Here is a 72,089-nt window from a genome sequence, read left to right on the forward strand (position 1 = left end):
TAAATAAATAAATAAATCTTAGGGGAAATGACAATCACAGTTGGCAGCACAATAAATTGATTACATTATATAATATACTGTTTTAGACTGTATCAGATGTGTAATATTAATTAACATCTGCACTCACCTCATCTCTTTTATTTATGTTTGTTTTTTCTGTAGAAAAAAGATCATTATGAGATGATGTTGATTTGAGATGACGGTTTGGAATTCTTGGATGAAAAAGATCTTACCATATCTGACATGACGGTGTATTTCAGGACTCCTTTCTCTGTTTCCCAGTGTGTTCCTGTGCTCTACTAGAGGGAAAAGGAGAAAACTAGACCTTGACATGTTTTTGGAAAAGTTTGTTGGTAATAATTGTCAGTATTTGAATATGTCAAAATGTTAAGTTATTTTAGTAAAACAGTAAACATAGCTTGCAGCTAATGATAGGCTATATGAGATGAAATATATTTAAATACCTCTGTCATTCCTCATTTGGCTGATATTAATGTAGACTGGTTCAGACTCCTGAGGGCCAGAGTGCACTGAAATAATTGAAAATACAGCAAGAGTTACAGTTTTGAAAGAAAGAAAGAAAGAAAGAAAGAAAGAAAGAAAGAAAGAAAGAAAGAAAGAAAGAAAGAAAAGAAAAGAGTGATTACTGAGCAATCATTTACTGTGAAAAGATTTAGAAAATACTGATATACACGTGTGTGTGTATGTAAATTTTGTTTTACCTGACATTCTTTTTCTGTAATAGTAATAGAATAGAGCTCCAAGCAGAATCCCAGTAAACAGAGCCAAAACAGAGGATACAGTTGCCTTAACTAAAAGAAAATAGAGACTTTATTTATAAATTAAAAGTTTTAATTAAACTAATTTGTTGACTTTTCTACACCAGGATCATTTGATGGTGAGCTAGAACATTTACATTGTACTTCTTGAGCATATTTATTTATTTATTTTTATTTCTGAGATAGGTGACGTGTAATGGTTAAAATATATTACCTTGGTTTGTTAATGTTGATGAGGAAAGACTGATTGTTATAGGGGCCAGAGCTCTGAGTTTATTCTCAGTAAAAACTGCACACTGCCAGTGCAGCGGGTCTGTTTCATAGCTGGATAGATTCACTGTGAGCTGTAACTTGTTTTCAGTCATAATTTGCTGTTTTTCCAGCACTCCTCTGTTCCTCTCCATCCTGAGCCAGACCAGCATCACTGAATCAGTCATTTCAGAAACTTCACAGGTAAGAATCACTGACTGAGTCCTCAACACACCATCAGGGGGCTCCACTGAGACTGAAATAAACAACATCAATGACTTTTTAAATGCACTGAATAAATGTATTGATGATCAAATGTAACTGAAAAATCAATGTGTTTATTATTATTATTGACTGACTGATTCATATTTGCAAACCTCTGATGGTGCGTAGCATTGTGGTTGTGTAGGGAATCTTTTGTTCGTTTGTAACACACTTGTATGTCCCACTATGATTAAAGTTCACAGGTGAGATGTGAAAGATAAAAAGTTGATCATTGTAAGTGGTTGAAGAAAGTCTTCCTGGTTTAATTGGTCCTTTTACTAGAACTTCTCCTCCTTTTTCAACTGTTATCAGATCAATGATCTGTGAATCAGGCCTCGGCTCCCAGGTCCATTTCCAGCTCTCATACCTCCTGGAAGACTTGCAGATCAGTGATACGTCACTATTATTAGAGCTTTGTCTGTAAATTGTATTATTTTTATTATATGAATCTGGAAAGACAATTGGTAACGTGGTGAATTTCAGTGAATACATCTCAGTTACTACATTTCAGTTTTAAACATTTTTCATTAACAATAAAGCTTTTTTTTTTTTTTTGAAAAATTGCTAATTTGTTTATTAATTATAAGTTAATTACATTAACTTACATTATTCTTAATGAAATATTATTCATTATCATTATTATTTAGACATACACCACAGATTAATATCAAAGAATAAACTTACTTGAACTGACAGTAAGCGTGTAATTCCTTACAGTTTTTACTGTTCCATTCTCCATCAATCTACAGTAATATTCCCCCTCATTGTGTTTATCAACGGTGTGTAAGATGATGTAGGCAGAGTTGTTGTACAGTAGAGTGGTGTTGGATGTTTGTTGTCCGTCTTTCTCCCACTGCAATGTTGAGGATTCAGACAGGAAAGAGACCTCACATCGCAATGACACATCAACGCCACGCTGAACTTTTAGAGATGAAGTATTAGAACCAGTTTGAGAAATGTTGTGTATCTTTCTTACATTCATAACAAAATTTACTGTTACTTTTAAAATATTTTTACTGTATGGAAACTCAACCAACCTTCTGTTTGGGCAGTTTTATTCCGTGGATATTCTGTGTAATGAAAACAATTACAACCATTACATATAAAAAACCTTGCACGACAAAACCCACGAACTTCGCTACATCAGCTGATGACTTTGCATAAATACAATATTTGTTCAACAGCATTTTCAAAACATTTGAACAAAAAGAGGTTTATAAATAAAACATTGTTTTGGATTGTCAGATTGTTAATCACAGACATGTTTAAGTCTGTCATGTCATGTTAAACTCCAGTAGATTTCTGTGGCTGTGAGAGTTTGAGTGATATTTCTGGACTTTTTAAATCTTATACTTTACTTAATTTGTTTTGAATTAAACCATTTTATACATCTTTAAATAGATATTTAATTTAAATTTGATTACAATGAAGATAATGGAAGATTACTGTATAAATGATAATGATCACATTTTTTTTAAATAGTTTGTATGTTACAGTATGTACAGTACAATCAACAAGCAGCAAAAGAGAAAAGAGTTGAAGAGATATCTTGACAGAATGTTTTTCCTTTTGCTTTAATCTCTTGGTTAAAGTGAGACTCACCGATAGCGTGGAATCGTGAACAAAATCCACACATCAAAATAAAGATTTTAAAAGGCGTAAGTTGCATGATTCTTCTTTCCAGTGCCTCAGATAAAATGATGCACTCTGAAGAGTTTGAAGAATCAACTAGCCAGTAACTTTTAATGGGCGGTGCAAAATTCAGAAATCTCTCATAGAAAACAACCAGTGTGTGAATTTTAAACAAAATGTTCATGCAGAGAAATACTGTACTATCGCGCACTAATTTTTATTTATTTATTTATTTATTTATGAACAAATATCTACAAATCTAACTCATAAGAAAGAAATCATGTTTTTTTTAAATCTTCTGTTTGTTCATGGTTTAAATAGATCTAATAAACCCATTTTAGGCTATATTGCATCAATAAAATAAGACATGTCTTCTAAATATTATTTTTAGACTAGTCTGGTTTGCACGATTAGCTAAATTCCAGTTCAGGAAATGTTTTTTCTAAACTGAACTCTTGAGGTTTCTCTCAGGCACAAATCTGTGATCTGAAGTGTGATCTAAACTCACAAGCTCACCAACTTTATTGAGGAGGTCTATTTTTGAAACTCAGTTTCTTTATAGGCACCTTCAAATCTACAAAACATTCCACTGTCTTTGCCCATGTAAAAAAGATTCATTTCATTGACCCATTGTTACTGAAAGTAATTATAATCATTATAATTTAATTAAACAATAAATGTCAATATTACCATTAATATTACTGCCTTGCTTTCTGGGGGTTTTATAAGGCACTACTCTTTGTTAAGCCTTGAAACAATATGACTTTGCCCATAAAAATGCAATTAATAAAATGACCAAAATAGAATTTAATAGAAGCAGAAATAAATTAAAAGAATAATAATAATAATAATAATAAAAAAACTAATATTAGACAGTTTTTGAACTTTTATTTCGTGTTCCTGTTCTGAGTGCTGGTCTGAGGTCATCATAATTAGACAAGAGGTATAAGAAACATTGTTTTTTGATTTACTGAAGCATCGCCTTCACACAGAGTAATTTCAAATGTGCCTGACAACATTTAATTTCTCAAAATTAGCAATAGAAATTACATCTTAAAAGCTTTGGTGCACATAGGGAATGCAATCATTTTACATTTATTCTTATGAATGTCTTATAGTTTAAAATTCTTGCAATTTAAGTATTTTTCTCTTTGCATTCTAACTTTTAGTTGAAATATTTTGAGCTTTTTCCATACCAGGAAATGCACTGCTAGATTTAACACAGTTGTGTGTCATGAAACCACATGGAGGTTTCTTTCTGGTATGCAAGCAAGTCTGGTTACTCAGATGATGTTTGTTGCATTTGTTTTCTCTCATGCAAATGAAACCCAAAGACCTGTTGCTTACAGAGAGAGCACACACAACACAATCTCAACAAGATTTATTACTCTCCATTCATTCCTAATTTACCAAAATAATGCATGACTACTTGCTGTTATTAACACAATATTTATTTGAATTCCATAAAAAAGGAAACACAAGGTTCTGTACAGGAATTTCCAAATGAAAGCTCACTGTGCTGAATAGATGACTGTAGTACTGCAGTCCAAAATCCTGTAGATGTGTAGATATACAAGCTTAAACACCGTCAGAAAAAAGGTACTGTGCTTGTCACTGGGGCAGTACCCTATAGGTATAAAAGTGAAAAGGTACACCTTTGTACCTTACTTACCCCTAATAGGGCCTAAATGGTGCGTATTTGTACCTTAAAGGTACATTATTGGTACCTTTTTACCTTTGTACCTTAAGATAATGCCCCAGTGACAAGCACCGTACCTTTTTTTCTGACAGTGAAGAGTTTTACTGTAAATCACAAATAAATCATGTATCATTAGCAAATCAAAATGACATTCTGAAATGTTTATGAGAGAAGAAGTTTCATAGCTGACATCTGAACTTGCATGACTGATTTTAAACCAGCTGTCAGCTCCTGGAAAAATAATCATAGTCACAGTTTTAGCTTAGATTTGTCATTTTAAATAACACACAGAGGTTAATGTGTAATATTAATGTGCAGATAAGCCAATGTCTCTTTAAGCCAAGCCATAATGGAAGATTACTGTTTAATGATTAAAATAATTTTTAAATCGTTTGAAATTATTAAATCATTCCATAATTTATCAATTTCTAATGAATATTTGTGGTGTGTATGGTACAATCAAAAAGCAGCAAAAGAGAAAAGAATTAAAATATCTTGACAGAATATTTTTCTGTTTGCTATAATCTCTTGATTAAGTGAGACTCACCGATAGTGTGGAATCAGGAACAAAATCCACACATCAAAATAAAGATTATAAAAAGGTAAAAAGTTGCATGATTCTTCTTTCCAGTGTCTCAGATTAAATGATGCACTCTGAAGAGTTTGAAGAATCAACTAGCCAGTAACTTTTAATGGGCGGTGCAAAATTCAGAAATCTGTCTGTCATAGAAAACAACCAGAATATGAATTTTAAACAAAATGTTCATGCAGGGAGATACTGTACTATCTAGCACTAATTTATTATTATTATTTCTTTTTATGAACAAATGTCTACAAATCTAACTCACAAGAAATAAATCATGTTTTTTTTTTTAAATCTTCTGTTTGTTCATGGTTTAAATAGATCTAATAAACCCATTCATTTTAGGCTATATTGCATCAATAAAATAAGACATGTTTTCTAAATATTATTTTTAGACTAGTCTGGTTTGCACGATTAGCTATTTCCAGTTCAGGAAATGTTTTTCTAAACTGAACTATCTTGAGGTTTCTCTCAGGCACAAATCTGTGATCTGAAGTGTGATCTAAACTCACAAGCTCACCAACTTTATTGAGGAGGTCTATTTTTGAAACTCAGTTTCTTTATAGGCACCTTCAAATCTACAAAACATTCCACTGTCTTTGCCCATGTAAAAAAGATTCATTTCATTGACCCATTGTTACTGAAAGTAATTATAATCATTATAATTTAATTAAACAATAAATGTGAATATTACCATTAATATTACTGCCTTGCTTTCTGGGGGTTTTATAAGGCACTACTCTTTGTTAAGCCTTGAAACAATATTTTTTGTGTAAAAGCATTAAACTCCATTGAACTGAACTGACATTTTGTGACTCAACAACCCGCATGCCCCCAAAAATGTTGTCACAACCTGCCATTAAACAGCCTTCTTTAGGCTTTTCAGTGAAATATAAACAGTATAGCAAATTATGAAATTACATATTTATATTAAGGAAACAAAAAATATCAAAATATACATTTTGCCCATAAAAGTGCAATTAATAATATTAGACAGTGTTTGGCAATTAGGCAGTTTTTGAACTTTTGTTTCATGTTCCTGTTCTGAGTGCTGGTCTGAAGTGATTATAGTTAGAAAAGAGGTATAAAAAACATTATTATATATTTTTTATTATTATTGAAGCCATTGCTTCACAGAGTAATTTAATTTCTCAAATTAGCAGTAGAAATTAGTTTTTATGGGCTTTGGTGCACATAGGGAATGCAATCATTTTACATTTATTTTTATGAATGTCTTATAGTTTAAAATTCTTGCTATTTAATATTTTTGGTTTTGCATTCTAACTTTTAGTTGAAATATTTTTCGCTTTTTTCCATACCAGGAAATGCGTTGCTTGATTTAACACAATTGTGTGTCATGAAACCACATGGAGGTTTCTTTCTGCTATGCAAGCATATTAATTCAAGTCTGGTTACTCAGATGATGTTTGTTGCATTTGTTTTCTCCCATGCAAATGAAACCCAAAGACCTGTTGCTTACAGAGAGAGCACACACAACACAATCTCAACAAGATTTATTACTCTCCATTCATTCCTAATTTACCAAAATAATGCATGATCATTAATACAAGATTAATTTGATGTTTTCAATTCCATTCAATATATATATATATATATATATATATATATATATATATATATATATATATATATATATATATATTTATTTATTTATTTATTTATTTATTTATTTTTATTTATTTATTTTTTTTCTTCTGTACAGGAGTTTCCAGTGTGAAAGCTCACTGAGCTGTACTAGCTGAATAGATGACTGTAGTACTGCAGTCCAACATATCCTGTAGATGTTGAGATATACAAGCTTAAAAAGTGTACTCTTACTGTAAATCACAAATAAATCATGTATCATTTACAAATCAAAATGACATTCTGAAATGTTTATTGGAGAAGGGGTTTCTGACCTCTGAACTTGCAGGACTGATTTTAAACCAGCTGTCAGTTCCTGGAAAAATAATCATAACGTGGAATCATGAACAAAATCCACACATCAAATAAAGATTTTAAAAGGCGTAAGCAGCATGATTCTTCTTTCCAGTGCCTCAGATTAAATGATGCACTCTGAAGAGTTTGAAGAATCAACTAGCCAGTATCTTTTAATGGGTGGTGCAATATTCAGAAATCTCTCATAGAAAACAACCAGTGTGTGAATTTTAAACAAAATGTTCATGCAGAGAAATACTGTACTATCGAGCACTAATTCATTTATATTTTTATGAACAAATGTCTAAAAATCTAACTCATAAGAATGAAATCTTTTTTAAAGGTCATCTTGTCACAGTTTTAGCTTAGATTTGTTATTGTAAAGAACACACAGAGGTGAATGTGCAATATTAATGTTCAGATAAGCCAATGTCTCTTTAAGCCAAGCAAATTAATTCAGCAGCCAGTTTAGCTTGAACTGAAAGGTGGGACATTCATTTGGCTGCCATATTGATTGTTGTATCTTTTTCTGAGATCAGCTCACCTGTTTTTCGCTGACGTTTAAAAACTAGAAGTTCCAGCAGCAGAATCAGCACACAGCCAGTGACAACACATGCCATGATGATCACCATCGGTAGATGACTGTCCTGTGTCATGATGTTTTCTGCAGAAGACAGAAAATTACACCAACACTGACCAGTGTCAAGACTACACAGTGACAAATCACTATGCTAGGCTCAAAATATATAATCTCATTCTGAGTTAAGGTAAACAGTTAAGGTTTCTGTTGATGTACTTGGAGCATTAGTAGTTGATGAGGAAAGACTGATTGTTATAGGGGCCAGAGCTCTGAGTTCATTCTCAGTAAAAAGTGCACACTGCCAGTGCAGCGGGTCTGTTTCATAGCTGGATAGATTCACTGTGAGCTGTAGCTTGTTTTCAGTCATAATTTGCTGTTTTCCCAGCACTCCTCTGTTCCCCTCCATCCTGAGCCAGACCAGCGTCACTGAATCAGTCACTTCAGAAACTTCACAGGTAAGAATCACTGACTGATTCCTCAACACACCATCAGGGGGCTCCACTGAGACTGAAATCAACAACATCAATGACTTTTTAAATGCACTGAACAAATGTATTGATGATCAAATGTAACTGAAAAATCAATGTGTTTATTATTATTATTGACTGACTGATTCATATTTGCAAACCTCTGATGGTGTGTAACATTGTGGTTGTGTAGGGAGTCTTTTGATTGTTTGTAACACACTTGTATGTCACACTATGATTAAAGTTCACAGGTGAGATGTGAAAGATAAAAAGTTGATCATTGTAAGTGGTTGAAGAAAGTCTTCCTGGTTTAATTGGTCCTTTTACTAGAACGTCTCTTCCTTTTTCAACTGCTATCAGATCAATGATCTGTGAATCAGGCCTCGGCTCCCAGGTCCATTTCCATCTCTCATACCTCCTGGAAGACTTGCAGATCAGTGATACGTCACTATTATTAGAGCTTTGTCTGTAAATTGTATTATTTTTATTATATGAATCTGGAAAGACAATAGGTAACATGGTGAATTTCAGTGAATACATCTCAGTTACTACATTTCAGTTTTAAAAAAAATTCTGAAAAGCAGAATTAATTGTATTACTGAATTAATTAATAAATTTTTTTTTATTGTTTATTATTAATTATAAGTTAATTACATTAACGTACAGTATTCTTAATGAAATATAAATCATATCATTATTATTTAGGCATACACTACAGATTTAATATCAAAGAATAAACTTACTTGAACTGACAGTAAGCGTGTAATTCCTTACAGTTTTTACTGTTCCATTCTCCATCAATCTACAGTAATATTCCCCTTCATTTTGTTTATCAACGGTGTGTAAGATGATGTAGGCAGAGTTGTTGTACAGTAGAGTGGTGTTGGATGTTTGTTGTCCGTCTTTCTCCCACTGCAATGTTGAGGATTCAGACAGGAAAGAGACCTCACATCGCAGAGACACATCAACGCCACGCTGAACTTTTAGAGATGAAGTATTAGAACCAGTTTGAGAAATGTAGTATATCTTTCTTACATTCATAACAAAATTTACTGTTCCTTTTAAAATATTTTTGCTGTATGGAAACTCAACCAACCTTCTGTTTGGGCAGTTTTATTCCGTGGATGTTCTGTGTAATGAAAAACAATTACAACAGTTACATATAAAAAGCCTTGCACGACAAAACCCACAAACTTCGCTACATCATTTGCTACATCACAGAGTTTTATAAATAAAAAAATGTTTTGGATTGTCAGTTTGTTTGTTAATCACTGACATTCACACAGACATGTTTAAGTCTGTCACTGTGAGAGTATGAGTGATATTTCTAGACTGACATTTTTTTATCTTTTACTTTAATTTGTTTTAATTAAACCATTTTATACATCTTTAAATAGATATTTAAATTAGATTATAATGAACGATTACGCTATAAATGATAATGATTAAAATGATTTTTAAATAGTTTGAACATTATTAAATCATTCAATAATTTATCAATGTCTAATTAGTATGTATGTTGTATTGAGTACAATCAACAGATAGCAAAAGAGAAAATAATTAAAATATCTTGACAGAATGTTTGACAGGCTCACCGATAGCGTGGAATCGGGAACAAAATCCACACATCAAAATAAAGATTTTAAAAGGTGTAAGTGGCATGGTGATTCTTCTTTCCAGTGTCTCAGATAAAATGATGCACTCTGAAAAGTTTGAAGAATCAACTAGCCAGTAACTTTTAATGGGCGGTGCAAAAAAACAAAAAACATAAAAAAAAACAACCAGCATGTGAATTTTCATGCAGAGAAATACTGTACGATTGAGCTCTAATTTATTTATATTTTTATAAACAAATGTCTAAAAATCTAACTCATAAGAAAGAAATCATGTTTTTTGAAATCTTCTGTTTGTTCATGGTTTAAACAACTCCAATAAATACATTTTAGGTCATCTTGCATTAATAAAATAAGATATGTTTGAAAATCTAAATATTATTTTTTAGACTAGTCTGGTTTGTATGATTAGCTAATTTCCAGTTCAGGAAATGTTTTTCTAAACTGAATTATCTTAAGTTTCCTTTTAAGAGAAACTTGATGCTGCATCATGATGCTGATGCTATTGGAATTCTTCTGCGTGAACAAGTGTCTGAAGCATGTGTAAAAATGCCAGTATTGATTGGCTGAGAGGATGGTCAAGTGACGTGACAAATATAAAGAATATGTTTAATTTATATAGCACTTTCCGGAGCTGAAGGATGCTTCACAAAAACAGTAATATAACAAACAGTCATTTCACATAATAATTGTGCAAACAGTTAAATTAAAAACAGTGAAAAATAGCATTGTATAAACAACAGCGTAGAACAATGAACAGTATATACAAACAAACACAATTACACTGTGTTCCAAATTATTATGCAAGTGACATATCAGTAAGATTTCAGTAGAATAAACATTCAGATTTTAGTTTTTCTAAGAAAATGTTTGTTTGTTTGTTTATCCATGTCTTTTTAGATAACTGGTATCAACCTCAGACAAAATAATTTGCCAGATCTATGGAAACCCTACTTAGAGGTTGTTCCACATTATTAAGCAAGTCACAGTTCTCATGCAATATGGGGAGGAAGAAAGATCTTTCTGAAGATGAAAAGCATGAAATGGTGCAATGTTGTGCAAAAGGCATGAAAATAACTAATATTGTGTGAAACTGAATGGCGATTATCGAATTATCATAGGATCTGTGAGTGATTTAGAGCACAGTAGAACTCGGTCAGATAAAAGCTTATTAATGAAAGTTCCTGTCAAAAAAATGTATTGTATTAAAACGGCAGCTATAAAAAAGCCAATGTTGAGCAGCAAACAGGTATTTGAAGCTTCTGGTGTCTCTGGAGTCTCAAGAAGCTCTCCATGCAGGCTGGCAGTTGTGCGTAAAAATGCATTTCAGCCACTCCAAACCAAACCTCACAAAGAAAACATTTACAGTGGGTGTAGAAATACATTTTCAAACTGTTTTATTGCTGTGGCGTTTTTTGCAGCATGGCATAGTGCGTATTGTACTATGCACTATCCTCCTTTTTATATCATAGCTGAAAATGGACAGTTATGAACTCCACATATCTTGCAAAAGTCATTTTAATACCCTCCATCTCACTTCCCAGTATTCCAGCCCAAATCATCACCTGCCAGCTCCTTGCTGACATCGCAGTCTTGTTGGAACGTGGTGGCCATTCACCAACCATCCAGGAATCCATCCATTGTAGTACGGCATTAGTCAGTAAATAAAACTATTTAAAAATGAGTCTTCATGTATTTCTACACCCACTGTAAATGTTTTCTTTGTGAGGTTTGGTTTGGAGTGGCTGAAATGCATCTTTACGCACAACTGCCAGCCTGCATGGAGAGCTTCTTGAGACTCCAGAGACACCAGAAGCTTCAAATACCTGTTTGCTGCTCAACACTGGCTTTTGCTCTTTTAATACAATACATTTTTTTGACAGGAACTTTCATTAATAAGCCTTTATCTGACCGAGTTCTACTGTGCTCTAAATCACTCACAAATCTTATGATAATTCGATAATCTCCATTCAGTTTCACACAATATTAGTTGTTTTCATGCCTTTTGCACAACATTGCACCATTTCATGCTTTTCATCTTCAGAAAGATCTTTCTTCCTCCACATATTGCATGAGAACTGTGACTTGCTTAATAATGTGGAACAACCTCTAAGTAGGGTTTCCATAGATCTGGCAAATTATTTTGTCTGAGATTGATACCAGTTATTTAAAAAGACATGGATAAATAAACAAACAAACATTTTCTTAACTAAAAAAAACTAAAATCTGAATGTTTATTGTACTGAAATCCTACTGATATGTCACTTGCATAATAATTTGGAATGCAGTGTAGTAGTAGGCACAAGTAAGATGCACATGACAAAAATACTAGAAAGCATTACGACTGGTAGTAGAGGGTTTGGGAAGTGTTAAAAAAAACAAAAAAACATATTATGACTGTACTTGGTGAACAAATAGGTTTTAAGGTATGATTTAAATTCAGAGAGTGAGGTTATTGTCCTCAGTGCCAGAGACAGAGAATTCCATACCTTAGAAGCCATAACAGAAAAAAACCTGTCACCCATTGATAGACGAAATCTAGGTACACAAATAAGTTCACACAGAAGATTGGAGTGATCAAGACAGAATGTATAGGATTAGTTTGTCACAATACAGTAGATTTGAAGAAGGCATATTTCCATATCGAGATTCTGCCACAGCACAGGGAAAATATCAGGTTTGCATTCATGGGCAAAGCTTACAAGTATCAAGTTCTCCCTCTTGGCCTAGACCTACTGTATCACCCTGCACATTCACAAAGTGCAAAGAGCCACGTCAGGGTCTAAGCAGACATACACACTTTTCCTGGTCAGATTACTGCAGGTTTTTGGAAATCTAAGCTATTCTTGCAGTTCACCGAGGATTTGGATGATGACTGGTGATCTTTTATATGTAAATGACATTAATTTAGTGTCGTTTAAAACACAGAGAACTGAAACCATTCAGTTCAAGATCATTTGCGATTTATAGATTTCACATCTGAAAGAGAGGTGTACTCTCATTTTCTGTGTGTACATTCATTCATAGGATGGTTTCTGTGCAACATTTTATAAATGAGGCCCCGAGGCATTCGTATACTCAGTTACATTGACGATTGACTCATTTTGAGTATGTTGGAAGAGGTAACGGTTCGACATCGAGATGTCATTCTTGCACACTTGAAGTTGTTAAGGTTGAGACTAAATGCCAAAAAGGGTGTCCTCCCTCCAGGTCAGAGGACAATTTTTCTGGGGGTGGTATGGTTCCTCATGCTCTAGTCGACTCCATCGTCGTGCTGCTCATGTGAACAGCGCCGGCCAATACTGAGCTGCCATTCTAATATAGAACCTGGAAGTGCTGAACATAAACAGTGTACAAGAATGACACAGAAGAGAAGATCTTGTTGAATAAAGTCATTATTTTTGTTTTGTTTTTGGGGACAAAAAGTATTCTCATCGCTTCATAACACTGAGGTTGAACCACTGCAGTCACATTGATTTTTTTAAAATGATGTCTTTAGTACCTTTCTGGACCTTGAAAGTGGTGGTTAAATTTCTGTCTATGGACAAGTCACATACCTTTCGGATTTCACCAAAAATATCTTAATTTGTGTTCCGAAGATGAACGAAGATCTAAATCTAAAATGCAACCTGCACTGACATATCTTAAAATATATTGGTGCCATTGTTTTGTCACAAGAAACAAACCATTAATGTTTTTTTAGACATGTTTAGGCATGTTTATTAAAGCTACTTAAATGCCCTAATTGAACTAAGGCCTAATCCTGGCTTAATCTAAGCCCTGTCTGTGAAACCAGCCCTATATTTTTTCCCCTCTTTTATAAAGTTGTGGAAACGTTATCATGTATTTTTACTTTTGCTAATGGAGCAAATGGGAATACAAAAATTAAATTTGCTATCATCTCCTGTTCACCGCTATTGAAGATTACCCAGTTATGATAAACCACTTCTGAGAAATGTGAAAAGGGTTCATTACAGAAATAACAAACCTTGCCATGCAGGCAAAACCCACAAACTTTGTTAGTGTCACAACATGTTAAATTGACTTGAAACGGTTACTCTTTGACTTAACTTGATGTTTTCAACATGTTTCAATCAAGTAACCCAACCTGGAGTTAAACAAACAGGACTTTTACTTCCCATCACGCTTTGCAAATGGGCTGAACTGAGAGTAAATGTTGAAATAAAGTGTTATTTTAAGCAGTTTTTAGCAAGATGAGAAAATTGAGTGTCTTTTTAATGGTTACTGTTATGTTTTATGTTGGCATTTAAAAGTTTATGTTATGTTAACAGTTACCATTGTAGTGAAGTGTAGAGCATGTGCTTGGGTTGAGGACCTGCTAACATGAATTAAACTTTAATAATAAAAACAACTACTTTGGGCATGACATGGATGTAACAAAACCATCTTCTGACTAATGCCTAACAATAAAAGTCTTTACAAAGTAAAGTTTTGTTAAAGCATTTGATCTCAGATAATGTTTGTAAAAGTTGATCTTGAATGCATTCACTAAATAAACTAATCAATTAAACTGAATTATTTTTTAATTTTTGTTTGATATTAATTTTAGGATAAATAAACTTAATAGTTTTGGACAAATTAAGAATGTTATCCTGATTCAACTAAATGTCATTGAATTAACCTTATGTAATAAAATTAAGTTTACTGAAATAAGTAATGTTAATTAAATGCAACATAACCCAGTTACGTGAAACCTGTTGACATAAAAAAAAAGTTAAGTAAATCCAACGTATCATTTTTTCTCACTTCAGTATTCACAGACATAAAACCATTTTTTTTTTTTTTAAACACTGTGCATTATGGGAAATTTAGTTACATTTGCAGCCTTAACAAAATACACAATTACACAAGATAATGGGGGGTAAAACAAGTCACAAGACTGATCAATCAATAAGAAACCATAGCAACCAAATATACAGAGACAAAACAACTAAATAAATCCCAAAGAACCAAACACAGACAATGCCTATATGTGACAACCGGGCAACTCTTTTGCTTGCAACTCAATATTTTTTCATTCTGACTTTTGGTTAGTTGAAACATTTGCTGCAGTTTTCCACAACAGGAAGTACTGTGCTATATTTAACACAGTTGTGTGTTCTGAAACCACAATGAGGTTTTGATCTGGCATGCAAATATATTGATCGACACTCAGAGATAGTGTTGGTTTTAGATTTTTGTTTTCCCCAATGCAAATGAAACCTATACCTTTGCTTACAGAGAGAGCATACCCAATATGCACTTGAACATAGAAAATGCTTCATTATTAGACTTAAGTAATTTTTAATAGGCTATACCAAAATAATCACTGACTAGAAAGCTATTATTAACAAAATTAATTTGGTGTTTTCATATCCATTTAGTAATAAATCAATGGAATAAAGTTTTATACAAGAATTTCCAGTGTAAATGCTCACTGTGCTTTAATAGCGGAGTAGATGACTGTAGAATTCCTGTCCAACACCTGTAGATATTGAGATATAAAGAGTGCACTTACTGTACATAAATCACAAACATATAACACATCATTAGCAAATCAAAATTACATTCTGAAATGTTTATGAAAAAGGGGGTTTTATAGCTGACCTTTGAACTTGCATGTTTGTCAGCTCCTGAAAAAATGAATCAAAGTCATAGATTTAACACACTATAAAGAACACACAGAGGTTAATGTGAACTTCCATCTGCCTCACCCTGACTAGATCCTGCTACCGTCACTGAAGCATAATGGATGTCCTCATCTTCTTGTGATTTTAATCCAGTGACGTGACCTTCATCTAGTGAAACAAAACGACAATCTTTCATTTCAAATCTCATTACAATCATGAAAACATATTATAAAAATGGACACAGACACATAAAACATGCAAAACATTTTAAGATATGAACTAAAGTTTAAACATGCAGTGTAGTTATTTACAATGGCTTATACTACAGGGCTGTTGAATGCTCAAATCTGATTGGTTGACCAATGTTCTAAGGTGTGCAATTATTTTCATGGAAACGCACGGCTGAAGTAGTTCTAGCAGGTCTTGACCACATTGCCAAAAGTTTTCAGTTCTCAATAGGTCCTTACAGCCTACAACCACAAAAGAAACAAAACCCACAACGACACCGACCAAGCCATGGTTTTTGCCAAAAAATGTGTTTATTGTGTCCTGAAAGTGAATATTCTATCGCGCTCTCTTTCAAACGAACACACGTACTGTATAATAATATATGGACACACTCACACAGACTTGTCAGCACTGCTCTGATGAATTGTTTAGAAACTTAAAAGATACATGATTTACCAGCGAGGTAATGGCTGTGCAGTTCTTGAGGTAGATGAACTTATAGTTTCACTATTAGTAGAGAAACTGCTGCTGTTAAAGACGTCCCAACTGCGTTAATAACTGTATCAATGGTATTATTCTGCTATCAAAGGCTCAAGCCTTCGTTACCAGTTCTATCCATCTATCCATCCATCCATCCATCATGTTTTCATCAAAAACCTTAATTTCTTGTTGACTGAAGAAAGAAAAACATGAACATATTGGATGACATGGGGGTGAGTAAATCAGGATTTTTTTTTTGAAAGTGAACTAATCCTTTAATTCAATGCAATTTCAATGATAACATGGGTGGTCTCAGCAGCAATACTAGTGTGCCCTTTAAGGCAAATCAGTTGGGTTGGTTGCCATTTTAGTAGCTATTTTCTGTGTAAAAAGGTATACAAGTACAGCTGAAAGGAATGGAAACAGCAATAAACCTGATCAAATCTGTTTCTTTCAGGCTCATCCAGCTAACAAGCATGCTACAAAAAAAAAACCCAAACAGGTTAATGTCTCTTTAAAAAGGCAAATAGTTTTAACAGTCATCACTTTCATTCGGCTGCCATACTGAGCATCACAATTTATCCCATTCATTTTTCTTTGGAGCATCTTCTCCTTTTACCGTTTCCGAGATCAGCTCACCTGTTTTTCGCTGACGTTTAAAAACTAGAAGTCCCAGCAGCAGAAAAAGCACACAGCCAGTTACAACACATGCCATGATGATCACCATCGGTAGATGACTGTCCTGTGTCATGATGTCTTCTGCACAAACATGTGGAGACAGATAATTACACCAACACTGACCAATACACCAGAGTTAAGGTGAAAAATGCTGTATATTAATATTATTTGTTAGAGTTTCTGATGAGTACTTGGAGCATTAGTAGTTGATGAGGAAAGACTGATTGTTATAGGGGCCAGAGCTCTGAGTTCATTCTCAGTAAAAACTGCACACTGCCAGTGCAGCGGGTCTGTTTCATAGCTGGATAGATTCACTGTGAGCTGTAACTTGTTTTCAGTCATAATTTGCTGTTTTTCCAGCACTCCTCTGTTCCCCTCCATCCTGAGCCAGACCAGCGTCACTGAATCAGTCACTTCAGAAACTTCACAGGTAAGAATCACTGACTGATTCCTCAACACACCATCAGGGGGCTCCACTGAGACTGAAATCAACAACATCAATGACTTTTTAAATGCACTGAATAAATGTATTGATGATCAAATGTAACTGAAAAATCAATGTGTTTATTATTATTATTGACTGACTGATTCATATTTGCAAACCTCTGATGGTGCGTAGCATTGTGGTTGTGTAGGGAATCTTTTGTTCGTTTGTAACACACTTGTATGTCCCACTATGATTAAAGTTCACAGGTGAGATGTGAAAGATAAAAAGTTGATCATTGTAAGTGGTTGAAGAAAGTCTTCCTGGTTTAATTGGTCCTTTTACTAGAACTTCTCCTCCTTTTTCAACTGCTATCAGATCAATGATCTGTGAATCAGGCCTCGGCTCCCAGGTCCATTTCCATCTCTCGTACTTTGTGACAGACTTGCAGATCAGTGATACGTCACTATTATTAGAGCTTTGTCTGTAAATTATATTATTTTTTTTATTTCCATTATATGTATCTAAAAAGACAATAGGTAACATGGTGAATTTCAGTGAATACATCTCAGTGCATTTCAGTTTTAAACATTTTCTCTGAAAAGCGTCGTCTTTAGGCCTAAAGCTTTTTTTTTTAAATTGTGATGACTTCTGCACTATTATTCTTACTGTAAAATAATAGATTGTGTAGACAACACAATTACCCAAAATATATAGGCCTACTTACTTGAACTGACATTAAGCAAGTAATTCCTTACAGTTTTTACTGTTCCATTTTCCATCAATTTACAGTAATATTCCCCCTCATTGTTTTCATCAACGGTGTGTAAGATGATGTAGGCAGAGTTGTTGTACAGTAGAGTGGTGTTGGATGTTTGTTGTCCGTCTTTCTCCCACTGCAATGTTGAGGATTCAGACAGGAAAGAGACCTCACATCGCAATGACACATCAACGCCACGCTGAACTTTAAGAGAAATTAAAACAAATACGTGAGTTCCTATAACAAGTAGGAAAGATGACAATTATGAATTGGATGGGGTTAATCAATCATTATAGTCACAAGCATAATAGTTTCTCACATGTTAAATAATAGTATCATACATTTTGTAGTTACCTGGCTAGATTTATGTAAACTTAATCATGTTACAAACATGTGTCACAGTATGTGACCACAGGAGGAAGAAGGCAGGAGAAGAAGGTTCCCAAAATAACTCAAAGGTTTAATAATAAATAATAATAAGCAGGTAACACATCTAAAAACAACAGTGACAGGACAAAGAGTGAACAAAACCAAGGAATACTTATACAAGAACTAATGAGATAACAAACAAGACACACCTGAAACAAGGACACTACTCAAATCAGAAACCATGACAACTAACTAAAGGCAGGAAAACTAAACAAAGGAAGACATGTGACAAATAGAACATGGTTCAAGAACAGACAGACATGTGTCAACACATGAGTACTGTTAAAAGTAAAATTACAGGTTTAGAAACATATACTGTTCAGTTAATCAAAACTCACAAGTTTCTGGACAGAAATAACTCATTCAACAATAAAAGAAAGTGAAAATTATGAACAATTATATATATATATATATATATATATATATATATATATATATATATATATATATATATATATATATATATTCGATTTAGGTTCAGGTTTGTAATACTCACCTTGAGATTTGTAACAAAACCCACCTCTCAACATTAAAATAAAAATTAAGATATTATACATGCTGTTGTGTTCAGTCTTATTTTAGAGAAATAGGAATTGAAAGGGGAAGGAAATGTTTTTGCTGAGAACAGCAGGGGCGGTTCTACCGGGGTGGAATTTGGTGATATTTTGACCACTCAAACAGGAAATGTCCCCAGTTTCCATTTCAGAAATCTGGTCACCTTAACAAAGACACATTTATCAAAATGTTCAAAATGACAACATTAGATAGCAAAACTGACGACACACCAGTCAAAATCTGAGAGAGAGCTGAAAGAATCATTTACGAGTGTTTTAAACTTACACAATTACAGTACACAGTACCAGTACTATAGATGAGGGAAATTTGACTATACATAATATACTGTATTTTTGTGGAGCTAAGAAATGACTAGAGATGTAGTCTTGTCTCAGACCAATATACTGCTATAGTACTGTATACTGTAATGAAATTTGTCCAAATGTGCAAAGGATGCTGAATTAACTTTTTTTTTTACTGTACTGTAACTGACAGTATGCTACTGTATTGTGGTGCATTTGAATTTGTCAGAAGAGAATATGTTTTTGACTAGAACGTTTTATTTTGATCTGGAGGTTTGAGGTTTGATGTATAGTTTCGAGATTGGGTTTGTAGTTGTGAGAAAATGTTATTGTGTTAGGAATTGTGTTTTAGCAATCAAGAAAAACAATAACTAGATTGAAAAGTTTGAAAGACAAATTTATACTGGCTTGTCATAAAGCCAATTTAAAGTCTTGTTTTAAATAGTTTGGTCAGTTAGGCCAGAATAGATAGATGTTCTGGGTGTTTGCTTAAGTGTTGTTTGGAGATTCTGGGTGTTTGCTTGGCTCTTGGTATGCAGTTGCTAGGGTGTTGCTATAGTATGTGGTTGACAGGGTGTTCACACATTTCCATCACTGTTAAAGGATTGTTAAGGTTTTTTTTTTTAACTGTTAAGTTTTTGTTGCTCTTTAACTTGCACTAAAACATGTAATTTATACCATCGAAGTAGCTTATGTAATATTAATAAACCTGCTCATCTCCTTTAGTGATACAAGCTCAAAATAATAATGTGTTGATGTTTTTGTGTCTTGACTTGGTGCCATGATGGATATTGAAATCTTGTTTATTTATTTTTTATTTTAAAATGTAGGCTATAGATGATTATTTTGTGGCAATGAAATATTTGTGAACACAATTGTGTATCTCAGGCCCTAAATCTCCAAAAACTATGCATGGGTGCTTGCTTTGGTGTTACCATCCCTCATAGACCTCATGCCACCCCTTTGCCACCCTATAAATAATTTTCTAGATCCGCCCCTGGAGAACAGGATCATTAAAAATGGCACATAATACTTTTTTAGATAATGCTGTAACACTTCTGTAAGTATAGGGTTGTTCACACAGGTCCACAGTTAAGCTTACATTTCAGTTTAAATTTATATTTGTGTCTTTCAGGTGTGGTAGTATGCCTCTTTAATTCCTGATGCTTAGATAATATCACACTTTAGCCATAATTACCATTGAATGATGTGCTTCCGTCTTCTAGTTGAATGCTGCCCTCTACTGGTGATGTATTAGTAAACTAATTTTGAAGGAGCACATCTGTGCAACTGGAAGTACTTACGCAAAGTAAAAAAAAAAAAAAAAAAATTAAAAAATGAGAGAACATCACTTGTATAATACACATTCTATTATGGACAAAGATACTATGTTGTACTATTTTGTCTAAGAATACACGTAAAAAAATCGTTTTAAATCGTTTCTCAGTTTAAAATAAATTTAGCCAAATTGAAGTAAGTTTATTATTATTTTAGTAGTGCCCTAGTGCACGAACGAATAAGCCCTTTTCTACTCTCGCGATATCTCAATATGAAACACTGGAGTCTGGAGATGGAAAAAGTACATATAAATGGCGACGTCCATAACACTGCCATAGTCTTTGCAGCTAGGTCTCAGTGTTATTTATCAAATTAGTCCAATCGAGTCTCGAGTTCTTTTGTCAGACCAGAGTTAACGGGCAGCAGCTATGAATTTGAGTGTGTAGCGCAATATTTTAATCACCACGAACAGAAAAAGACAGCGGAAGATATACACACAGCTCACATCTCCGTCTCTGTGAGTTACCATGAAGACAAACGCACGAGACAAGCCAAGCGTGTAGGCTGTGCAGAATGAACATCGCACTGTATAACGTGAAAGATATTAAATGAAGTTATATAAATGTTATTTGTTATTAAAAATGTTGTTACATATAGTAGCCTACATTAATATTGAAAAAATGTTGTAAATTTCGATTTTAAACAGTCCCTTTTTTACTTTTTAAAATCAATAGTCAGATACAGTCTGTTATTTAATTTATGCAGGTTTATTAAAAAATAATAATAATAATAAAAATTTGCCGCTCTCTTACGGACCTAGATACATTAATAAAATCATCAAACTCTCAAGGGTGCCCAGTTTCTGGAGCTCTGCCTACTACAGATCCAACCCTGTTCCAACCTGTCTGTCTTTGTCAAGTGCTCATGAAGATCTTAATTAAATGGTTCAGTTGTGTTGTATCAGGGTTGGAGATTAACTTTGCAGAAAGGTAAATCTCCAGGAACAGGACTGGGCACCCCTGGTGTAAATTAATCTATTAAATCTATTAACTAAAATGACACTTATGGCAGAAGTAGTAGGCGTTGTATGCTATATGCTACTGAGAATTCAACCACCTTCACAGTTCAGAGTAAAATAATGTCTGTGGTAAACATAACTTCAAAACACTTTGAGGTTATTTTCTACAACGTAAATTACACCCATATGGAAAATGTGAATTTTTGAAGCAGTTATATTTATTTTTGAAAACATATGTTTCTAATAAGTAACTAGATAAGACAGTTTGGGGTGTGAGTGTTTGCAGTTTACGTTGTAGAACAAAAAGCCAAAGTATCGTCAGGTTTACCAGAGGCTTTATTTTATTCGTAAATTGAAAACCCCCAATATAAAACCCAGTAGGAAAATCCTGAGGGAACCAGTGGCGAATTAGTCTTCCGGATTTTGACGTCATCACTGCGCGACTCTATTCAGACCCTTATCATGGTCACTATTGGTTTGGTTTGTCCCACCTCTTGTTTGTAATGTTCAGTAATAATTAACTCTTCTCAGCAGATGTGCAGAAATTTCCTCTGAAGATTTGCTCTGAAGTCACAGTGAAGATGACTAACAGAATGTTTGAAGATAAACATCATGCCTCCCTATATCAAAAATATCGATTTGATCCGCCTGATGAGGTGAAGGAGCTTATTCTCCAGTATCTGGACAAAAAGGTTGGTCCTGTCATGGTAATATTATTGTACATTTTGTCATGAGCGCAAGAATTTGTTTGTCCATTCTGTGCACGACAGCTGAATGTCGGTTTGTTAACTCCAAAATATCAGTAAAATACATTAGGCCTATAATATTGTAGTAATAGTAATAATAATTATTCTTTAGCACATTCTATTATGTAGCTGTAATGATATACTATAAATTTAGATGGTAATATATCATGGTAGGCTACTGAAGCACAGTGTTATCATTTTACCATGTACAATAAACCATAGTAAAATTTAATTAATCTGTTGTCTTTTATTCCATACTAATTCCTGCCAGTTATGCTTGTGTTCTTGAGAAGAAAATTGTGGCATTTTAAGTACAGATTGCACCTCCACAGTCAGACCGTAAAGGAGCTGATTTACTAATTTATCCATAAAAAGCTGTTTGCCCATATAATGTTTAATGATAAAAACATGCTTCACAGAAAGGAAAGCCCCATCAGCTGGCCGTGGATTTAGGCTGCGGAACCGGGCAGAACTCTCGTTCGCTGACACCATACTTTCAGCAGGTGGTGGGCATTGATGTCAGTGAATCTCAGGTGGAGGAAGCGAGAACAGCGATGGGGTTCCCTAACCTCAGCTACAGGTCAGTAAAGCATGTTTCTACTCTTCTTTAACAAACAAATCATTCTTGTTCCGCCTCTTCTTTACTCTGATTATGCAAAAGATATGGAACAATGCACCTTTATACCTTTGCATAACCTTGAAAGAATGAAATTAGGTCTGAGACACAGCATTGTGCAATACAATGCTAGCAGATTACTGTGGTCTAGCCTCATCATGTTTATCATTAATTGACAGAGTAGGCACAGCAGAGGAGCTGCCATTCCCAGATGGCTCGGTGGATCTGCTGACGGCTGCGTCTGCAGCTCATTGGTTTGACACTGAACGTTTCTTAAAGGAGGCTGTACGTGTCCTGAAGCCTTGTGGCTGTCTGGCTTTCTTTGGTTATGGAGGCAATGAGAAAATACTCCATGAGTCCTGTGGTGATCGACTTAATAACATATATGAGGAAGTAAGTATATACTATAACTAAGTATATATGAATTTGAGTACATGGAGCAAGTAATTAATTCTAAATTATGTAACAAACTGACTCAAATTCTGATTCAAATACCAAAGCTTTAGCTTACTGAATGCATGTTTATCAAATTTGAAATGTAATTGTTGCAATGTGCTCACAGAATAGTGATAACTACACTCTGATATTAATTTATCCTGCAAGGTAATGCAATTTCTGCTGCCCTACACAAGCATAAGTGTAGCTGGGGCCATCAGTAAGCTAAAGGACCTTTTTGAAGCCATACCCTTCCCAGATAAAGAGAGGTAATCCCGAGCACTGCACTGTAATGAATAATTAACCTTCTGTGTCAATGAGCCTACACAAATCTGCTTATCACATTTACTTTCTTCTGCCTAGTTACATTTGTGTTTGAAATAAAACATTATATTTTGTTTACACATTATAATAACTTAAAATAATGTTTATTAACATTAACATTTAAAATTAAATTATATTTTACATAATTTATTTTGAATAATACCATCTTTGATATAATATGAGTTGCAGTTGTGGTTTCTGATCCCTTGTAATTTTCTACTTGTAAGGATTGAAACAATTCCAGTAAAGCTGCAGCTGAGCATCGAGAATGTAATTGGTTTAATTCAGACGTTCTCCATGTACCAAGCCTTTCTGAGAGCCGATCCAAATGCTGCAACTGCGCTGTTGGAGAAAACAACATCACGGTAATTATTTACTTCTTTCTGCAAAATTTAAACACTTCACTTTTACTGTCATGCAACATTGGTTTGCAACACAAAATTATACTATAATTATAATATATCGCTGAGGGAACGATGTTAATTCATTTTTCATAATATTAGATTATGCTCATATGATTTTTGTCCTTTACAGAAGATATTGATGGTATAATATTTGCTTGTCACGTATTCTGTTCCAGTTTTCTAGATGAGATGAAAGTGTCATCAACAGAGGCCAAAGTTGACTTTATAATGGAGTACTACTGTGTGCTTGCATGTAAACCTGAGTGACACATGACTCCGCACATGACCCACCATTTCTGTACTGTCATCCTACTATTTCTAAAGAGGTTTTAATCTACTTTGTTAATCAAGTCAAATCAGTGAGCTTACAAACACTATTTTTTATTTTCTTTTGAAATAAATCACCTAGTATTTTCACTATGTATTATAATGTTATGATGTTACTTTGAAATAATTTACTCTACAAGCATACATCAATACAATGTTGTTTAAAAAAAATAAAATAAAATTGTATTTTGCAGTTTTGTAGTTTGTTCACATGAACAGTAAACATTCCCTGGATGCCACACAAATGTTTACTCCATCTAGGTTTTGTAAAAATGTTAATAAATCTTTCTTAACACCAACACTTCACACTAAGCCTTTCTTTATTTCATGAGCCTGTTCTCAGTGTTGAGGGTGAAGTATTACAAGTAACACCAGTTACGTAATCAGTTTACTTTTTAACAAGTAAGGAGTAAAGCAACACTTTACTTTTAAAGGTGCCCTCGAATGAAAAATTGAATTTATCTTGGCATAGTCAAATGACAAGAGTTCGGTACATGGAAATGACATACAGTGAGTCTCAAACTCCATTGTTTCCTCCTTATATAAATCTAATTTGTTTAAAAGACCTCAGAGGAACAGGCGAATCTCAACATAGCACCGACTGTTACGTAACAGTCGGGGTGTACGCCCCCAATATTTGCATATGCCAACCCATGTTCCCAACATTTTGAAAGGCATTAGACAAGGACAGCCAGTAACGTCTGGATCTGCACAGGTGAATCAACAGACTAGGTAAGCAAGCAAGAACAATACCGAAAAATGGCAGATGGAGCAATAATAACTGACATGATCCATGATATCATGATATTTTTAGTGATTTTTGTAAATTGTCTTTCTAAATGTTTCATTAGCATCTTGCTAATGTACTGTTAAATGTGGTTAAAGTTACCATTGTTTCTCACTGTATTCACGGAGACAAGAGCCGTCGCTATTTTCATTTTTAAACACTTGCAGTCTGTATAATATATAAACACAACTTCATTCTTTATAAATCTCTCCAACAGTGTAGCATTAGCCGTTAGCCACAGAGCACAGCCTCAAATTCATTCAGAATCAATGTAAACAATATAACAGTATACAATACTCACATAATCCGATGCATGCATGCCGCATACATGACGAACACTTTGTAAAGATCCATTTGAGGGTTATATTAGCTGTGTAAACTTTGTTTATGCACTGCTCAAGGCAAGCGCGAGCTCCGTGGGCGTGGAGTAGGAGAATTAAAGGGCCAGTAGCCCTGAATTGGCTCATTTCTAATGATGCCCCAAAATAGGCAGTTAAAAAAATGAATTGGAAAAAAATCTATGGGGTATTTTGAGCTGAAACTTTACAGACACATTCAGGGGACACCTTAGACTTATATTACATCTTTTTTAAAAAAAGTTCTAGGGCACCTTTAAATTTACAACAAAACATCATAGATACTTTTTGTTTTAAATTAGTAACAAAATTCTTTCCCAATGTATTGACTGACACCTCTCCTGTCCCCACTTTGAGAGACAACGTATGAGAGATGTGTTATGTTCACTGTGTAAACATGGTGGTTATTGTCGTTTTAGACTAAAGTGAACATGCATTTACTCATTTTGCTTGCACAAAAACAGATTTAGTATTCCGCAAAATAAATAAAACAGTCAAATGTAAACTATTAAGCAAATTTCTTTTCACTGTTATGCTGTAACAGATGATGATACTCAGCTCTATATTTCTTTGTGCCCTGATGAAACTTATCAGTTCACAAAATTAACGGAATGCATAGCTGATATGAAAAATTGGATTATTACTAAATTCAGAAATAACAGAGATTCTAATTTATTCTAACCAAAAACTTAATATTAAATATATAAATTATATTATATTATATTATAAAACTTAATAATAAAAACATAATAACCTAGAATACTGTCTAACACTTGATTGCTGCTCTGTTAAGTCTTTGTCGTCGGTTAGGAACCTGGGTGTGCTCTTTGATACCAATCTTTCATTTGAAGGCCATGTTTCTAGCATTTGCATTCTTCCATCTTAAAAAATATAAACTACGACATATGCTCTCAATGACAAATGGGGAACAGTTCTTGAGTTTATGACCTCAAGGCTAGATTACTGTAACACTCAACTGGGTGGTTGTCCTTCTCGCTTGATAAACAAACTACAGCTGGTCCAAAATGCAGAAGCTACAGTTCTTACTAGAACCAGAAAGTATGATCATATTAGCCTGGTTCTGTCAACACTGCTTTGGCTCCTATTAAACATTGTATAGATTTTAAAATCTTGCTAATTACTTATAAAGCACTAAATGGTTTAGCTCCCCAGTGCCTGAGCGAGCCCTTAATGCTTTATAGTCCTTCACATCTATTGCGATCTCAGAATTCTGTCCAGTTGATAATATCTAGAATATCAACCGCAGGTGGTAGATACATCTCCTATTTGGCACCTAAACTCTTTAACAATCTTTCTAGCATTGATCAGGAAGCAGACACACTCTGTCAGTTTAAAACTAGACTAAAAACGCATCTCTTTAACAATCCTTTAATCCGTTAAAGGATTGTTAGGCTGCATAAACTAGACCAGCTGGAACCAGAAACACTTCCTATAACAACAGATGCACTCATTACATCAAAAGAAAAATGGCATCTACGCTAATATCAGTTTAATTACACTGTTACACTGTTAATCCTGAGGTTTACCGTAGTCAGCTGGATACGGGCCGTATCCAGGTCAGATTGAGGACCTGCACCTAGACATGACCACAACGCATCCCTAAAGTGTCAGCAGAGATTGTGTCAACTAGATCATTCCCTGTGAAGGCGTCACTGACACGACAGCCAGTGGCACAGATTCCCAAAACAACATCCCATACCGGCATGATGAATATGATCCTCAACTAGATGGAACTGGATTAAATATTTTGACTCTTGCAATCCTTTATGACCGCTGCCTAAATCATAATTATGCACTTTTCACTGTTGGCCAGAGGAGAACTGGCTCTCCAACCGAGCCTGGTTTCTCCTAATGTCACCTGTTAGAGTTTGGGTTCCTTGCCTCTTGTCGCCTTTGGCTTGCTTAGTTGGGGACACTTGATATTCAACAATTTTTTTTGGTCTGCCTGCATTGACATCTGTTTTCTCGAGAGCTAACATATAGATAAATTAACTAAATTAATATCTATTGATTCTTACAATGAATTTAATCAATAATGAATTTATTTAAGCTGGTATGAGTCATTCTTAGCAGGTGTGTCTATTCATTTTTTTTTTTCAACTGCTTACACACATTTTCAGAACTTTGCCTCTTTTTTTTTTTCAAAACTTTACACACAAATCCAAGAAGTGAACACACAAAATGCTTCACATCTCCTCAAAATATCACAAACACACCTCAAAAGCAAACATTTGCCTTATGTTGCAAACACCTTTGACATGATATTCTGTTTTTTGGATATATACACACAATTATTTAAAGCCTAAAGCTCTTTCATGAGCTCCGATGTACATTTCTGTACTAGATTGAAAGTAATTGGCAGAGATTTGAAAAATTCTCGATAAACATGAAAGTAAGATTGAAACCAACTATTATGTTTTTTTTTTTACTGTAAGCATTTGTGGTCGTGAATACAGTATTACAAAGTATGAAATAAAAAAAGCAATCAACCATGTGTAATGGGGTAGAAGGTGTAGGACTACAAATTAGTTGGACTAAAAATCCTAGACACTATTAAAGGAAACCACATTTTTTGGGACTTCCTCTTAGTGCTACCATGTGCTAAGCAGGAGAAGCTTATGGGATCAGATTCCCGCCAATAATATTGCGGTCATGGATCAAAAAATAATAAGCATGAATCAAAAATGTAAAAACACGTGTAAAAATATATAGCACAAACTTAAAAAAAATAATGCAAAATGATCGGAATGGCAAAGAACGTGATCACGGATCAAAATATAATAAGCGTAAATCGAAAAATTAAAAGCACATTTAAAAAAATAACAAGCATGAATCACAACTTTAAACACATTAAAAATGATATTGCACAAATGTTAAACTTGCTTTTATTACTCTTTTCTTTCTGCTCTCTTACATTTTCCGCTCATATTTCACTCTTTTGTGCACTTGTGCTGTTTTTCTCTTTGCTCTTCTTTCTACGTTTTGCTCTTGCGTTTCCAAATGTTGCGGTTCGAGTTTCATGTAAATTAGGCCGGGCTTAAGTGCCACCATTGGTCCACTAGTCTAGATTGACAGCTCCTCCTTTAGCCAATCAATTGAAGAGAGGGAGATGACATCACTTCAATGTGACTCATGGCTACTGATGCTCACACTCATACAGGAGAAGATAACCATCACAGCTGGCAATTTCCGAGCTGGGGAAAACTCTTTCTGTGGCAGGACACCGTTAAAATGTCTCCGGCATGTACGTTTACCTGGACAATCTTTTATTGTTAAATTCACCATCCCAAGGACAACCTGTCACAGTTGTGCCTGTCTGACGATCCATCATTGTTATATTCATTGGTAAAGCGCCTACCACTGGACCTAGCACCGCGAAATACAGTGGCCTCACAAGATCACTCTTAAGTGTGCCTGGTTCGTCTATACCTGTTATGTTACTATTATGCTTGCTTGCTGTCACTTTTATTTCTGTCTTTTACACAAGAGAATATAATTATGAAACCTACCTTACTAGGCTAATATATTTGCTTGTGAATTACATTTAAAGTAAGATATGCCATCGCAATTGTTTAGATCAGTAGTTCCCAAACTGGGGTACGTGAGGTGACAGAGGGAGTACACGAACAAAATGCCGAATTTTGCCATTCATTTAATTCTTCCCTACCATAACATTAAAACCGATCATCCATCATTTTTCACAGTATTGTCAGTATTTGCTCTATTTTGCAACAAAAACAACAGCAGGATTACAACACAGCGGTGTTACGAGAATGAATCTGCAACTTTGAACGAAACATAGTGAAAGTCATGATTCATTCATAAATACAGCCACTAGCTTTCTTTTGAATGAATGACTCGATGACTCACACATTAAGACAGTGACATACTGCCATGTACTGCCGGTTTTAGTATTTGAAATAATCACTTTTCATGTTTTTAGCATTGCATTTTTCTCTGTTGAACATTTTTTAATTTAAATCATTATTAATGTTGTAAAGGTATTCATAAAGATTAAAAACTGCACTAGAAAGTCAATTTAGGGGCAAATATTGTCCCTTAATGGAAAATTTACAATTTAAGTGGAAGAGAGGGTACACAAAAGGATGGTATGTCTCAGGGGGGTACTCCACTCTAAAAAGTTTGGGAACCACTGGTTTAGATCATTGTTGCTCATAATTGTTAACTGTGCAAATGTTTATTGAGCTGTTGTATAAATCGATATAGCTATAAGTTAATTTTTAGTGTGTTTGTGTGTTTTTGATGATTAAGGAATGACTCAAAAAACCGAAAGACTCATGAAAAGAACTAATCAATTCTCTTTACGGCTCAGACTGCAATGGTTTAGCATAAGGGGCTGCCTGTCATATCATTAAGGAATAACTTCATGTCATTTGACCGAAGACTTGTCAGACGAGGTGAGGTGAGCTTAGACCCAGGTAAAGAATGAAATAATAATTTCTGAATCTTATAGCATTGTAGTTTTGTATTGTTTGTAGTGTGATCAATGTTTGCATAAGTAGTAGATGTGTTGGGGAAGTAACACGCAACATTTTAATTACATTTTGCTAAAATGAACGAAATGACTCGAAAAAAGATTTGTTTCTTTTTCAAAAGTCCGAGTTGGTAAAATGATCCGAACTTCCCATCACTGTTATCTTCTCCTGTATGAGTGTGAGCATCAGTAGCCATGAGTCGCATTAAAGTGATGTCATCTCCCTCTCTTCGATTGATTGGCTGAAGGAGGAGCTGTCAATCTAGAACTAGTGGACCAAGTGTGGCGCATAAGCCCAGCCTAATTTCCATGAAACTGGAGCAACATTTGGAAACGCAAGAGCAAAACGTAGAAAGAAGAGCAAAGAGAAAAACAGCACAAGTGCACAAAAGAGTAAAATATAAGCAGAAAATGTAAGAGAGCAGAAAGAAAAGAGTAATAAAAGCAAAGAAAACAACTTTTAAGAATGCATAAAAACAAGTTTAACATTTGTGCAATATCATTGTTTTTATGTTAAACATATAATGTTTTTAAAGTTTTGATTCATGCTTGTTATTTTTTTAAATGTGCTTTTAATTTTTCGATTTACGCTTATTATATTTTTTTTAAGTTTGTGCTATATATTTTTACACGTGTTTTTAAATTTTTGATTCACACTTATTATTTTTTGATCCATGACCGCAATACTATTGGCAGGAATCTGATCCGATAAATTCAGTGCAATTACAAAAAAATTATGTACACTGAAAAAAATGATTTTTTTTGATGCTGTTCACTTTATTTAAACAACTTATTTTGATTCAACACCACTGTATAAGGTTTCTGGTTCACATTCAGTTGCTTCATGTTAAATTAAGTTGAAACAATTACTTTTTGACTTAATTTGATTTTTTCATATTAAAATAACATGTTTCAATCAAGTAAACCCAACCAGGACTCAATCAAACAGGATTTTCACTTCCCATCATGCTTTGCAAAGGGTCTGAAATAGGAGTGTAAATGTTAATAAAGTGTTATTTTAAGCAGTTTTTAGGAAGATGAGAAAATGGAAAGACTTTTTAATGTTTACTGTTCTATTATGTTGGTATTTAAAAGTTTCTGTTAATTAATAGTTTTGGGGTTACCATTGTGGTGAAGTGTTGCATTTGTGCTTGGGCTGAGGGCCTGCTAACAAAGTTTCAAATTACTTTAATGGAAAAGTAATTATTATGATAGAGCTCAGGACTGCATTTTCCAAAAAACATTTCAAACCTATGTTGATTGTTGAACCATATTAGGGGAAGTTCACATCATTAAATTGACTCGGACTTTTGAGTCTCGTTCAGCAAAACGAACAAATCTTTTTTCGAGTCATTTCTTTGCAAACATTGATCACACTACAAACAATGCAAAACTTCAATACTATAAGATTCAGAAATGATTAATTTATTCTTTATCTGGGTCTTCAGTTTATGATAAGCTCACCTCACCTCTTGTCTGACAAGTCTTCAGGTTTAAGTCATTCCTTAATGACGTGACAGGCAGCCCCATACGCTATACCAATGCAGTCTAAAAAATTATTGATTAGTTTGTTCATCACGTGACAGACCCATACGCTATACCAATGCATTCTGAGCCGGAAAGAGAATTGATTAGTTATTTCATGAGTCTTTCAGGTTTTTGAGTCGTTCCTTAATCACGTGACAGACCCATATGCTATTTCTGTTGTAGGGACTCGTTCGACAGACGTTACCAAATGGCTTTATCAGCCAGAGGCATGATTGAACAAAGCTTCATTTGGTCCAAAAGATCCATTTCCTGACAGGAAACACCTAGCCTTAACAGAAGTGATGATGTGACTTCTCTTAACAAAGGACTCTGTCTAAAGGACTTCTTAGCTCATCAGCAATAAACTAATCAGAACCCATCACGTGGATCTGATCACATTAAATCTATTGATTCTCTCACAAAACCCTCTTGTATTATCGGACGGAACAGGAAAACACCCATCAACGGATTTAAAGACGAATCTGTCCTATCAATACCTCCCTTGTGTGAGCAATCCATCCTGACCCGGTCACTCGTAACTCCGGTCAAAGTTTAAACTATGCTTAAGGACTCAATCTTGAATCTCAAAAGGGACAATTGTCGATTACTTAAAGTATTAACTATATCCAGAATAACACTTGATATGATGTGATTAATAACATGTTGGATTCAATGCATTATATGTTTGTATCCCTGTATGCATCTTCTTTCTCTTATAATCATTGTTTTAATTAGGTCAGTCTAGTAATATGTGTGTAAGAAGTGTGTCGTGTTTGAGCTCTAAATGCAGAGTTTATAATTCTCTGTAATTCTGTGTGAATGAAACATTGAAATTCAGTATTAGGAAAATATTAAGAAACTTTATAAAGTTGTTAATAAAACAGGAGAATGTTCTGCAGATATCCAGTGGCGGAGAAAGAATTTTTTCATAGGGGTGGCCAGGCAGGGGCCAGCAACCAGTCTGGGGTGGCACAGACATCTTCATTATTTCAACATAAAAATGAGTCTGACAATAAAGTACTGAACTGTGCCAACAACACAACTAATACAGTTCATTTGTACTTAATTAATTGAGATGAGTGAATGTGACCTTTTTATTTTATTTATTTATTTATTTATTGCGTTCCTCACTTGCAGGCATATTAGTAAAGTGGCTCACACTATAGCTAAATTTCAACTTGTCCAGTCAGCTTGTTCTAGTTCTCAAAACCCCCAATAACTTGTTCTCCATTGTTGCATATCGAGACATGCAGATAACTACATACTGTAGTTCAAAGATTATTCTGTTTCAAAAATTAACCAAAAAAGTAATAACTAAATTTTAAACTTTCTATATAGTCAAAATAAAGAATTGCAACAGTTCTATCATACCTAAATTAATCTCATACAAAGAAAAAAAAGTGTTCTCTTTTGAATTCCCATTTGCTGATGCAGAAGTCAACAGCACATAAATGCCAGAATGTAAAATTAATTATTTTAAGCATTTAAATGTTATAACTTTTGTTTGTACTTTATAAATTATTGCAAAATTAGCATCTTCTAATAAAAAATGCACAGTTCTTACATTTATTTATGCATTAAAAAAAGTACATATCAGTTTGTGCCTTAGGCCTATATTGTGATCTGACATAGCAGAATTTTTTAGTCCAGAGACATATGTGACGCATAAATCTCAAATAGGCCTACATACACGCATGCACAGTTTTGATGCAGCTTTAATCGCTTTTTTGTCATTTCATAACTTAACAGACGACAGAACTACGACTTTGCATGCTCGTAGTTTCTTTTACGCTTTATTTATTGTGAGTAGGCTAATATACTGCGCGCCGTATTTGCGCGTGATTGAAAACTGCGCGTCTTGCAACCCACCAGTTGAGAAACATTTACGTAAGCTATATATAATGTTCGCCGTTCACTGCTGTTCTGCTGAAGCTCATTCGGCACCTGTATCATTTCCGCGCGCGTTTGACTTGAGCCTGGCGCTGAGGCGAAGTTGGAGTGCGCGTCTGAAAAGTCTCCCGTTTTTTTTTTTTTTTTTTTTTGTGGTCTTAAAGAGACGGTTCTGCGTTTAAATAAACGCAATTCTTGTCAACAAAAAAATTTATTCTGAAGCAGCGGTTGTGAGTGGGGTGGCCAAAGGGGTGGCCAAGCTTAGGCCAAGGGTGGCCACGGCCACCCCTGGCCATCCCCTGGCTCCGCCCCTGCAGATATCACGCGATGTGATCAATAGACAATAGACGAGGCGTGTCTAATCTCCGTAGCAACGTCTCATTGGAGGATCGCATCTGAAGGATGGAGCCAGAATTGCTCCTTTAAAACTATGCTGTCCGAACAAGCTAATGTCAGAAGCTGGAAGTCAGAAGCTGGAAGTCAGAAATCGGTCAGAAGTAGCCGAAGCACCGCTACTTTGACCACGGCGGAAAAGTCGCATGGGTCATTGATAACTGATTGACCGGGGCTGATTTTCCATCTAACACCCGACTTCAAACACGAGCTGCGCCGCTGATCATTCAACAGCCGTCACATCCAGACTCCAAAACCCTCTGTGAAATACCTGACCAAAGTCTCCCAAGAAGAGAGCCGCTCAAGCCAGACGCTCAGATCAGAACAGCAGCATCCTTCAAAGCTTCCGAGCAACCCACAGGGCTTTCCCGAGAAGACGTCACCTGAAAGACAGCCAATCCAGAACGGGATTCCGCTGTACACGAGTCACGGAACAACCCGATTACCTCATCTATCAGAGCAAACGCAGGTACAAGCAAACTTCTCTCTCTCTCTTGCTGGAAACTGGTGAAACTCTTTTAAACCTAAAGAATCAAGCCAAAGCTCTGCTTTTGTGATTTTTCTCAGGTTCCTGTGTGTGTGTGTGTGTGTGTGTGTGTGTGTGTGTGTGTGTGTGTGTGTGTGTTTAGCCTTAGTTTCCTGTAATCATTAGAAGTAGTCAATAAATCTTGTTTTGATTTTCACATATACACGTTTCTTGTGTTGTGTGTCAAATTACTGCCTTAAACGTAAAATATCAAGTTACCTCTTGCTTATAATATAATAATTACAATAATAACAATAATCATAATAAAATATTGTTACTGTTGACCGCAGAATAATATTTTATCCAGAATTGGTAAAATACTCTAACCTCAATTTTCGCTGGACGAATAATTGATGAAGTGTTAAATATTAATTCTGAATCATTTACAGTGAATCATTTACAGTTGATTCAATTCTTATTCCCTGTAACAATTAAATTGAGCTAATAAATGACCTAAGGTACATTACACTGTCACTATGTTTTTGTTACTGTTCCTTGAGGATCTGTGGTGTGTTATTATTTTATAAATAAAATATTGATTAATTTATCTTTTTGACTGTCTATCTGTAAATAAACATAGGTTATATAATAATATAATAATCCAAGCCTACAATACAAAGTATTTATAGCCTAGTTTGTTCATTTTTGAGTTTGCTGGTATAATAATTGCTTTTCCTAGGCAGACTTGACATATTGGTCTAATATATGTATAAGAAGATTGCTCAAAAAGGACATAATGACATAAATTAAAAGCAAATTACATTTTGAATTTGAATTATTAATGTTAGTTTAAAACATTAAGGTTATGATAACTTCAGCTTTAACAGTTGTAACTTAAACTGAAATAAAACTGTAGAGTTAAAGTTATTTACTTAGAAATATAATGTGCTTGGGTCGCACAGCCTGACTGTATAGACTGTGTTTAGCGTATGGGTCTGTCACGTGATTAAGGAACGACTCAAAACCCAAAAGACTCGTGAAAATAACTAATCAATTCTCTTTCCGGCTCAGCATTGAATGAAACAGGTGAACTACTAATACAGAACCTATAGAATATTGCGCAGGCGCGACTGAACGAATCACCCGCCTGAGAAGACTTGTTCTTCCTGAGTCACATTCAAGATTTGTTCAAAATGAACAAATCGTTCAAAAACGACACATCACTAATTGCTACCAATGGAGTCATGATCAATTTACTAGGGCTGTGAATCTTTGGGAAGACAGTGATTCAATTTGATTTGATTCATAGGTGATCGATTTTATTCAAAAACTTTTTTTGCAAATTCAGAACGATTCGTTTTGAGACGATTCACATTAAAATTTGATGCGATTCGATTAATTTGATTCGATTCTGCATTTTAATATGCATTTATAGGGATATTAAAATGCTTCCCTCAGTGTGTCTTAGTCAGGTGTGAATTACACAGCAGCCTTCAGCGGGGTCAGAGAGTAAGGGCAAAAACAAACAAACAAAAAACATTTTGTCCATTGTTAGTTCATGTTAGTTCTCGATGATGCTACATAACTTTATTTTAATAGCTTATAAAAATTGACATTTGTGGAAATTCACATAAGCCAAAACTTTAAAAGGGCTTTAAAAGCTTTCCTGTAGCTCAGTGGTTAGAGCAATGCCAAGGTCATGGGTTTGATCCCAGGGATTGCACATACAAATGTATAGTATAATGCAATGTAAGATGCTTTGGATAAAAGCGTCTGCCAAATGTAAATGTAAAAGTATTGTTAAATACTTTAAATACTTAAATACATTAAATACTTTAAAAAATACATATTTAAAAAAAAAAAAAAAGTTAAATATAATGCAGTATAGTGTTAATGGCTACACAACCTTAGTAAAGTGTTCCAGGTACATACCAGGTAAACATACTAATGCTTGGAGAGACTTTCATGCACTTTCCCAACTAATCCTAAACTAACTTTTCTTAACGGAATAGTTATAAAAGCCCTCTTTGTCCACTTTATATGGAACATTTTCCTTATGGTGATTCTGAAAGAAAACGCGCTGGGTTTCTACTGTTGCTATAGTAACGAACCCAACTTTAACACGCAATGTAGCCCATGAGGAAGGTGTTGCAGAAAACACGTCTTAAAACATGAACTGAAACTACTTTATACAAAGTACTAAGAGCAGCTCATATCTGAACATATTCAAAAATATAGTCTGCAGTTGATTTTTATCAGAAAAGGATATTTCAGTAGTTACTCCAAACATCAGTTTACATATGTTTAAAGTGTGCTGATTTTTTAAAGCTGAAATAGTTAACTCTTGCTACAGCCATATTTTATTTTTGCACAGTGAATCATATTTGATCTTACACCAGATTTATTAAGCATATAGAAAAGTAAATACAACATGGACATTACATGTAGGCTAAATATATTTAAAGTTTACTTTTCTCATCCATTTGCCAGTTGAGGGGGAGAAAAAAAGACAAAAGAAACAATTTTCTATTAGTTGTCATATTGACTGAACTTTCGGTGGAACTTTGCTCACTTTCCAATTGTTTAATCAACTTTACAATGTACAGAAACAAAGTCTAGTTGGCTTTATTAGAGCTGAGTTTACACCATAACCTGTCCCAGAATGCCTCATGCATCTCTGTGTCCTGTGGCCAGTCTAGATAGGTTCTAGTTTTTACCAGCCGGGCCAGTCTATGATGGGAGGATAGCCAGCGAGACGGAATCATTTCTAGGAAGACCAGGATAAGAATGTCCCTGTGTTCTACCTGGAGCCTGTAGGTGGCCAGCTGCATCTCCAAAGAACACCAGTTGCTACTGAGGTAGTTGCGACTGACGAGACAAAGAGTCTGGCGACTTGCGTAGATGCTGTCTGTGATGTTTTCCACAATGTCTCCTCCCAACTGAAAGTCCCGACTGTGCAGACAGAGACGCAAAAATGGAGGGCCGCGCCTCTCTAAGTTCGGAAGAAGTTCCTCCATGACCCAGTGTTCATCTTTAGCGCTGTAAGACACGAAAACATCATAGCGGTACTGATGTTTACCGTTTCCACGCAAAGCCTCGCTGAACCATCCACTGGCGATGTGATAGAAAGGCGCAATGTATTGGCCTGCAAACTTATATGACAGTACCACAATAATAAAAATACACAAAAATGCAGAGGTGGAGGCAAAGAACACAAATTCGATTTCAAATGAACAGTTTTCCTTAGCATAACCAATAAAGTTAAGGTGGTCAATTCCATTGTCACTCAAACACTGCAGTTCTTTCATGGTGGGGTTGAACATGTGAACCTGCACCTTCCTGTTGTTCTTCACCCATGAGAGAAGCCACGCATTATCACAATTGCAGTACAGACTCAAGCCCTGAAGATTGAGGTATTTCAAACTAGTGAGATGTTCCACCAAGTTCTGAAAAACATTGACATTGTCTTTTAGAATGAGCGCTAGACCTGTCAGTGCCTTTAAATCTTTGGTCAGACTTCCATCCAGAAAGAAAAATCTGCAGTTCGCCAGGATCAGCATCTGGAGTTTGGTCAGATTGTGAAACATTACGGCCAAGTTTGGCTGCTTAGTCAATTCAATGTTTGCCAGTTTTAAGGTTTTTAAATGAACAAGCTGATTGATTACAGACAAGTCTCCAATATCATCTGAGAACACTGAGTTAAATTCCAGACTGACGACCGATCGGACATATTTCCCAATGAATTCATTTCCACAGCTCATATATGCTGCATCTATCTGAAGTGTGACTACTGATGTCAAGAGTGAACTGTTGCAGTCCTCTATAGTCACATATTGACCTTTGATGTGCAAGTTTAGGGCCTGATCCAGTGTAGTATTACTCCCGATCACAAGCTGCATTGGTCTCAGGCCTGAACTAATTAAAATATTACTCAAATTAAATGGAATTATGCCAAATATATCAGATAAATGCAGCTTGATTGGTGACATGTCAGGTGGGAAGTTCAGATCTCCCAGCAGAAGTGTGCTAAGGCTAATAAGATGTCCAAATGAATTAGATTCGATATGAATAATATGATTGTCATGGAGATCTAGGACCATTAGTCCATATAAACCACTGAATGTGTGATGATAAATGTAAGATAACTTGTTGCTACAGAGATATAGCTCTTTCAAATTGTTCAATCCAATGAAAGCAAAATCTTCTATGTTAGAAATGTAATTTATGGATAAATCTAGAGTTTCAAGATTTGTGAAACACATAAATTGGTAAGAAACTATCTCATCTATCTTATTTGATTTTAGAAACATAAAGGAAAGCTGTTTGACTATCTGTGGATCTGAAGCACAAAGAGATTGAAAGTCATTTGGTCTGAGCTCATTATAAGCTATCATAACCCAAGTGAGGTTCCTGAAAATCTGAAAGAACAAATATACATCTAAGAGGTTTAAAGGTAATAATGAAACTTTTCTGAGATTAATTGTTTTAACTTCTTCACAGCCATCTGAGATATTAGTAGGAGTCAGTGGCAAGTTAATAGTCTTAAAAGTAACATAAAAAGACTCAATCGAATATAACTTTGCTGCTGTACACAAGTCATCAATGTTAAGTACATCCACCGTGACAATCAAATTATTGATTTTATGTACTCCAATTAATGAAAGATCTTTAAGGAAGTCTGCTTTAGATTTAAAGTAAAATTCAAACAGATTTCCCAAAACTTTCAAAGCTCCCTCATCTACATGCTCTAATTTTCCCATATCCAATATTACCACTTCAATGTTTAACACAGTAGATATGCAACCATGAGAAGTGTTGAAAACTGAGCAGTTTGGGTACTGAAGTCTATTCAATGTGTGTTCATTTAGATAAAACCTCTTCAGTGATTTTACATTTGCCAGGCGACACAGAACCTCAGATATATCCTTCAAACACACTTCGGTTAAGTATAATTTTTGCAAGTGAGGAATTGTTTCAAAAACATTTGGTGCCAATAATGATAATCTATACTTTGAAAGAAGCAATGTGTTCAGTGAGGGAAGGTGACTGAAATCAAGAGCTACCTCACAACAGCCTTCTAAAGCTGAGCTAGTTAAACTTAATGAAGTTACATTTGTCAAACCATTAAAAGCTTCCGGAGGGATCTCTGAAAAAGATCCAGTAATTTCAAGGTAATCCAGAGAAGCAAAACGTGTGAATGAGTCAGAAGCCAAGGCACCGTGGCAGTCTCGGTCCATTTGAATGCAGAGGTTCCGTAAGTTTGATGGAAGTTCACGCAGGTCTTCTTTAATGTCAGTGACATAATAGCAGAAGGCAGTGTTTGTTTTTCCACCACAGGTTTTAATAACAGGAAACTCCGCATCACTGTAGAAAAGACATTTACCAGCAGACCAAGAAGAAACACATGATATCTTCAGAGATAGTAGAAATGAAAACAGAAGCACCATCTTCAATTCCTCCATCTTTACAGCTTATGATTCTGCTCGTCTAGGCGTCATCTCTCTTTGTCACTGGAGATAATTAACATGTCAGAACATTTGAATAAGACATAAACTTCCCTTTTCTGTGGCTGAGTTCTATGAAGGTGTGAATCTTCGTCAGTTGCCTTATTTCTATTGTGGTTTTAACACATGTATGAGAGCTTAAAGGCATAGTTCACTAAAAAATGAAAATTCAGTCATCACTTATCCTCATGTTGAAAGTAACTTTGCAACTACATGTCAGGTTATTCTACTAACTCTATCCTTACACTCTATTAACAGTCTAAAATTTACTAATACTCTAATGAGAGTCAGTCGACATGTAGTTGAAAAGTTACTTATAGTTTTTAAAATGTCTAAAGTGGACCATTGAAATAAAGTATAACCAAATAGGCATACTTTTTTTGAATAAGAAAAACATGGGGGTAATTAAATGATAAAAGTATTTTCCCTTTAAGTTTAAAGTTCTGAAAGATCATTTAGCCAGTCTGAACTAATTATTTTTCTGCTGAGAAATTTTATCAAATTTCCTGCTATTTCAGAGAAAGTGCATTGTGGCAGATGCAATATTTTCCAGAGATGGGTAGTCCAGGGGTCAGAAAGTAAAAGTCCTGCCAGATTTTTATTCCACCCACCGAAGCATTAATGAGATAAATAAGTGATTAATTGAGTGATGATTGAGCATTATTGAAGACACCTGATGATGACAAGCAGCAAAGGAGAAAATCACAATTTTTAAGTTACCATCAGCGAGGTCAGGGTTTGTTTTAGTTGAGCTGTTGACCCTTGACTTTTTAATATTAGATTTTGTTTGGGCAGTCAACTGTATTAAAACCAACCAGACAAGCAAAGAGCAAAGGTGATTAGATTTACATTGTTTGTTACAGCAGCACTGTGATTCTACAGCAGAAGATCAGCTTTATCAATACAATTTTTATTTCTTAAAGTTGTTCTGAGATTTAGAATAAATATTCATTCAAACACACATACATCAAGAATCAGTCTGTGAATCTCAACAATGGTGAGAATAATAAAGCATGTTGCAGTGCATTCTGGGAGCCACCAATCAAAATTCATCCATGCCTCTCATCATGCATTGCTGCATGAATAAATTATGAGCTGAATTGTCTTAGTAATTTTCTTTATTCTCACTATTTAAATTTTGCTTTTTTTCTGTGACTTTTTAGTAGCTTGTTTTCTAATGTTCAGAGTTGATCTGTTTATCAGAATATGTTGCTTGTCACTTGATGTCTGTGCCTAAAAGATTATTTTTTTTTTGTGATAAGGACAACTTTAAAAAAAAAATTGTATTGTAAAAGTTGATCTTCTGCTGTAGAATCACAGTGCTGCTGTAATCAATAATGTCAATCTAACTCAAAGATCAAACTCTAAATGAGTTCAGTGATTCAGATTAAATAATGACTATGTGAAAAAATAACCAACACCATCTGATCATCTTTTAACTTTTCTCGTCTGGTTGGTTTTAAGGCAGTTAAAATTGCTCAAACAAAATCTAATATTAATAAGCAAGGGTCACCTATAGCACCTTAACCACAGCAAAGAACCACTGAAGAACCGCTGAAGAACCAATTTGCTGGACCTGTCTGCTGCTTTTAAAGTAAAATAATTTACTTGCTACCACTGTAAAGCTGCTTTGACACAATCTGCATTGTAAAAAGAGCTATATAAATAAAGGTGCCTTGACTTGAAAAGTATAGTGTTAAAAGGAGCCTTTACAATTACCAAAAATACATTTTTATTGTAGTTTTTATTAATTAAAATAACAAATAACTGAGTCCTACCCGTGTGAGAAAATAATCAACACAAAAGTAACAATACATTACTTTCCATAAAAAGTAACTAACACAATTAGTTACTTTTTAACGAGCAATGCAATTAGTAACTTTCCTCAACACTGCCTGTTCTTCATCAGCAGTGTTCTTCATTCATTACCATTATGTATCTCTGTACTTTCTCTCTGTAGGGAAAACTTAAGTGTAAATGTTTCCCCTGCTCTGATATTAATGTGAACATTTTACTTCATCCTCCCAGCATGACATCTGGTTAGCCTGGAAACCTTTGATCCCTTTCTGCTCATTGCATATGAGATGTTTATTAACCTTGAACGGACTTTTTATTATTCTGTTGCACAATACATGTGAGAAAACCATGATGCACAAGTCCTCATTAGCAAACTGAGCACATAATGGTTAGCCCAAAGGAATGTTTCAAACGGCTTTGTGCGACTGGCAGGGTTGATATTGTGTCAGTGTGTGAATAAGAAGAGCCTGAAACTTGAGATGACTCCACTCCCTTGTTTCCTAGTTTTCTTTTCCTCAACCTAGAATACTGACTGTTCAAATCTCTCCAGCTTTCTGATCTGTACAGCTGTCCAAAAATGGCTGTACGTTTGTTTGAGGGTAAAGAACATGCAGCCTCATACTGGAAGTACCGAATTTCGCCTTCTGAAGAGCTCATTGGCAAGGTTCTACAATTCCACAAGAGCAATGTAAGACTTTTGTCATGGCTGTTTGTTGTTGTTTATTCATTCACTAGCCTGCCATCTTTGTCATTTCATTAAGATTTGGACATATTGTTCTGTTTTACTCTAATTTGTCAGAAAGAGTCATCCAATAACCTGGCAGTGGATGTTGGTTGTGGGTCAGGGCAGGGAACATTGCTCTTAGCACCACATTTTACTCGTGTGGTGGGAACAGACATCAGTCCAGCTCAACTGGAGATGGCGAGGAAACATGTCAACATTCCAAATGTCTCTTACAGGTAGGCACACCTGAACTGGGTGTTACTGAATGCATGACAGCTTGCATTTGTGTAAATAAATGCAGACACATTTACTTGTAGTTTTACTTCAAGAGTGAGTATTAATCTGAAGATTTGTGCAATTGAGTCTTGGAATTATGGTCTATTCATTATGGAACTGGGCCAATGTGGCATTTCTATAAAACATTTATACATGATATTATCATATTTGTTGTACAGTCTTAATAACTTTTTTTATGCTCGATAAAAAAGTATTGTGTCCAGACAGGATGATTCTCTTTAGTATGGAGGACCAAGCCTGCAGAAATTAAAAATGAATGAATAAATAAATAAATCAATAATTATATAAATGAATACATAGATAAATAAGTGTGATAATAGGAAAATAAATAAATGAATATATGACTTGATAAAATAAATATGATTCATTTTTAATAAAATTAATTTCTAATTGTATTTATTCTTTTGTTTATTTTCCATTTATAGGCTATTTATTTATGCATTCATTTATTTTTATATTTATTTATTCATTCCAATATGTATTTATTTCCAGATTTATTTATTTTAACATTTATTAATTTCAACATTTTTTTTATGCTGCATTCACGCCACCTCGTCTTTTCCGAAATTTTGAGATGACAACACATGACGTTACTTTCAGAGCTGTTCACATCCTTTGACAGGGAATTATGCATTTCTATGGCACCACTATCAACGCCTAATGAATCAGTGGTCAGGCAGTACAGCAGCCACGTGGTACATCTGGGAGCTTTCAGAAAACTCCCAGCTTACAAGCTGTAATTACAAGCTCTACGAGGACATGAACGCTTTTTCATAGGGCTTGCTTACCATTGGTTTATCGTTGATTGAAGCGCTTGCTTGATTACTCCAGTAGCCTCTCACTGCAGAACACTCGAGATCCAGGGGGCGGAGTCGGGTAGGTTAAGGGATATGTAAAGTGGGAGGAGATGGATCCAGATCCAGGGGGTGGAGATGGGTAGGCTTGAATCTAGATCCAACCCCGACTCCTGGATAAAGTGCACCGCAACACTCCACTTCACATTGTGTTCGTGATGCAATTGCAATAGCAGCGAGATGGTCCTCAATGCAGAACACAAGATCCAGGGTGTTCTCATATATGATGTAGGTGGCTTCAGGTGGAGTTGTGATTTTAAAGCATAGTTGTGGTCAGAGACAGATGGATCCTCCCAGTGTGTTTCTGCATCACAGTTCAGGGGCATGTGGATGTGATCATCCTCACAGTTGATCACTGCATCACTGACGCTCATCGATGTTGGGCTAACAAGCACATGGCTAGCTAAGTTAGCTTACCTGAATCTGACAACCTGTTCAGCATCTGGCGTGACTTCTTTACCACAACATCGTAGCCGAACCATTTCTCGAGGTAAGGGTGTTCATCAGTCGGCTTCCCGTCCATGAAATGATACGAACACATAAGGGCGCTTGGGTGAACACTTCAAGTTTAGCGCTTGCAGCCATTGCCTCAGGTGCTCCTCGTCTTAAGGTGGTGGGTGTAAATTGTAAAGTGCACCGCAACACTCCGACTGCTTCACATTGTGTTCGTAACACGGTTGATGCAATTGCAATTGTTATAGCAGAGAGATGGTCCTCACTGGACGGGAAGCCGACTAACGAACACCTTTACCCCAAGAAATGGTTTGGCAATGATGTTGCAGTAAAGAAGGTACACCAGATGCTGAACAGGTTGTCAGATTCAGGTAAGCTAACTTAGCTAGCCATGTGCTTGTTAGCCCAACATCGATGAGCGTCAGTGATGCAGTGATCAACTGTGAGGATGATCACATCCACATGCCCCTGAACTGTGATGCAGAAACACAATGGGAGGATCCATCTGTCTCTGACCACAACTATGCTTTAAAATCACAACTCAACCTGAAGCCACCTACATCTGATACAATGCGTTGAGCCGGCGCCATTGTACATAACTCTGCTGAGAACCAACCACCTTTGTTAGCATACAGGGTTGACATAGGATGCATTTCATTCAGTCGCTGAGCACCTTACAATACATACACCAACAGCTTCCAGGTACACTTGGGATCAGCTCCTGATGACTCTGATGAAGCTATGTCTTAATTTATTGCAGGGTGATCTTGCTGAAAGGTTTGGTGTTTCAAAACCTGGTGTTGTGATCATTTAGAACTGCAAATTCAGGGTTCCTGGAATACCTTTGTCCAGGCGATGAAGTAATTGCAGACAGAGGCTTTACCATTACCAAACTCTATGAAAGGAAGGTGAAACTTGTCATTCCAGCATTCACCAAGAGAGGCATGCAACTCTCTGAAGAAGACAACACCAACACCAGGCACATAGCCAATATGCATGTTCATGTTGAGCGGGTCATATGCCAACTGAAAAACTTCAAAATCCTTTCTTACAACAGTTCTAATTAACCTCACCCCTAAAATTGATAACATTTGAGAATTTGCCCTGTGTAACCTTCTAAGCAACATAATTTCTGATGTAGAGGATGAATAAGTGTTGATTTATAGGTGCGCTCCACGTCTGTCTGTGCTGTGGTTTTGCTTTAACTAATTAGTGTAAATGGTGTATGTAGTTATTTTATAAACCTTTACAATATGACCAAATGTTATCTGTTAAGTTTTTTCTTTTATCTTTACAATGTGACCAGTTACCTGTTCTAGTTATTTCTATAAACCTTTACAGTATGATCAGATGTTGTGATGTTATCTGTTGTGAAGTTTTTCTTCACAAGTTTATCTTTACAATGTGGCCAGATGTTAGCTGTTAGTAATTTTTTTATGAAACCATATAATGTGAGCTTTGTAGATTTCCCTTAAAACTTAAAGTCTAAAAATTAAGTCTTCTTATTTAAATGGAATAAGTCATGTCAGTTTGCAAATCAATTCCACCTCCATATATGTTTGTTCATTTATTTAGGGGTGAAATACATGACCTCATGCCCTTAATTTTGTTCTCTTTATGAGTTTTACCTATAGTATACATGATACTGTTTTCATTTATTTGACACACAGGGAGAGTCCAGCTGAAGAACTGCCTTTTGAAGATGGCTCTGTAGATCTTGTGACGGCCATGTCTGCATTCCACTGGTTTAACCATTCACGTTTTCTTCAGGAGGCTCACAGAGTGCTTAAGCCTCATGGCTGCCTCGCACTTCTCAACTACACCATGGATATGGAGCTGAGCTATGGAGACTGCTCAGAGACTTTAAACCACATCTGTAATGAGGTAGAAATCATAAGACATAAGATTTCTAACTTATAACTGCTTCTCAACTGTCTGAACATTTGTGTGCACCACATAAGAGAAAGTTTTAGAAGCTCTTTAAAATGATATATAATATGTTCATATTGCCAATAATAATAATAAAAACATCTGATCTCATTTTCTAATCTTCAATTAAGTAATAATAATAAATCATCAAAATAAAGCCCTGCACTTTCATGAAGCCTGTTATTTTCGCAGAAAAGTCCAAATGGTAAAACACATTCAATATGGATCAGAACTCAGTCTTATTCTAAACATTCTAATCTACACTCTAAAAAAAGGTTCAGTTGGGTTCTATATAGGATTCTTGACTTAATTTTAAACACTTTATGCCAAATAAGGTCTATTTAAGGATAAATGTCTCAAGTAATTTCAAACTTTAGTATTAATTCATAAAATTTAATTAAGATTAAATGTGAATTCAAACAACATTAATCTGACACCTGACAAAACCCTTTAAAGTTCTATATAGAGCATTTTCTTCTAAGAGTGTACATTAAACCCCCTGCTGTCTGAGCCACTGGTTTATTCCTGAGCTTTGAATCATGCTTATGTTGCGTGACTCACAGGCTGCCCTGATGTGCTTTAGCATCTCCTACAATTCATTGGTAGATTTAGTTAAATGTTTCATTGATCCACACAATATTGTTATATTTGAGATGTTGTTTTTTAATCATTAACAAAATCAAATGGTATACAATTTTGGGACCCACTTTATATTAAGTGGCCTTAACTACTATGTACTTACATTTAAATTAATCATTTGATACAATGCACTTATTGTGTACATACATGTTTTTACATTGTACTTATATTTTAAAAACACCTGCATGTAATTACATCTGTAATTATTTTCTGTAATTACATTTATAATTACACTGTTGACCTATCCCTTAACCCTTACCCCTACCCTTAAACCTACCCACCAAAGCTTTCCCTAACCTTACCCCACCTCAATAGCTGAAAATGTGTTTTGCAATTCAATATGAACCCAATAAGTACATTGTACTTTTTTTTTTTGATGTAAGTACATAGTAGTTAAGGCCACTTAATATAAAGTGGGACCCAATTTTGGTCTTGCAAGAGAGTTATATATACATATCTGTCTTATTACAGTTTTATGCAGCCCTACAGCCTTTCCGGAACCCTTACCTGGGTCCCAGCTCCCTCGAACTTTACAAGAAAACCTACGACTCTCTCCAGTACCCAGTCAAAGAATGGTATGTAGTTCTACAAACTAGCTGTTAAAATATTATCTTTGTAGTTAAGTAGGTGAAGACAGTTCAAGGTACAATCAATCAGTCTTACGGCTAGAGACTGGAGAAGGATTTATTAAGCTATAATGTTAGAGAAGCAGTGTTGTATTGTGACTATACAGACTTGTTATGCCTTGAGTGCCTTATTGCTTTGGATTTTACATGATAAAAATACTAAGGACTCTTTAAATTCTATTAAGCAAATTTATTAATTGTCCCTGACTGTCTGACATAACAGAATATTACTATGCATCATAAATAAATAAATAGAAAAATAAATACAGAATCTGCAATTCTGTTTTGTCTCAAGGCATGAGGATTTTTGGGTGAGGAAGACTGTACCTCTCTCGAGCTATATCGGCATGGTGGAGTCTTTCTCCTCTTTCCAGGCACTACTAAAAAAAGATCCAGAAGAGGCCAGACGGCTCTCACAGGACATTGAAAAAAGGTATTACACTTAGAGTTGTCTACAGCTATTTATGAAATGTCTCTGTATACTCCTACATGTGTGTCACACCATCTCTTTCTTTCTCTTTTCCTCGCACTCTCATTTTCCTGTAAAGACTGTTGTGTGCAATGGACGTGACATCCTCGGAGACAGAAGTTATCATGGGAATCAAATACTTCTATTGTCTAGCCTGCAAGCCAGCAGAAGACTGATATTCTTTAAATCTTCATTTAAATGATTAGTATAGTATTATTCAATAATATTCCTAATGTGATCAATTAACTGCTTATTTAATTACTAATTTAACTGGAAGCATCAAGTTTCATTACCAATAACAAGTAATGGTAACGCTACTTAAAGCCTTTATGTATAATGCATTATAAAGGTATTCATAATGTATGCTATAATGCATTAAATCTTTTCATAAGTAATTGTAACCAAGTTAAAATGCATTATAATATTTGCAGATTCCTTGTTACATCTAAAATAGATTGTTTGCCATGTGTTTTAATGAGTTACACTTTCTAAAGGTGTAATAATGAATAGATCAGCATTATAAACTGTGGTTACAATTGTTCATGAGACCATACAATGCATTATGAGGTGCATTACAAGGCATAATTAATGCATTAAAAAAAACTTTTATAATGAATTATATTTAAAGGCTATAAGTAAGGCAGTAGTTTCTTTACACTTTCAGTACACGTGGGATCTTGATCATTAGTTTCAAAATTAGTTCAAAATTTCAAAAAGTAGTTTTTACAAATATTGTTTTGTTAATCTTGATTTTTGAAATGTAATTTAATAAAAATCTAATACTAGAAGAAGATTTGTATTCAGGTCATTGTCTTTATGAACTGTATATTTAATGTGTTTTTGAATAAATTATTAAACCAAGACAAAAATCGTCCAGTGTACAAGGTGTATTTGAAAGAGCATCCACTAGGGTGCAGTGTTGACTTGATCACATGCAAAAGTAGGCTACCTAAGAGAGAAGCATGTCTACCCAACGTTGTCCATCTGTACAGCTGCCTGTGACGACACGAAATAGCAATTCCACGGTACAGTGATTAAACACAGGCTCAGTACACAGATTCAAAAGAAACATAGAAACTGTCAGTGACATTTCTGTGTACGCTTTAAACGGTTTGCCACAATTCTCTTAAAACAGTCCAAATGTTTGCTTGAACCAGTTTTGTTTTTGAGATGCTTACATAGTGAGGTTTCATTTTAGCCTCAGTTCAGTCAAACGAAAAATTAAAATTCTCTCTTGATTTACTGTACACACATATTTGACAATAGCCTACTTATAAAGCTCTTTTGGGAAAGCCTACAAGTCAGACCATACGTTGTTAGTGTGTTAGTGGTTTGTCAATATTGTCTTGATGTGACAAGGGCAAAAGGTAAGGTTCTTAAAGGTTCTTTTTTTTTTTTTTTTAGCGGCAGATATAAGAGCCAATGATAATGTTGCTAACTTGCTAATAAAAGTAGCCGACTATGCCACCTTGATTTGTCAATGAGACCCAGGACTCAATTTGACCCAAATTCAACTCAGAGCTAGTTGTGATGATGCACAAATAGCTGGGTGAATGGAAAGAATGAATGGCAGGATATGCGTGTTTATATATCTTACCAAGAAAAGTAATGCACAGACCTCCTATCAAATGACAGCGCATGATACAGTGAATGTAAGAGAATATGGTGCCAACGCTCATATGTGAGGCAGTTGATAGGTTACGCTACACAAACATGTTGATATATTGATTCTTCTCGTTATCCCAGCATTCAAGCGCTAATCTTTTCTTCCTTATTGTGACGTATATCCGAGTGAAACGGCTTCTTAAGGCATTAAATATAGTCCATGTGACTATGGTTAAACCTTAACATTATGAAGCAACAAGATACTTTTTGTGCGCAAAAACAAAATAAGAATAATGACTCCTACACTGTTGACATCGAATACACAGTGCAGCGCTTCCGGGTTCTACGTCAGAACGCCATCTCAGTATTGGCCGATGCTGTACACATGAGCCGGTGTTCTGACATGACATGAGGGTGAGTAATTAATTACAGAAATTTAATTTTTTGGTAAACTAAACCTTTAATTGTTTTGCTAGGCAGACTGCTTTGTACATTGTAATGGAATATTTTTTTCTGGTTTAGACAACTCGGTTTTAATACACATTTTTTTGTAAAGCATAATTAAGTTAACCAAATATAGCCTATGAGATGCAAACCTTGCAATGCAACATAGACTGTATATGACTGCAAAAACATCCCCCCACCCATTTTCTAAAGAGATGAGTCTACTGTGGTAGGCCATGTCACAAATTCTGTCCCTAGCTTTGCTTGCATTGAACCTGAAATGTTATAAACCCCTGCCTCTGTAGGAGGTGTTTTCACCATAGATAGAGAAGAAAACACAATTCTCAAATTTTGAGTCAACATGTACAGAATATTAAAACTCCATCAACACCACATGATCAGCAGATAGAAGAATCCTCTTGAAATGAACAGTTTTGTGAAATTAGACACTTTTTACATATTGTGTTACTCACCTCCACCCCCTTCTATCCGTCATTGAAGTGTCCGAATACACAGTGACCCATAACACGCACCATTTTAATCCACTGTGAAATATTTTCATCCTGCCTGAGCTGATGGGGCTGAGCTGTTGAGATGAGCTATGTTGAATCATCTGCCCTGTCGCACAAACAGGATCTGAGACCTGGACTCACCTCTGCTGCAGCTTTCACGTGCTAAATCTGAGCCATATTTTCTCATGTTGGTGTGAACAGACTAATTGCACTTTTTGCAACATTAAAATTATTATGGACAGACCTAAACATATACAACACGCACGGTGAACATGTTTTTAAAAGGACAAACATACATTCATAATCAAAGAGGACTCATAGTGTTTTGGAAGATAGAATGCTCTTAAACAAAGGCAATGGTTTGTGTGGCTGTGTTTGGTTTATTGAATATGGCTTTTAATAAAATATAGGCAGCAGGATTTCAATATGAAAAATGATGCTTGTCTGTAAAGTCTTTCCTATGCCACACACCTTTTAATAAAGCCAGTGTAGATATTGTGTTCATAACTCTCATAAGATATTCATTTGATGAATAAACTGTAAGTAGCTTGTTTGTTTAAATATGCTAATTACAAATATGTTTGGAGTAAATCTTTTCAGTGCAAAAAGTTATGTGGCATGTCTTGTGCATAAAACTAAACAAATATATTTTTGAGAAAGATTATGTTGTTTGTTACACAAAATATCTTTAAAGGTACATTCGTCTCTGCATGTTTTCAAATTTTGATAATGTTTTCCAATTTCTATTTTTTTTTTCTACTGCATTTGGCCTTCCTCTCAATTCCTTTAAAGTTCACCCAAAAATTTAGTTTCAATCATTTATTTATTCACATTTCATTCCAAACCTGTATATCTTTCTTCCCTCTTCAATCTTCAAAAAAGGATGCAAAAGCTTCATGAAAAATCATAAAACTGGTCCATACCACTGGACTAAGTCAGTTAGTCTAGTTCTTGGCCACTTTCAAAATAAAATGACCTTCATAAGACATGGTTGTTTATAAAGAACTCTATTTTATTTGCAAGACGGGATATGCTGAATGACTGCTCCAAAGCTCTGCCTCATCAGCCTCAGGACACAAGGGACACAATTACATCTGTTACAACAAAGATGAAAAAATTGTGCTTCACCATAAAAAAAAAAGTTTCTCTGTATCCCAGCATTTGAGGGGTAGGATGTTTATTCATGAAGTAAAACCAAGATGAATAATCTGATTGGCTGCAAGTTTTAAAAGACTGATGATGCATGCATAATTGATTAGAGAATAGGATTATTCAGAGGTGCACATGATTGCATATCAACAGATGGACCCTAGAAAATCAGGTTTTCAAACCCACATTCATAATTCATATTTTAACCTATGGTGCATATTCACATAAATATTTTTCCATTTCAACTTGAACCATGCATGATTCATACATTGAATGCAGATCTATTATTAAATGGCTAGACTAATAGAAAATATCAGTCAGGGTGACTTTAATTTGTCTAAATATTTAAAGTGATTTTAATATGATTAGAAATATTACCAATAGCATTGCTATTTACCACTTATTTTAGTAAAAAAAAAAAAAGAAAAAGCTGTGCTTGCAGATGCTTAAAGTTTTGCAGAAACTAGCACTTTCTGCATGATCTTCATACCAATGAATATCATACCAACATATCAGATTAGATAAGAATTGTTTGTCATGAGGGGCAATTGTTCTCATGGGTATAGCAGGACCTCATGTTCATATATCCTGACAGGGTGTGAAATGAAACACACTCTTGAGTTTCTCTTGGCTGCTCCACATTAGGTAGTTGTGACCTCAGGCTCTGGTTACTACTGACCTGCTATGTACAATTTATTTTGTTTGTACTCTACCTCTCACAAACAATTCGTCATATAATGAATAAAAACCCTTAGCCCAGACTGTCTGTCTGCGTCCATTAAAAAAAGAGGGCATGACAGAACACAAAAGGAAAAGGTATATAATATAGTCTTATAATAGTCCTGACCCCTTCAACATGAATGTGGCTGATCAAATGACTTGAGTATATGAAAATTTAAATAAGTCATTAGATGTGCCATCATCAGTTTCCACCAACTATCAACTAGACATTCTCTAACTTTCACGACACATAGCACCCTACTCAGTCCACCATGATGTCACAACCAAGCAGTTTAATAAACAACCACCAATAATTTGTTTTTCTGAACATTACATCCAAAGTTTAGTCAATAATAAACAGAGAGGTCAATTACTTTTTCCCTCCGTATCTTTAAAATCTCTTGCCCTGTTTCCACCAGTTATGTTTTTAGTGATCCGATCACAAGTGGTCATCAGTGTTTCCACTTATAAACATGTCTTTCAAAAGCGTCTCCAGCATGTGAACTCTTACATTTGGATTTCGTCAACTCCCTCCCCTATTTAATCACACCCTACATTACGTTCACGGGCACAGAGGGATTTGCACAAATTTGAATAAATGGATGAACCCGTGTTGTGCAGTTATGAGCAAGCATGAAAGATATACTGACATAAACACAGGGAGAGGATACTTATTAATTATAGGTAATTTAACATATTAGAATTTAATATTCTATTTTTTTTTACATTAAATGAGGGGCATTACATGAGGTAAAATCCCATTTAAATATGCATTAGTTTGACTTTGCAATGAAGCAGAACACATCATAATCTTTGAGTGATAAATCCTTTCTTAAGGCACAATATATTCTCACCGCAGCAGTGGCGCTTAGTTTAGCTAGTTAATCAGCATTTTATTGGCTTTTTATCTGCTATTAACATATCCAGATGCATCAATCCTAATCCTTATAACTTTAATATGTATTGTAAACAATAAAACCACTTAATTGTAATTGCCAATGGTAATAGCCAAGATACTGTATAAAACACTGAAGCATGGTTTACCTGTTTAAAACTGCATGCATTTTGCAGAAGAACATTGTTTTGGTTGTGCTTCGGCTCTGCGTGACTATGCTCTGACTAGCTGAAGATGTTACTATAGCTATACACATTAATTTACATGGTACGTCCTTGAAAATAAATTCCAGCACAGAGCTACAACAACCATAATGAAATGACCCTTCACAATAGATAATGCTTTACAATGAACTCTTTTAGAGAGCTACATATTGCAATTTATTAATTCAATAAAATGCTTCATTCATGCCATGTCGTAATTACCGTAATTTCGAGATGGCATCACGTGACTTTCTACTCCGAGCAGAATTATCCATTTCTATGGTGACACAATCAATGCCTAAATGAATCTGCAGTGGCCATGTGGTACAAGTAGGAGCTCTCAGAAAATTAACAGTTTACAAGTTGTAATTCCGAGTTTTACAAGAACGTGAACATTTTTGCTGCGTTCACGCCACCTCGTATTTACCGAAATCTTCAGATGACAACACGTGGCGTTATATTCGGAGCTGTTCAAGTCCTTGGAATGGGAATTATGCGTTTCCATGGCACCACTATCAATGCCTATGAATCTACAGCAGTCAGAAAACTCCCAGCTTACAAGCTGTAATTATGAGCTCTACGAGGACGTAAAAACTTTTTACAAGCAGGAATCTCGTAACAACAGGAATTACGAGGCCGCGTGAATGCACCTTTTTTACAAGTTAAAATCTCGTAATTATGTTAATTACAATATTGCGTAAACAAATCTTAAAAACACTTATAATAGGCTTACCCTGTTTTGGAAGAAGGATTGACAACTCATTATTGAAATTTTGTTGATTTTGAACACATAGTGTACCTTTAAAATATTAGGTTAAAACTAAACTCCCAGTTGAAGTCTGAAAAAAGGAGTTGGTCTAAAGTTCATCAGAACCACAGATGGACCACAACATTCTGACACATTTTAAACAAACAAATGCTGGTTGTTGTCTGTTCAGGTATTTTGAGTAGGCTAGGTCAATCCGTAAAAGCATTGTCTACAAATAATGTGGCTCTAATTGGCACTTGAATAGCATTAGTTTGTAGCCTCATTTTGCCTATGGATCCCTTTTTAAACAAGAGCCTGATAACTATTAGCAGATGAGACAGAAGGTCTGCTGTGAGAGAATTGGAAAGTGACGGCACACTCTGTACTACACAAACACATCATTGTGCGACGGTCACAAACACGTCCTCCAACACTTAAGTATTCTGCTGCCACTTTAAATGTGAACTTCTGAACTTGATATTTATTTTGTTAATGTGCTGGATTTTCCATTTGCTAGTGAGTTCATGAACTTTTGTGTGGGGGCAATCAGGTCGAGAGATGATGCAGCTTTTGTTGAGAGTTACTCGCCTTTGTCTATTGGCCTAATTTGTGCGTCTAGTGAAGTTGTTCAGCCAGTACCGCTCATTTTGCCAATGTGTAATAATTTGAGTTTGTTTAGGAATGCATGTCTTTAATTGCTTGTTAGTTCACATTAACCTGGACTTGAACTTTGCAGACAAGGTTTATCATTACAGATTCTCAAAAATAGCAAATTGTTCTGTTGTTGATACAATGGATGTTCTGTATTTGTCCTTTTGTTATAGGTTACATCATTCTTGCTATTTCAAGTTGTATGTGAAGTGGTATTTAAATTGGCACCCATGTCTCACTTCATCCAGACAGCAGGTGTATAAGCATAATTTATAAAAGCTTTGTTGTATTTTTCTTTTTTTTTTTATATAGCATCTGTTTTTCAGTGAATTGACATGCCGATGTTTTTTCACAATTTGTTTTTATTGTAAAATTAGACCTTTTGATGCCGTTCTACGTTTGTGTAACTTGTTTTCAAGCTGTATTTCCAAGTCTGTTATTTTGCTGCAAAACAAGTCAATTACCTGCTGCTGATGTACCGTAAGATTGTTCCGCTTAATTTACAACATTAATATTGCTGCCATAGCTTGTTATTAGACCTGACATGAGATGACAAGAAAGTTTGTTGTTTGTGCTCTCTGTTCTGAGAGAGAATGTTGGCACTATCCCGTCAGCTAAAGGTGATTGATGCTTTCAGACATGAACCTCCTCTAGGGACGTCAGAGGCCTCTCTCAGGTCTGTGTCAGGGACCATGCAAACAGAAAAGTATATATTTCCTCACTCTCTCTATTCTTTTTTGTCTTTTCACTTAAAGAAGATTTCTTGTGACAGTCTTAGGTTCGATACGTTTGCCCTAGATTTTTCTCTTCAGAAATCTTTCATCTCATGTGGCATGTACTGTGGGAACAGCTAAGTTTCCTCACTGCTGGAGTCAGCAATTTTACCATCACATGTGCAGCCGAGAGCCCTACACTTCAATAAACACCACAGCAGGAGGCAGAGCTTTAATAGTTAGGACTCACATTGCACTTTGTGCCGTGGTATCATTTTCTTCCTAAACATTCACTTTTTTAAGGCTTCCTCGCTGAGCCTCAGGAAATTCACAAGATTGTGCAATTTAAAATCCTAAATCTTGATTTAAGGATCAAATAAAGTTTTTTTTCTGGCTGAAAAAGCTGGCGACTGTTGAATGGACTTGTGAATGAAGGATAACACTGGCTTGTTTTGTGATTCTAGTTTTGTGGAGTGCTGGGTAAGCTGTGGAGAACTGTAGGAAATAAAAGAAGATTTAACGGGATGATAAAAAAATCTCTTTTTCATTGATCTTTTGAAATAAAACGATTTAATCTTACACAAAAAATGCTGGGTTAAAAACAACCCAAGTTGGGTTGAAAATGGACAAACCCAGCGATTGGGTTGTTTTAACCCAACTGTTGGGTTAAATATTTGCCCAGCCTGCTGGGTAGTTTTATTTAACCCAACTATTGTTTGAAAATGACTATATGGCTGACTTAAAATCTGATTTAAGACTTAAGAGATCTGTTTAGTTACTGACTTTCTTCCAAATATCTTTTCATTTTTGGGAATACTATCCCTTTAACATTACTAGTTTTTCTTGGTTTTTAATATTTTATAAGTGATAGAAAGCAAAGTAAGTGTAAATGATGTGCCAGAATTTGATAAAATGTACACATTTTATATGTCCTTCAAAAAAGTGTAAAAATTGCAACTTCTATCACCTGTAGTACTCGTAATGTGATTATATATATATAAGGGAAAATTAACAATCAAAAATCGAATATTAGATGGCAGGACATAACTTCTCCAGTAGCTAGACATTTTAATGATTAATGAGTGTATTCCTAAAGTGTTTCCATCATTAGATTCTTCGTTGTTGTGTATTTTATGTATTTGATTAATGACAATGTATTTCATGGCTTTTTAATTGTTGGACTCTTCATTGTTGTGTTTGGTGTAAAATTGTGTCCTATATAAATGTTAATGTCTTAGTAGCCTTGGTGGATGAGATTAATATGATTATAATTATTGAAGGATGATACTTAAGTGCTAGCTGATGATTTATGATTTTATAGAATAAATGACATGCAGTTGGCTTTCTTTCTCATATCATTTTCCAGCTCATACATACATATGCTATGATCACCTCTCTCTTGATAAAATATTGGCTAGCTCAGCTTCCAAATAGCTCACTGAAAGTTTATTCTTTAGACCCCTTTGTCAGCATGTTTTTATTACCTTGCTTTTTATGTCCACCTCATTGTTTCATGCGCTCCTTTTTCCTTGTACTTTAGAATTACTCAGAGGTTTTCTGCATTTTGTTTTCTTTTTCTGTTGAAGTTTCTTGGCTGCTGTTCAAATACAGTGTTGATATAAAATAATTTTCAATTGAAAATAATTATTCAAAATCTAATTAAGTTTAATGTTTGTTCCTTAAACTGACACTAAATAATTAATGATCCTCTCTGATAAAGCTTTTGCAATTTTCAAACCAGCAGTACTTGCAGCAATGTAAAGCTTACAGAGTTTATTTTCCTGGAGGTTAAATTTTCAGAATAAGCTGTCACAGGTCGTATTATTCCACTACTAAAACATTTTTACCCCCCCATAATGATCATTGTTTTATTTCAATTACATTTTCTATCACTTTTTTATGTTTTCATCAATATTTTTACTTTAAATTGAAAGCTGAGAGTCAGCTTTACAAGTCTGTTCATGTATAGCTTTGAGGATTGGCCAAGATAATAGAAAACTTGTTTAGCCTGCATTCTAGCTTGGAGATTTGCAGAGAATGCAATTTCATTGGAGTCTAAACTGTTTTTTTCCCTTTTTCTAGAAAATGTTTTGTATGTACGTTAGAGGGTAACCTTGTATGAGAGCATGCTCTGAGCACTTCATGTTTTTTTTGATGAATATTGAACAAAACATTAGAAGGCTCACCTCTACAGTTCAGAAACATAACCTCAACTCAGGGGGCTGGCTCAGGATAACAGAGACTGCGATTATCTCTAGAGCACAGACCACACTACTAACTCCCACAGGGGTCTTTGCAGTGCCAGGTCCTACACCATTATTTATGCTGAGATTGTTTACAGCATACAAACATTCAAATGGTCTCGAGAGGCACAGTGGACCAGGTTACTTAGGATTGTGTCTGCTCACATGTGTGTAGTTCCACAAAATGTCCATGTTTCAGATGAGGAAGGGCTTGTCCGCTTTAGTGAGCTGCCAGGTTTTGTTCAGAGTTCGTGCGTTAATGTTTGCTTGAGTTTTGTCATTTCTAAAAAATGTTTTGTATTGCTATCTGCTCCCAATAAAACACGAGAAGTCAATAAGCATTTCATTTTTAAAGCTTTTTTCCCCTGAACTTTGAAATGACAGCTTGCATTCAAATGTGAAACAAATTAAAGTACTAAAGTAAAACATACAAAAAAATAAAAATAAATAAAAAACATAATGTTGAAGAATAATTAATAATAGGATTTCCTAAAATAAAAATAATTTTTTGACAGTTCTCAAAAATTAATTCATTGTTGTGTTTCAGCACATTATATCACTGCTTTGATGTCACCATGCATCTGCTACATAATTTAAAGGGGGACTCTGATATTTCAAATCCAGTGTTTGGAAGATAGTCGAGCAGAGTCCAGCAACAAACGTCTAACCAATCAGAATCAGGGGGCGTATGACGGTTGAGGAGAGAGAACGAGCAAGAGGGAGATTTTAAAATAAGAAAAACAAACAAACTGCAGAACGAGAAATGGGACACAATACAAAACAGCTCAAAAGAATATCACTGGAATGAAGGTTTATGCCTGGGCAAGTGCTTTAGGAACCGGTTTATATTAGAAAAGCTTTCCAGCATTGGAGAGAACTAAGATCCCGCTTATCGCATTACGTGTGTAACAGTGGCCAGATAGTGAGAGTTCTGCAGTTAAACCACTGCTCACTGACAACTGCAAGAGAATGAGTTGTTTCAAAGTCCCTTTAAGACAAGTCATTTTACTCGGCGGCCATCTTTGAAATGCCTCCCAGGCATCCTGGGCATCATGCAGCTCCAAAGCTGTTTGCCAAGCTTTCGATTAAATTTCATATTTGAAATCACCAATGAAATCTGACAACAACTATATCATAATTTTTTTGTCAAACACTCGAATCATGACAAAAAATCTGTATTTTTATGCTGGATCAAGCTAATGCGCATGCGCAGATCTAAATGCGCGTCTCTTGTGCCCCATTTCGGAGGCGCGCGTCTGACTGTTTCTATAGAAACCGGTACTTCTAACGGCCGCTTGCAGTGACGCGAAGACTTTACCAGACGGCGATTGGCTCTTATTTAGAAGGCGGGACTTATTCCACCATATTGCGCATTACACTTTCTCCCATTCAAAACAATACGAGTGACACGTCTTGTGTTATTCTATATTCTTTGGTTGTTTAGCATCATTGGTAGTGCATTCGCCTCGCATGTCAGCAACGATCGGGCAGTGGTTCGAGCAAGAATTGGAGTGTGAGTTTTGGAGGCGGAGCAATGAAGAGACGTGGTGTGTTTGTGGGTTGATTTCAAATAACAACAATGTCCAACAGCATAGTTCTAATACCACTTACTGCACCTTTAAATCATTCATATGCTTATATAAAAATTAATTTTCCTTAAAAAATAAAGTTTGGCCAAAATCTGATTAATTCATCATATTTATAAGCTGCATATATCAATATTTACTAAGAAAAGCCTCCAAATGAAAATATCTAAGTGTGTGTTCACACTTGGCAGGTTAGGTTAAAATGAACTCTGGTGCGATTGTTCTGTTAGTGTGGTTCATTTGATTAAGTGTGAACATTGTCTTCCAAACCCTGGTGGACACCAAACAAGTGGACTGAGACCCATCTAGTAAGTGGTATTTGAAAGTGCAGTAAGTGGCATTTGAACTACACTGTTGGACATTGTTGATATTTGAAATTAAACCAAACAAACACACCACGACTCTTCATTGCTCCGCCTCCAAAACTCACACTCCAATTCCAGGATTATTCTCACTATAAGGAGAATAATCCTGGAATATTTACATCAAAAACCTTAATTTATTTTCGACTGAAGAAAGCAAGACATAAACATCTTGGATGACATGGGGGTGAGTAAATTATCAGGAATTTTTTATTTTTTTTTTTTAAAGTGAACTAATCCTTTAAATGCACTGAGATATCCACACTCCAAAGTCTTTTCATAATTCCTCCAGCTTTGCCTTTTGTTATTTTGCAGAGGTTGCAGAATCAGAGGCCAGTCTCACTTGAATGCAGATACTCCCAGTATAATCAGCATATTGTGGATACAGGAGAATAAATCACGCTTCACACCTCATTAATTACCGTTTAGCCTGTATATGAATTTAAGATTACATTTCTGTTTTAGGTGGTTGAATTATGTGTTTACTGGACTGGACAGCTGCCTTAAATAGGCCTATGATGTCTAGTGTCTAATTAATGTCTTATATAGCCTATAATGCAATATATATTGCATTACAGTTATGTTTACTAATTTAATATGTGTGACCCTGGACCACAAAACCAGTCTTAAGTCACACAGGTATATTTGTAGCAATAGCCAACAATACATTGTATGGGTCAAAATGATCAATTTTCCTTTTATGCCAAAACTCACTAGGATATTAAGTAAAGATTATGTTCCATGAAGATATTTTGTAAATTTCCTAATGTACATATATATCAAAAATGTATTTTTGTGAGTGGATATGCATTGCTAAGGACTTCATTTGAACAACTTTAAAGGTGATTTTCTCAGTATTTTTATTTATTTATTTATTTATTGCACCCTCAGATTATAGATTTTCAAATAGTTGTAACTCGGCCAAATATTGTCCTATCCGAACAAACCAAACATCAATGGAATTTGTAGCTTATTTATTCAGATGATGTATAAATCTCAATTTCACAAAATTGACCCTTATGACTGGTTTTGTGGTCCAGAGTCACATATGTGTTTATCTAGGCCTATATCCTATAGACGATATACAGTGTCAGAATTATTGGCACCCTTGGTAAATATGATCAAAGATGACTGTAAAAATAAATCTGCATTGTTTATTCTTTTGATCTTTAATTCATACAATTAGCAAAAATCTAACCTTTCATTGTAGAAAAAGAATTGAAAGTGGGGGGAAAGTCACATTATGAAATAAAGGTTTATATCCAAAACATGTTGGCCACAATTATTGGCACCCTTTTATTCATTATTTTTTGCAACCCCCTTTTGCCAAGAAAACAGCTCTAACTCTTCTTCTATAATGCCTGATGAGTTTGGAGAACACCTGACAAGAGATCATCAGAGACCATTGTTTCATGCAGAATCTCTACAGGTCCTTCAGATTCCAGCTCCATGCTGGTGCTTCTTCTCTTCAGTACACTCCACTCATTTTCTTTAGGGTTCAGGTCAGGGGATTGGGAAGACCATGGCAGATGCTTCATTTTGTGACACATTTTGTGTTTGTTTTGATATTTGTTTTGGATCATTGTCCTGATGGAAGATCCAACCACTGCCCATTAGATTTCTAGCAGAAGCGTCAGGTTTTGATTTTTTATCTGTTGGTATTTGATAGAATACATGATACCATATATCTGAACAAGATGTCCAGGACCTCCTGCAGAAAAATAGGCCCACAACATTAAATATCTAGCAGAATATTTAACTGTGGGCACGGGGTACTTTTTATCCATGTGTGCACCAAACCCATCTGGTGGGTTTGCTGCCAAAAAGCTCTTTTTTTTGTAGTTTCATCTGACCATAGAAGCTGGTGCTGTTCGAAATTCCAGTCTTTTCTGAAACTGAATATGTTGGAGATGTTTCTAGATGATCGAGGAGGATTTTTCTTGAAAACCCGAACATCTTGTGGGGATATAGGTGCTGTTTGATTTTTTTTAGGCTTTCTGAGTCTCAAGACTAATCTGAGTCAAAGATTAACTAATCTCTGCAATTCTCCAGCTGTGATCCTTGGAGAGTCTTTGGCCACTCAAACTCTCCTCTTCACCATGCATTAGGACGATTTAGACACATGTCCTCTTCCAGGCAGATTTGTAACATCTTTAGTTAATTGGAACTTCTTAATTATTGCCCTGATAGTGGAAATGGGGATTTTCAATGCTGTAGCTTCTTACACCCACTTTCTGTTTTGTAAGGCTCAACAATCTTTTGCTGCACATCAGAGCTATATTCTTTGGTTTTACTCATTGTGATGAATGATTAAGGGAATTTGCCCTTTGTGTTTCCTCATGTTTATACTCCTGTGGAACAGGAAGTCATGGCTGGACAATTTCATGTTCATGATCACCCTGGTGTGCTAAAAAAATGTAAATATGTATGGGAATATACTTCAGAGATATTTTACTCATAAAAAATTCTAGGGGTGCCAATAATTATGGCCAACGTGTTTTGGAGAAAAACATTTATTTCATAATGTGATTCCCCCCACCCCCCACTTTCAATTCTTTTCCTTCAATGAAAGGTTAGATTTTTGCTAATTTTATGAAATAAAGATCAAAAGGATAAACAATGCAGATTTATTTTTATACTCATCTTTGATCATATTTACCAAGGGTGCCAATAATTCTGACCACCACTGTATGTTCATAATGAAGTCAGGCAGTTTAATGTTAAATATGCAAATATTTGCACTTAACTTTGCACTTGGATATTCGCAATATATATATTTAAATAAATATTTACTGATTCGCAATGTCTGATTGAGGATGAATCATTCAGTTGAGTCAGTCAGAATCAGTCTATATCATTCTAACCGATCACTCATGAACTGCTTAAAGAGATTTCTAGGCCTCCGAATGCAAAGAACAAACAACGATCATTGATTTGTTTTCCACTTAGAACCAACCAAACCTGTATCATATCGACAAAGAGCTTTATTAAAGGTGCCCTAGAACCCTTTTTCAAAAGATGTAATATAAGTCTAAGGTTTCTTCTGAATGTGTTTGTGAAGTTTCAGCTCAAAATACCCCATAGATTTTTTTATTCATTTTTTAACTGCCTATTTTGGGGCATCATTAAAAATGCGCCAATTCAGTGCGTGTCCCCTTTAAATGATTGTGCTCCCTGCCCCCAAGCTCGCAACTCTAACGTGCAGCTCATTAACTACATGGGTAGACATTTTCTGGATGAAAGCATTCATTTTAAAGACTGGGGTACTTCATTTTAGATGTTTTTTGTGTTAAACCAACATGTTTGTTTGTGTGTTTGTTTTTACCAACCGCCACATGCCATACTCTGACACAGAGTCAGTTTACAAGTTAAAAAAAAATGTTTGAATTACAACAGAAAAGGTTACATTTGACAAAAACATTTTATTTACAACAATTTTTACTTTTTCACTTTTTTTTATGGCCATTTGTTCAAGGGACTGGACTTGCCCGAGGTCTTGGCATCTCTTGTAAAGATTCCCTGAATGGAGCCGTAATGGTTCTGCTCATTTGTTTCATAGACTTAGTACAGCTAGAGCTTTTCAAAAAGTTAAAGTTCTTGTGATTTGAGGTTATTAAGGCCAGTTGAGCATACTGAGTTTTCATTTTTTGTACTTTTAATGAATTTTATCTTGAAGACCTGTCTTCTCCTTCAGAATACCAATAATGTTGTTCATAGTAGACCAATTATCCATTTTCTTTGAAAGCACACTATGAAAAAGCTTAGGCTAACTGGTTGTAGCAGTAGTTGGTGTGACATCATTGTTTAGATTTATCCTTGCAGCTTTCTGTCAATACTAGGGTAATTCTGTTTTCCATTCCATGTATGTCTTCACTTAGTATCTATTTGTACTGTGATAACATACTCGTCCAATGCAGTTTTCAGCCTGCACTGAGGTAGTGCTTTTAGCTTGCAGTACTCTCCAGTGTTTTTTTTAGTTTGCTTTTGCCTTTTCGTTTTAATTCCAGAGCGTTTCTTTGCAAAATAAAATTTCTAATTACAATAGAAAGGTGTTATAGCTCAAGTAAATGGGGCTCTTGCTGAATGCTGAACATCTTATGCTGCCAGCTGTTTGTGTTTTAATTTTACAGTAGATTAATGTTTTAGTACATTTTGTAATAGCACAGCACTCTGTAATCCTTTATTTCACATCACAAATGTTCCCCTATCTTGAATTAGAACCTGAGACTATCATGTAAATAGCTTCTTATAAACCCTTAAGCTACTAGAGTATGACACTGTTTCTATGCCCCCTTTTGCATTTGTTGTTGATGGAAAATAAATTGATTTTTTTTTTCTCGCTTTAAAGCTTAATGCAGGTTTTTAGAACATTTATACTTTGTTAAAGCCTGTTCACACCATGACACTTTCTGAAAGAGAGTTCGACTTACTGATACTATCCCTTCTCTTTTCTTTTAAATAACTCTTTATGCACGATTGCTTTACATTTTCACTTTCCACAAATGAATAATTGAGGTCGCTGCACACAGACTCATCATTATGGTTGCCTCAGAGTGGGAAGACTGTCCCCCACACGTCTCTGAAGACCTGCCAGAACGGTTCAGTGAGATGCACAGCAGGGATTTCATGCATTTAAATGCAGTGTACTTGGGGACTGTGACTGCAGAGCTGTCACTGCAGGCTGCTTTTGGGGAGCGTTGTCGTTTTGCCGTACTGTCATTGCTAGTAATGGGTGAGAGCCCTCCACTGTAATGTGGCACCAGCGGTGTCAGGCGGTGTTTGCTGAGCGGCAGTGGTGCTGAAGTGATCCAGTGCTGGTGCAAAGCAATTATGCTGTTCTTACGTGCAAGTGTTTTTTTCTGCCGTGTTACACTTTAAATAGTAGCTCTGAAAATCAGTGAGATTATTTAAAAACAATTTCAGGTGTGTCTCTTCAAAAATTTGCAAGTACAAAAATCAAGTGTTATGTGATGCCGCTGGAATCAAGATGTATTATTGAAACCATTGGGTTTCTTGCTTGATTTCTTTGGTCATTAATGTTATTATTATTCTTTAGCTGTTACAGTGTTCATAACTGGCTATCTGCCTATTTGTTTTGTCAGACATGTAAAGCGATACTATATAGCAAATCTCAACTGCTTTATTGTTTATATTGTTGCAAAATGTAACTAATCACCAAGCTCTTTATATAAAATTGGATATAAATATAAGAATGCTCAACTTTATCCAAATACATACTTGCGTAGAGTGATATAGATGATAAAAAATCTCAACTTCTTGATTGCTTGTATTGTTGCAAAATGTAACCAGTATCATCACCCAGCTCTAATCTTCTAATTGTGGCTGCAAGGCATGAAGATTTTAAGATGATATAAACATTAACATTGTGATTTTCTGTAAAACTGCTCTGAAACAATGTGTATTGTGCAAAATACTATACAATTAAATTTGACTTGAGTTGACATGTGGCTAATGAAACTGTAACGAATGGAGACTCAGGCAGGGGATCCAAGTGCAGCATTTATTTACAATGTAAGCGTGGTCTTACAGGCAGGGTAAATCAGGAGCAAACAGGTACAGCAAAGGGTAGACAGAGTCGTAATCCAGGTACAGGCAGAGGTCGGGACTGGCAGATAACATTCACAGGTCGGTATACAAAGCAAGGGTCGGGACAGGCAGCAACGGGTCAATAAACAGGAAACAGGCAAGAATGGTAACGACCGACCGACCGACCGACCGACCGTAAATGCTTTTTTTATGAAAGCATTTACAGTACCTCTCAAAAGTTTGAAAACATTACCATTTTTATTATTTTTAAAAGAAGTTACTTATGCTCACCAAGGCTGCATTTATATGATTAAAAATACAGTAAAAACAGTAATATTATTGTGAAATATTATTACAAATTAAAATAATGTTTTCTATTTGAATATATTTTCAAATGTAATTTATTCCTGTGATGACATAGCTGGATTTTCAGCCTCATTACTCCAGTCTTCAGTGTCACATGATCCTTCAGAAATCATTCTAAGATGCTGATTTGCTGCTCATTTACCATTTCTTCTTATTATTATCCATGTTTAAAACAGTTGTGCTTTTTGTGGAAATGGGTTTTCAATATTAGAATAAAATAGAAAGTTCAAAGAACATCTTTTATTTGCATTTATTTACTTTTATGTATTTTATTAAAGCATGTATTAATTATAAATATTTTGTAACATTACAAATGTCTTCACTGTCACTTTTGATCAGCAAAAACTTAATTGATAATAATAATAATAATAATAATAATAATTATTATTATTATTATTATTATAAATGTTTGAGCAGAAAATCAGAATATTAGAATAATTTCTGAAGGATCATGTGACACTGAAGATTGGCGTAACGATACTGAAAATTCAGCTTTGTCATCACAGGATTTATTAAAACAGAAAACAATTATTTTAAATAGTAATACTTTTTTCCACAATATTACTGTTTTTATTGTATTTTTGATTAAATAAATGCAACCATGGTGAGGATAAGAGACTTATTTCAAAAACAATAAAATATTTTAATGTTTCCAAACTTTTGACAGGTACTGTATAGCTATATGTTTCATAGGTTGAGCATGAAGTTCACTGAATGTTTAAGATATTGGTTTTGTATTTTGCATATGGAATCTTTTTTTTTTTTTTTTTTTTTTTTTTTTTTCATTCCAGATTTGCTTGAAAAATGAAATTGTGTTTTAGTGGTAAAATTAAGCAATTTTAAAACTGTAAACAAAATTGCACTTGGATCCAAAACTTGGATGGGTTAAATGAGGACATGGGTTACCATATTTGGTCTCCACAGGTCATTTTCACTTCACTTTCACTTTCAAACAAATCTATGTGTTTTATATAGGAATAAATGAAAATGAGTTGCATTAAATCTCATGTGATTAGCAGGTTCCTGTTTGCATTGTCTTACCTTTTGATACTTTTTTATTTATAAATAGCAGAATATCAGAACCATTTGGGGAAAAAATAAGTGTGTGTGTGTGTGTGTGTGTGTGTGTGTGTGTGTGTGTGTGTGTGTGTGTGTGTGTGTGTGTGTGTGTGTGTGTGTGTGTGTGTGTGTGTGTGTGTGTGTGTGTGTGTGTGTGTGTGTGTGTGTGTGTGTGCGTGTGTGTGTGTGCAATACACACATACCATCTGGTAAAAATATGTATATGTAAATTCAAAAATTCACAAGGACTGAAACAAGCAAACAATGCTGTGAAATTTGCATCATACCCTACAATACCCCATTCCAACCTTAGATAATGTAAAATGTACATAGAAACCCAAGTCTGTGAAAAGTCAATAATATGTTATGAGATTCTACAACCTCTCTCAAAATGTACACAAGAGAAAGGCCAGCGGTCACATAGATCATCCCATATATGAGTTTGTTTATTGTTTCTGTCATGGTTGATAGCTGCTCTTTTGATGAGGCTTGTGTCATATAGCAGAAGCTAATCAGGAAACACTAGGTGATATTGTGTCTCTGACAGCTGCTGTCTGGAACGGAAATGGATAACTCTCATCACTGTGTCAACTTCTCTCGCTCTCACTTACATACTGCCAGGTCATATTTGTGTTGACCATTTTCCTCTTATACTCTGCTGAGCACCTCTTCGTGCTTAATAGAGTCTCTGTAATTTTAATATAAAGTTTAAATCTACAGATCAAAGAAAAGTGACTCATTTAGAAAATGTCAGTCGAACGGAGGGTGATGAATTTTACATCTAATATGCATGAGCTTCACTTGATACATTAGCACAAGTTATGCATTAACACATGCCATAAATTAGTTTTCATTACAACTCATGTTTATCGTTTTTTACTGAATTATCAGTTAAATAGAATTGGGTATTTGTTAGTATAGCTAATAAATTAACTTGGTTTAGTGCAGTTGATGTGAAAAATTACATTACATTAAAAGTACATTAAAAGAATATTCCAGTTTTAGTATAGATAAGCAGGAATAAATTAAAATGATTTATTTTTGACATCCCCACAGCTAGCACTCCCGCCTTTATTACTCTTGTTCTGCAGTCTAAAAACCATCCTTGACCTCCTCTATTATTTCATCAAGGAGAAGCCACACAGCCTTTCTGTATTGCACTCATGTTTTTCTCACAAACGAGCTTCGATGGTCTTTACTCATAATTCCCTTTCAGTCCCCTTTTGTTCTATATCGAAAATGGACCTACTTGTGCAAACGACAGGACTACAAGGTCATTGATTGTTCTCCATGGCTGGATGATCCTTTAAAGAAATGCATTTGCACCTTGAATGACTCATTGTTTAAAACCCGGACAGTTTTTTTGTATTGTGTCGTGTTCACGTGGTAATGTAAATATTGGAGCTTAGGTTGTTGTGTTTGTCACTGCAGTTTTAGAATGTGTTTGGCACCTATAAGTCCAGGCGTTTCGTACCATTCAATTATTCATTTGGTTAATGCTTTTATGTGACATCTTACATTTTATCAGTATGGGTTCCCTGGCAATCAAACGAGTGACCTTGACATCAAAGAGCTAAAATAACTGTTGATAACCATGGCTCAGTGATTTATCTTCTTTTTCCGTTATTGTCTATACAATACCATTCTACAGTTATTATTTATATAGAAAATTCAGAAAATTTTGACTAAACCACTCAATTCATATGGATTGGTTTTATGATTCTTTATGAACTTTTTGAGGCATCAAAGTGTCAGTTGCGTAGCTGTCTATGTAGGGACAGAAAGCTCTTTAGATTTCACTTGTTTGTTAATCAAAAAAAAATAAAATAAAAATCGATGACTGCTCTTGAATGAATAACTTTTGTAGCTGTAATATATATAAAGGTTAATTTATATTTCATTTATACGCAGTGTTATTTTACATTTGATTACTTTTATTCAATTTCTGAAACATATCTTAGCACTACTGTTAGACCTACCTGAAAAATTAAAGCACTATTTATTTATTTTGTTTGTATCTTTGTTCTTTTGTATTGCTGTATATGCTGTTTATTTAATAATTTTTGAATTTTATATTGTTTAGGAAAGTAGTTTTGAAAACTGTGAAATGCTGGTGTCATAACAACCTTATTTTAATAGAATACAAGTTTACATGGGTCAAAAACAATAAAAAATAACTATATAATTTTTTGTTTGTTGGTTGGTTTTCTTTCTGTGGTGAGACCAGTGAAACTAAAAATCTGAACCGGCCTGAAAAAATCCTTATAGTGTTGAACGCTTTATTTAATTATTTGTTTGTTTGTTTGTTTTTTATGTTATTATGTGTCACATGTGTCTCTCTGGTCATTTCATTGTGCCATCGATTTTGTGTATTGCAAAATCTATAATAATTTATATCAATAATGAAATGAAATTGTTTAAAAAAAAGTTGCAGCACCTGTTGAGACTTTTGATATGAAACTCGATAGAAGGCCTCTGGCCTGTATTTGGCCTGATGACGTACATGAATATTTATCAAAACGCTGGTCTCCTCTATCTCTAACTCTGATATATGACACTGTTGCTCAGGTGGAAAGCTGATTGATTATGTGTGCTGCATTACTAATTTATAGTTCTAAACTAAAGGCTTTAGTCCAGTGTTTCCTTCCTTATTTCCAGCAGCTAAATAATGAATTTCCTCTTTTTTTCGTTGTTTTGTTGCCATGTTGCTGTCACTCAGCTCAGCTCTGCTGCAGATGAATTGGCTGACCCCATCCCATGGCCTTTTAAAGAAGCACCCACTCTCTGCTGATCGTGACTGCAGGCATTTGGGTTCCATTATGATCGTGTTTTTCCATCTGTTATTTTCAGACATACACCATCATCATGTAAATTTGAGCTCCTCTTGATTCGCTACCTTTGCCAAGTCAACACAGCGAGCTACACATGAGAGCTGGATCACCATTACTCTTGCCCATGCCGTCACTTCCATTTCTCTCTGTTTCCTCACCGGGGATCCTCACAGCTGTTAGCTGGGCTACAGCCAACCTTTGCTGCAGTTAGGGTTGCATTGAACGCTGTGCTTGTGTTTAGTAGTCACTGCGGTTCTTAATCAAGGCGGTCTTAATCGTATAAAGAACCTTAGTGCTGACTGTGCCAAATTATCTGTAGCAAACACCCAAGAGATGCCCTTCCCATGGCCTGACCTTTGTTAATGCAGAAAGAAAGTTAAACAACTAAGTTAAACAAATCCTCTCCATAGACAAGCATAAGCAGCTCTTAGCTAAAAACGGTTTTTGAACATCATAAATTAACAAACCTTTGTAACTTAATTTTAAAATGTGAAGATGAAGATCTTCGGTGTCAGTCCCTTTCTTTAAATTCTTCCCAAAACTGTGTGTGCACTTAAGTGGGTTTTGAATTTTCAGAAGGAAAATACATTTTGAATGGCTAATATAGAGGTTGGATAAAAAAAATAAAATAATAATAATAAAGAAAAATCACTTTACACCAGGGATATAATTCAACCCCCCCCAATATATTATATTATGTTACACAAAAGAAAGAAAGTCATACAGTTTTGGAATTACATGAGGGTGAATAAATGATGACAGAATTTTTATAAAGAGATGGATACAAAAAATCACGCTCCACCAGGGATATAATTCAACAGAATTTTTCCTTTTTCTTCTCGTCATGCTTTATATTCTTAGCCTGCTTCTAGTTATGTTTGCACATTTCTATGGCAGATGGCTGATTAGATTAGGAAAATGAAAGATTTCAGCTAACCCATTGACTTCATATTAGGATTTTCTGCAGTTTTCATTTGATTTAGTCACTCTTTAATGGATTTCATAGATTTTAATGGAGTTGCCAGATAATTTACACTTTGGCTGAGGCCACAAATGCCTCTGATATCAATATTACTCTGTTCAGAGTGGTCTGTTCTCCCAATATGTGGATGAAGCCCACTGGGATTTGTGCCTGTTGGGAACTGTAATGCTGAGAAATGTGCTCATTTTATTTGCACAGGTTGTTTGAGTATACATGTTTTGCACGCTCGCTCTCTTTTTTTTTTCACAAAATGTTATCTTTTAATACGTACTTGGTGTTTCACTCTCCTGAACAAATGCAGCATTGTTTAATAACTTTGACCATTAAAAACAAAACAAAAACAGGGGAAAAAACAAACAAAAACACTAGAAGAAGTTTGGCTGTTTATGAATTGGTTGGGCATTAACAGATTGTAATTAGCATTTAAAGTGTGACTGTTGTTTTTCTGGGTCATGGAGACATGGAAATGTTGAGTCTGAACCCTGGTGTGCAGTACAAAATCACCATATGTTGTATGGAGTAATAAATATGATACTCTCATACCTGGTTTTCCCACTTCTATCACTCACTGTTTTCTTTTTCATATTTTATGGTTACACTTTATTTTACAGTATGTGTACTTACCCAAGAAAGTACTGGTAATATAAGGTAACTACATGGGTTAAGGTTAGGTTTATGGGTAGGTTTAGGGTTACTACCTAGTCATAACCCAGTTATTGTAATTGCTATAATAAGTGCATAGTATGTGCATGCCTGTAATGTTGTCAGTTCAACTATGAAGATGAAAGGCAAAGAAGATTTAAGACATTTTATCTACAAATTTAAGTCATTTTATTTAAAATAAATACACAAATGCTGATAGCCTTGTGGGTGGCTTGGACATGTTGTGCCATTGTGCTTTAGGCACCCTGAGTTCAAATCCCGGTTCCGTGACTTGAGGCAGTTGTGGGCTAATGGTTAGAGGCGGACTTGTAACCCGAAGGTCAAGGGTCAAGAGTCTCAGTACCGGCAGCAAATGTAGGTGGGGGGGAGTGAATGGACAGTGCTCTCTTCCACTCTTATTACCCACAACTAAGGTGCCCTTGAGCAAGGCACCTAACCCCCCAATCGCTCCCCGGGCACCGCAGCTAAAAAAATGACTGCCCACTGCTCTGGGTTTGTGTTCATGGTGTGTTGTTCACTACTGTGTGTGTGCGCTCGGATGGGTTAAATGCAGAGCAAAATTTCCGAGTATGGAACACTATACTTGGCCACGCATCACTTCACTTCAAACAATACAGGACAAGTAAAAGGAGCACAACGAAGAACTTAAATACACAATGATAATGACGACATAACCAACAGGTGTGATGATCAGATGAGTGTCCATGACAACTGCTGAATGATGGGAAATTTGGAACAAAGGAAACACAGGAAATGGGTAGCTGATGAATGCAAACTAAAAGTCCATAAAAACTAAGCTAAACATAGAGATTGTGGCAATGCCGAACAGGACTGTAAAATAAAGTGCTACAGATTTTACGACCACTTATTTCCCTGAATGCAATTCATGGAGCTACAGGATGTTACAGGCCTACCATTTAATCATTAAATACTCTATCTAATATGAAATTTATGTCTAAATTCAGATTAGCATATATATTAAAGTAATCCTTAGCCTCCATAACTAGATTCCTTTAAAAATCACAATTTTAAAAATTAAATTTCTGTTAATGTGGTAATCATCTTTAGATTGTTTTCTAAAATGGTTAATGCAAATTAATCAAACTGAGTACCAAAATTTAAAAGGGCACAAGCTGGCTTAAACT

At 35.1% G+C, this 72,089-nt stretch overlaps 5 protein-coding genes and 1 pseudogene across 7 annotated transcripts; 3 read left to right on the forward strand and 3 right to left on the reverse strand.

The window, feature by feature from the left end:
- Positions 1-6,928: 6,928 nt before the first annotated feature.
- Positions 6,929-9,865, reverse strand: LOC137035863 (uncharacterized). Its single transcript, XM_067409593.1, has 8 exons — positions 9,787-9,865; positions 9,288-9,320; positions 8,935-9,171; positions 8,353-8,688; positions 7,941-8,231; positions 7,689-7,808; positions 7,126-7,166; positions 6,929-7,002 (listed from the first exon to the last, which is right to left on the reverse strand). The coding sequence occupies exons 1-8, from the start codon at positions 9,851-9,853 to the stop codon at positions 6,949-6,951; spliced, it is 1,179 nt and encodes a 392-aa protein (XP_067265694.1). The 5' UTR covers positions 9,854-9,865; the 3' UTR covers positions 6,929-6,948.
- A 2,246-nt stretch (positions 9,866-12,111) lies between these two features.
- LOC137035862 (uncharacterized) lies at positions 12,112-19,024 on the reverse strand. Its single transcript, XM_067409592.1, has 8 exons — positions 18,930-19,024; positions 17,972-18,208; positions 17,424-17,768; positions 17,012-17,302; positions 16,782-16,901; positions 15,519-15,602; positions 15,412-15,437; positions 12,112-15,289 (listed from the first exon to the last, which is right to left on the reverse strand). Exons 1-8 carry the CDS (start codon positions 18,988-18,990, stop codon positions 15,239-15,241), a joined length of 1,215 nt encoding a protein of 404 aa, XP_067265693.1. The 5' UTR covers positions 18,991-19,024; the 3' UTR covers positions 12,112-15,238.
- A 1,837-nt stretch (positions 19,025-20,861) lies between these two features.
- Positions 20,862-24,732, forward strand: zgc:162396 (uncharacterized protein LOC555292 homolog). 3 transcript variants are annotated; one of them, XM_067409891.1, is made up of 7 exons: positions 20,862-21,127; positions 22,121-22,278; positions 22,752-22,912; positions 23,128-23,341; positions 23,552-23,652; positions 23,935-24,072; positions 24,288-24,732. In XM_067409891.1, exons 2-7 carry the CDS (start codon positions 22,168-22,170, stop codon positions 24,376-24,378), a joined length of 816 nt encoding a protein of 271 aa, XP_067265992.1. In that variant the 5' UTR covers positions 20,862-21,127; positions 22,121-22,167; the 3' UTR covers positions 24,379-24,732. The 3 variants fall into 3 exon arrangements, with proteins under 3 accessions (XP_067265992.1, XP_067265991.1, XP_067265990.1); XM_067409890.1 differs by having other exon boundaries at positions 20,862-21,085; positions 22,118-22,278; XM_067409889.1 differs by having other exon boundaries at positions 20,862-21,085.
- A 12,256-nt stretch (positions 24,733-36,988) lies between these two features.
- Positions 36,989-39,835, reverse strand: LOC137036003 (toll-like receptor 13). The gene has a single exon (XM_067409900.1). It carries the CDS (start codon positions 39,833-39,835, stop codon positions 36,989-36,991), a length of 2,847 nt encoding a protein of 948 aa, XP_067266001.1.
- Positions 39,836-42,068: 2,233 nt separating this feature from the next.
- On the forward strand, positions 42,069-48,521 carry zgc:162780 (uncharacterized protein LOC555377 homolog). The gene is made up of 6 exons (XM_067410130.1): positions 42,069-42,362; positions 42,474-42,634; positions 45,673-45,886; positions 47,042-47,145; positions 47,492-47,629; positions 47,745-48,521. Exons 1-6 carry the CDS (start codon positions 42,252-42,254, stop codon positions 47,839-47,841), a joined length of 825 nt encoding a protein of 274 aa, XP_067266231.1. The 5' UTR covers positions 42,069-42,251; the 3' UTR covers positions 47,842-48,521.
- LOC137035451 (uncharacterized) lies at positions 44,076-44,816 on the forward strand (annotated as a pseudogene).
- Positions 48,522-72,089: the final 23,568 nt, after the last annotated feature.

This window comes from Chanodichthys erythropterus, chromosome 14 (genome assembly GCF_024489055.1).
Source record: "Chanodichthys erythropterus isolate Z2021 chromosome 14, ASM2448905v1, whole genome shotgun sequence".
Taxonomy (NCBI): domain Eukaryota; kingdom Metazoa; phylum Chordata; class Actinopteri; order Cypriniformes; family Xenocyprididae; genus Chanodichthys; species Chanodichthys erythropterus.

Bases quoted from the DNA above. Each gene is read 5' to 3' on its own strand.
- LOC137035863 (XM_067409593.1), bottom strand. From the start codon at position 9,853: ATGCCACTTACACCTTTTAAAATCTTTATTTTGATGTGTGGATTTTGT. The intron at 9,321-9,786 runs GTGAGCCTGTCA...TTCATTACACAG, and splicing joins TTCCCGATTCCACGCTATCG to AACATCCACGGAATAAAACT. The intron at 9,172-9,287 runs GTTGGTTGAGTT...CATCTCTAAAAG, and splicing joins TAAAACTGCCCAAACAGAAG to TTCAGCGTGGCGTTGATGTG.
- LOC137036003 (XM_067409900.1), bottom strand. From the start codon at position 39,835: ATGGAGGAATTGAAGATGGTGCTTCTGTTTTCATTTCTACTATCTCTG.
- LOC137035862 (XM_067409592.1), bottom strand. From the start codon at position 18,990: ATGTATAATATCTTAATTTTTATTTTAATGTTGAGAGGTGGGTTTTGT. The intron at 16,902-17,011 runs GTACTCATCAGA...ATGTTTGTGCAG, and splicing joins ATCAACTACTAATGCTCCAA to AAGACATCATGACACAGGAC. The intron at 15,603-16,781 runs GTGAGCTGATCT...TTGTTTCACTAG, and splicing joins TAAACGTCAGCGAAAAACAG to ATGAAGGTCACGTCACTGGA.
- zgc:162396 (XM_067409891.1), top strand. From the start codon at position 22,168: ATGACTAACAGAATGTTTGAAGATAAACATCATGCCTCCCTATATCAA. The intron at 22,279-22,751 runs GTTGGTCCTGTC...CATGCTTCACAG, and splicing joins TCCAGTATCTGGACAAAAAG to AAAGGAAAGCCCCATCAGCT. The intron at 24,073-24,287 runs GTAATTATTTAC...ATTCTGTTCCAG, and splicing joins TTGGAGAAAACAACATCACG to TTTTCTAGATGAGATGAAAG.
- zgc:162780 (XM_067410130.1), top strand. From the start codon at position 42,252: ATGGCTGTACGTTTGTTTGAGGGTAAAGAACATGCAGCCTCATACTGG. The intron at 42,363-42,473 runs GTAAGACTTTTG...CTAATTTGTCAG, and splicing joins TACAATTCCACAAGAGCAAT to AAAGAGTCATCCAATAACCT. The intron at 45,887-47,041 runs GTAGAAATCATA...GTCTTATTACAG, and splicing joins TAAACCACATCTGTAATGAG to TTTTATGCAGCCCTACAGCC.